The sequence below is a fragment of the Neovison vison genome, chromosome 6, assembly GCF_020171115.1.
Source record: "Neovison vison isolate M4711 chromosome 6, ASM_NN_V1, whole genome shotgun sequence".
Taxonomy (NCBI): Eukaryota; Metazoa; Chordata; class Mammalia; order Carnivora; family Mustelidae; genus Neogale; species Neogale vison.
The window spans coordinates 117,996,184-118,059,452 of record NC_058096.1 but is presented as its reverse complement, the minus strand read 5'-3'; the positions used below and the strand labels follow the sequence as shown (position 1 = coordinate 118,059,452).

General features: G+C 40.1%; 2 protein-coding genes across 5 annotated transcripts; one reads left to right on the top strand and one right to left on the bottom strand.

Moving 5' to 3' along the window:
* Positions 1-11,005: 11,005 nt before the first annotated feature.
* Positions 11,006-26,487, bottom strand: WDR53 (WD repeat domain 53). 4 transcript variants are annotated; one of them, XM_044255152.1, is made up of 4 exons: positions 26,439-26,466; positions 19,216-19,711; positions 11,456-11,630; positions 11,006-11,335 (listed from the first exon to the last, which is right to left on the bottom strand). In XM_044255152.1, exons 2-4 carry the CDS (start codon positions 19,693-19,695, stop codon positions 11,034-11,036), a joined length of 957 nt encoding a protein of 318 aa, XP_044111087.1. In that variant the 5' UTR covers positions 19,696-19,711; positions 26,439-26,466; the 3' UTR covers positions 11,006-11,033. The 4 variants fall into 4 exon arrangements, with proteins under 4 accessions (XP_044111087.1, XP_044111085.1, XP_044111086.1 ...); XM_044255150.1 differs by having other exon boundaries at positions 11,006-11,630; XM_044255151.1 differs by lacking the exon at positions 26,439-26,466 and adding an exon at positions 24,635-24,660 and having other exon boundaries at positions 11,006-11,630.
* Positions 26,488-26,662: 175 nt separating this feature from the next.
* Positions 26,663-42,575, top strand: FBXO45 (F-box protein 45). Its single transcript, XM_044252094.1, has 3 exons — positions 26,663-27,218; positions 34,689-35,045; positions 39,378-42,575. The coding sequence occupies exons 1-3, from the start codon at positions 26,904-26,906 to the stop codon at positions 39,561-39,563; spliced, it is 858 nt and encodes a 285-aa protein (XP_044108029.1). The 5' UTR covers positions 26,663-26,903; the 3' UTR covers positions 39,564-42,575.
* The last annotated feature ends 20,694 nt before the right edge of the window (positions 42,576-63,269 follow it).

Below are 63,269 nucleotides of genomic sequence, written 5' to 3'. Positions count from 1 at the left end.
TTTCTTATGTTTATTGCCCTTCTGTATATCTATTGGCCTATTCATATCTTTTGCCCACTTTTCTGTTGGATTGTCTGATTTTTTCTTTTATTAATTGATCAGTTAATCAGTTATTTTTTCGTTCTGGATTCCAGTCCTTTGTCAGTTATAAAATGCACGTATCTTATTTCCACTCTGGCTTGCCTTTTTTATCTTCTTAACAGTGTATTTTGATGAACAGAGGTTCTTAATTTTAATGTAGATTTTGTCTCCATTAAATTAATTTAAAGTTATCCAATTTATCCATGTTTTCATTTTGATGTCTTCTATTTGAAATCTTTAATACTTCAAGGTCATGAAACCATTTTTCTTCTCTTTTTTTTTAATTTAGAAGGTTTATTACTTTTCCTATCACATTTAGATCTGAAGCACACCTAGAAATAATTTTTGGATTAGTGTAAATCATTATTAACTTCTTCTCCATATGGATATACACTCGACCAAATCCCATTTATTGCAAAGACTGTCCTTTTCTCACTGCTCTGCAATGCACGTTTGTCACTAGTTGAGTTTGCATGTTTATAAATATCTATTTCTATTCTTTATTCTTCCTCATTGGTCTATGTATCTATTCTTGTGCCCATACCACATTCGTAGTTACTGTAGCTTTATAATAAGTGTATCATATAGTGTGAGTCCTCCACCTCTGTTCTTCAAGTTTAACTGTGCTATTCTACGCCATGTGCATTTTTTAAAAAAAGATTTTATTTATTCATTTCAGCAACAGAGAGAGCACAAGTCGGCAGATCAGCATGCAGAGGGAGAGGGAGAAGCGGGCTCTTTGAGGAGCAGGGAGCCCAATGTGGGACTCGATCCCAGGATCCCCGGATCATGACCCAAGCCAAAAGCAGCCACTTAACTGACTGAGCCACCCAGGTGTCCCCATCTACATTTTTAAAAAGATTTATTTATTTATTTATAAATTAATTGAGAGGGAGAGAGAATCCTCAAGCAGGTTCCACACTCAGTGGGGAACCTGACAGGGAGCTTGATACCAGGACAGGAGTCCTGAGTCAAAATCAAGAGCTGGCTGCTTGAACGACAGAGCCATCAAGGTGTCCCTAGACCATTTGCATTTTTATATAAAATTTACAACAAGCTGCCTAATTTTTATAACAGTACTAGCTAGAATTACACTGACATCTTTATAATACTTTATCTTCTAATTCATGAATATGATAAAACCCTCTTTTAGATTTTAATTTGTCTCAAGCATGTTTTACACTTTTTATCTGTAGAGTTATTTTGTTTTTCATTTTATTAGTATTTGATGTTTCCTGTTGCTATTATAAGTGGTATTTTTAATTTTTCCTTTATTTCATTTTATTTTATTTATTTATTTTTTTAAAACATGTATGTTTTCTTTTTTTTTTTTAAAAGATTTTATTTATTTATTTGACAGAGAGAGATCACAAGTAGGCAGAGAGGCAGGCAGACAGAGAGAGGAGGAAGCAGGCTCCCCGCTGAGCAGAGAGCCCGACGCGGGACTCGATCCCAGGACCCTGAGATCATGACCTGAGCCGAAGGCAGCGGCTTAACCCACTGAGCCACCCAGGCGCCCTTATTTTTTTTTTTTAAAAGATTTTATTTATTCATCTGAGAGAGAGAGACAGTGAGAGAGAGCATGAGCGAGGAGAAGGTCAGAGAGCGAAGCCGACTCCCCATGGAGCTGGGAGCCCGATGTGGGACTCGATCCCGGGACTCCAGGATCACGACCTGAGCCGAAGGCAGTCGTCCAACCAACTGAGCCACCCAGGCGTCCCTTTAATTTTTCCTTAATTGTTGCTGTTATATAGGAATACTACCATTTTTTATATATTTATCTTTTTATTCAGCAACCTTAATAAATCCATTTTTAATTTTTGCAATTCATCTCTAGATTCTTCTGATTTTCTGAATACATAATCATGTCTGTAAATAACTGTTTTACTTCTTTTTTTATGGCTTTTATTTTTTTTTCCTTGCCATATTGTACTACCTAGGACCTCCAGTAGAATGTCAAATACAAATAATGGTGGAGATATCCTTCTCATCTCTTGTTTCCAGTATCAGAGAGAAATGTGTCAATATTTGTCATATGTCTAAGTAATTCATGTATCAAAGAATAAATCACAATGAAAAATTAAAATGTTATATTGAAAAAGCTAGAATGTTATATTAGAGCACTAATGAAAGTGTGGCACATAAAATTGGAAGGATGTAGGTAAAGCCATACTTAGAAGAAATTGTATGGCCTTAAATGCATATATGCCAAAGGGAGGGGGAGCTAAAAAATCAATGAGCTAAGTGTCCATCTCAAAGTGTTAGAAAATGGACAAATTAAACCTGAGGATAGCAGGATGAAGGAAATAATAATAATTGGAGCAGCAATTAAACAGAAAACAAATAATAGTATTATCAAAGGCAAATATTGCTTCTTTGAAAAGGCTATTAACATTTTAAAAACTCCTGACAAGGGACACCTGCGTGGCTCAGTTGGTTGAGCACATGCTGACTCTTCATCTCAGCTCAGCTCTTGATCTCAGGGTCATGAATTCAAGCCCTGCAGGTTTCATGCTGGGCATGGAGCCTACTTAAAAAACAGAAAAAAGAAAAAAAGAAAAAGAAAAACCTTACGACAAGGTTAATAAAAGAGGATATTATAACAAATTCATGACAGTAATTTGAAAATACATGAAATCCAGTTTGCTGTATGTATCAATAGTTTGTTCCTTCTTTTTTAAATTTGTTGTTGTTGTTGTTAGTTTTTTGTTTGTTTGTTCCTTTTTATTCTGAGTAGTATTCCACAGTATGGATATATCAGATTGTTTAACCATTTACCTCTTTAAGGAATCTAGGCTAATTCCAGTTTGGGGCTATCCATGAATAAAGCTGCTATAAACTTTCACGTACAGGTTTTTATGAGAACATATGTTTAAACGCCCAGGAGAGCAATTGCTGGGTTACATGGTTTAGGCATATTTTTTGGTAGGAAAATGCCAAACTGTTTTCCAGGGTAGCTGTACCATTTTACATTCCCACCAGTGACAAATGAGAGATCTAATTTCTCCCACATACTTACCAGCAGTTGGTGTTGTCATTGTTTTTTATTTTAGCCATTCTGACAGGTGTGCAAATCAATTGAAAAATATATTTCATTCTAATTATTTAGTATTTTAAAATGATTTTACTTTTATGTAATCTCTACATCCAGTTTGGGGCTTGAATTCACAACCCTGAGATAGAGAGTCTCATGTTCTACCCACTGAGCCAGCTAGGTGCCCCCACACCATTTAGTATTTTTGAAGGGTGAGTTGATCTGCAACATATTGAACCTCTACTTGGTACTGAACTGGGTTTTTGAGGAACAGGACTCAGACATCTAGATATTTTCTATTTTTTTAATATATTTCTTTAAAAAAATTTTTTTAAATTTTTTAATTTTTAATTTTTTTAAGTTTTTTTAAAAATTTATTTGATAGAGAGAGAGACAGCGAGAGAGGGAACATAACAAGCAGGGGGAGGGGGAGAGGGAGACGCAGGCTTTCCAGCAGAGCAGGGAACCCGATGTGGGGCTCCATCCCAGGATCCTGGGATCATGACCAAAGCCGAAGGCAGATGCTTAAGGACCGAGCCACCCAGGCACCCCTCTAGATATTTTTAAATCTTCATTGGTGGATCTGATTTGCAGCTAAGATTAGGAAGACATCCTAGTCTCAAAGGACAAGAGCTTTGAAGGAAAAGTCATCCTTTGAAGAAACAGCCATATCCAATGATGAGAATGTCATAGACAATGAAAATACGTGGTAGGATAGTAGAGCTGAATGACATTTCCAAAATACAAACAAGGATTCTTAACCCTGGAAAATATTTTTGGAAAATAGTTATTTAAACTTTCGAAAACTCAAAAAATTGATTTCATTTAATTTTTTTCCCTCCCCCATCTCCAAATGGAGGTCTACTTAATTTTAGAGAGGTCTACTTAGACAAAAATTAATTAAAATTTTGGTATTTAAAAAATAAATGGTTATTTAGAGCATAAAGAATTCCTTATTAACAAGAAAGAAGAAAGAAATTTGAGAAGAAGATGTATAATTGTCCAACTCACTTAGAAAAAAATAGAAAAAAGTCCAGGTCGGGGTTAATCAAGTTATTTGACTAATCCGAGGCTATCAAAATCTGTGAAACAAAGGAAGTTATGAATTATGTCTCTAGGGGGCGCTAAATCTCTACAGAGCAACGCAGGAAAGGAAAATGTTAAAAATTCTAAGAATCAAAAAACGTAATGCTTCGTGAATAACACGGATTAGAAAATTAGAGTCTATTATTAAGAAAGGAACAAGGCTAAGTGTAAGCGATTTAAGGGAAGCAAAGAGAAAGAAATGTCTACTTAGTCTCCACTCTGGTTTAAGGAGTCCAGTAATCCTCCAAATCACCCTGCCTCTCCAGTGCAGCCAGACTCCTGACTAGTAACAGCTCTGTGCCATTTTGGAGAGCTGATGGTAATGACACCAGAATGGCAAGGACCAGTCCGGGCAGATAAGGGAGGTCTAAGTAGTCAAACCTGCCCAGCCTCTTGTGCTCCCTAAATGGATTTAGGGCTCTAGGATCCACCCAGTCACTGAAACCAAAAACTTAGGGCTTCATTCTTGACTCTAATACCTCTTACTGATAATGTGACTAGTTTTCCCGTCTGGCTATTTTGGAATTTATTCTGAACAATCTATGCTTCTCCAAAATATCCTCTTCCACAGCAAACTACTGGTACCACGCTTGCAATTTCCCCACATTCCCCAGCAACATCAATTCATCCTAGTCTCACATGGATGGAGATGCTAAAGGCCACTCCGGAAGATTTTCAGGACTCTTATCTACAAGTCCATGCATTCAAGCTTGAGTACTGTACATTTTTAAAATATAAAAAAAATTAGGCTCCTAGGATTGATTAGTAATTACTTATTATGTTGAAATTATTTTTAGGATAATGTTGCTTAAATATGTCCAAATGCATCATTAGTATCAACTTCTTTTAACTCTTATGTGACTATAAAATGAAAAGAAACATACATATTAAATACAAACCAAATTACAACTAATAAAATTAAATTGCCAACATTAATTTATTGTGATGGCTGATGCTGTTTTGCTGAAACTAAATTACCTCTCACATGAATTTGGCACTAATTGCTTTAGAGGAGGTTCTTTGCATTTGGCAAGTTGATACTACCTTGGGCAGAGCAATGACTCAGTTATAAGACATTTCTCTAATTGAATTACGTGCATCACTTGGTTCATGCATTCTCACTTTATAAATTTTAGATTTCAGAATTCTGTAAAAAAAAAAAGCAAACTACATCTGCCATTTATTTTAAAACATTTTTTCTTCTTTCTTCCTTTTTTCTTCCTTCCTTTCCTTTTTCTCTCTTCCTTCCTTTTTCTTTCCTTCCTCCCTCCATTTCTTTCTCCATCCTTCCTTCCTTCCTTTCCTCTCTTTTGTAATCTCTACACCCCACATAGGGCTCGAACTCACAGCCCCAAGATCAAGAGTCACATGCTGTTCCAACTGAGCCAGTCAGGCGCCCCTAAAACATGTTTAAATTTTATTAGTTTTTTCAGCCAAAGATACTCTATGACATGATAAATTCTTCTTGTTAATTTCTGCTACTGCTGTTAATGGAGAACCGATAATGGAACATTGGAGAGGGGTAGTTATTGACACTTGTGTTTAGTGACTCTACTGGCTCTGGAGGACTGGTGTCTGCTGAATAAAGTGTTTCTGTTGAACACATGCCCAGTTTAAACTCTTGTTTGTATTGATATTTCTTTTTTTCCCCCAATTTATTTATTATCAGAATGTATTGATATTTCTAACATCACAACTTAAAAATTAGAAAAAAAGAATGGAAAAAACATTAATGTAAATTGTGAAAACTAAAGGGCAAAAAGTCCCAATTTTAAGTGAAAAAGTAGTAGTGATAAAGCAAGACACAGTCATGGTGTGAGACCGCTTGCACTTTCTATAAACTAGGGCATTGGGTGGTAATAGGCTTGAAGAGAGCCCTAAGACACTTGTCTTGAAAATACACTTGTATAGCATGCAACCTTTCTTTAAAAAAATCCATTTTGAATGTAATTTACATACAATAAAATTCAGTAATTATAAAAGTATGATTTGCTGAGTTTTGACAAATATTTACAGTCCTATGACCACCACCACGATCAAGATAAAGAGCATAGGACATTACCCTTATTACCACCAAAAGTTCTCTTGCACTTTTTTGCAATCAATCCTGTCCCCTACCTCTGACCTCTGGTAACCTCTATTTTCTCCTTTGCCTTTCATGCAGCATTTTGTGTCCAGCTCCCATCATGCATCATGTTTTTGAAATTCATCCATGTCGTTGCAAGTATCAGTTTGTTGCTCTTACTGCTCTGCAATGTTCTGCTGCATGCACAAACCACAATTTGTTCCAAGGGTCACCCACTGATGGCTATTTGGTTTGTTTTCAACTGGCTATTATAAGGCAAGTAGCATAAATCTTCGGTAGAGATCTTTGTGTGGACACAAGTTTTTATTTCTCTTGGGTAAATATCTAGGAATGAAACTGCTGGGTCATACAGTAAATATATGTTTGACTTTGTAAAAACTGCCAAACTTTTTTCCTAAGTGGCTGTTCCATTTTTCATTCTTAACAACAATGTAGGAAGAGTTCCAATTGGTTTGCATCTTCACCAACATTGTCTGTCTTTAAATTTTTGCCCTTTTAACAGATGTGTCTAGACATAACATTGTGGTATTAATTTGGTTTATCACTGATACCTTTTCATGCATTTATTCTCCATTTGGTTTTTATAATTATTCTTTTAAAAATATTTTATTTATTTATTTGAGAGAGAGAGATAAAGAGCATGAGAGGGGAGAAGGTCAGAGAGAGAAGCAGACTCCCCATGGAGCTGGGAGCCCGATGCGGACTCTATCCCGGGACTCTGGGATCATGACCTGAGCCGAAGGCAGTCACTTAAACAACTGAGCCACCCAGGTGCCCTTATTATCCATTTGTAATCCACTTTGGAGAGGTGTCTGTTCAAATATTTTCCGTATTTTTTTAATTGATTGTTTTCTTGAGTTGTTAAAGTTCCTTATATCATCTGTATGTAAATCCTTTAGCAGGTTTATGTTCTATAAATAATTTTTTCCCAGTCCATAGCTTGCCTTTTCTTTCTTCTTCTTCTTTTTTTTTTTTTTTAAAGATTTTATTTATTTGAGAGAGAAAAAGCAGAGTGACTGAGAGAAAGCATGAACGGGGGTGAGGGGAAGAGGGAGATGGATACGCAGACTCCCTGCTGGGCAGGATCCTGATTATCAGGGCTTGATCCCAGGACCCTGGGATCATGACCTGAGCTGAAGGCAGCTGCTTAACCAACTGAGCCACCCAGATGGCCCAGCTGTTCTGAATGTTTATGGCATTAAAGACTCAAGTGAAGGGGCATTTCTGTTCTAGTAAACTAGAGAATTCTGCTCCCTGTGCCCTAATAGAAAACTTCTCTTTTGCTTAGGCAGTCTGAGCGGGTATGTTATCAGCAACCAAAAGAAGTTTAGGGCTGATGTTTCAACCCTGGTTTAAGTACTTCTTACCTTGATCCCATTAATTTATTCAGACTCAATAGCCAAAAAGATGCTGTACTTGGGTAATTTTTCAAAGGATCCCTCTAAAACCTCCAGAGATTAGCCATGAGCAGTAGTTCGTCCTGACATTTTAATATTAGAATCATTGGATAAGCATAATATTATAATGATGGTATTTTCATTCCATTTAACAGGGACATGAAAGAACCTTAGAGGATTTCTAACTCAAGCTGTTCACTTTCATGGAAACTAAAGCCCAAATTGGAAAGAGCCTTGCCCAGTGTTAGAATTAGAACCTTGTTTCTGTCAACACTCAGGCCAAGGTCATTTGACAGTGATTTTTTTTTTTTTTTAAGTAATCCCTGGGGGCACCTGGGTGGCTCAGTTGGTTAAGCCTCTGGCTTCGGCTCAGGTCATAATCTCAGGTCCCGGGATGGAGCCCCATTATCGGGCTCTCTGCTCAGCAGGGAGCCTGCTTCCTCTTCTCTGTCTGCCTGCCTCTCTGCCTACTTGTGATCTGTCAAATAAATGAATGAAATTAAAAAAGAAAAGTAATCTCTGTTCCCAATGTGCAGATCAAACTCACAACCCCCAGATGAAGAGTTGCAAGCTCCACTAACTGTGCCCGCTGCCCCTGACAGTGATTTTTTTTTTTTTTTTAGAGCCAAGATGGTATTGTCCTTTCTTTAAATTCCAAGTGAGATCACTCAACAATATTTATTGATTGCCCACTTAATTGGTCAGGACTCTTAGTTGTAAGTTTAAAAAAAAAAAAAAAGTCTCCAGGAATACATTTGTTTCAGGTACTGTTGTTTCAAGGCTCCAAATCACCCTGAGTATCTTATTCAACTCTAGGAAAGACTTTCTGTAGGTGGGGTACCTGTAGACTCACATCTTACCAGCTTAGCTACCCCAGCAGTGCATGCTGGATTATCCTTGGATTTCTCAGTTATGTGAGCAAAAAAACTCCTTTTTATTCCCTTAAGCCAATTTGAATTTGGTTTCTGTCACTGAAAAGTGTTCAGACTAAAATCACACTTATCAGAAAATTCTTTGCAAACAAGGATAATGATAACCAGATTCTCTTTAAAACATGGAATGTAAGAGTAGTTAGTATAAGGACACCTAGGTGTCTCCGTTGGTTCGGACTCCATTTCGGCTCTGGTCATGATCTCAGGATCTCAGATCCAGCCCCATGCTGGGTTCAACAGTGGGCATGGAGCCTGCTTAAGAATCTCCCTTGCCTGGGGGCACATGGGTAGCACAGTAGGTTAAAGCCTCTGCCTTCAGCTCAGGTCATGATCCCAGGGTTCTGGGATCGAGCCCCACATTGGGCTCTCTGCTCAGCGGGGAGCCTACTTCCCTTCCCCTCTCTCTCTGCCTGGATCTCAGATCCTGCCCCATGCTGGGTTCAACAGTGGGCATGGAGCCTGCTTAAGAATCTACCTTGCCTGGGGGCGCATGGGTGGCACAATAGGTTAAAGCCTCTGCCTTCAGCTCAGGTCATGATCCCAGGGTTCTGGGATCGAGCCCCACATTGGGCTCTCTGCTCAGCGGGGAGCCTACTTCCCTTCCCCTCTCTCTCTGCCCTCTCTGATCTGGGTCTGTCAAATAAATAAATAAAATCTTTTTTTAAAAAAAAAATCTCCCTTGCCAGGGTGGCTCAGTGGGTTAAGCCTCTGCCTTTGGCTCAGGTCATGATCCCAGGGTCCTGGGATTGAGCCCCAAGTTGGGCTCTCTGCTCAGCGGGGAGCCTGCTTCCTCCTCGCTCTCTGCCTGCCCCTCTGCCTACTTGTGATCTCTGTCAAATAAATAAATTAAAAAATCTTAAAAAGGAAAAAAAAAAAGAATCTCCCTTGCCCCACTCCACCCCCTAATTGCCCTGAAGCTCTTCAAAAAAAAAAAGAAAAGAAAAAAGAGTAGGCATGGTAAGTAGAAGCAGAAAGAACACGTAGAGAAGATAGCCACCCAGGCCTGATATACTACTATCTTCGTTTCTATTCTTTTTTTTTTTTTTTAAGATTTTATTTCTTTATTTGCGAGAACAGGAGAAAGAGAGAGCACGAGTATGCATGCAGGAAGAGGGAGAGTGGGAGAGGGAGAATTACAAGCAGACTCTGCGCTAAGCCCAGAGTCTGATGCCGGGCTATGTCCCACAAACCGAGATCACGACCTGAGGTGAAACCAAGAGCCAGATGCTCAGCGAACTGAGCCACCCAGGCGCCCCATATTCTTTACCTCTTTTATCTCTTCTCTACTTTTTATCTTTTAAAAATAATTTTTTAAAATTATTTTCCTTTTCTATATCTATTTACTTGAGAGAGTGAGACAGAGAGCATGAAAGGGGAGAGGGTGAGAGGGAGAAACAGACTCCCCACCCAGCAGGGAGTCCGACGTGGGACTTGATCCCAGGGCTCCAGGATCATGACCTGAGCCAAAGGCAGTTGTCCAACCAACTGAGCCACACAGGCACCCTACTTTTTATCTTCTTAGAATTTCTTATTCATGGAGCGCCTGGGTGGCTGTGTGGGTTAAAGCCTCTGCCTTCGGCTCGGGTCATGATCCCAGGGTCCTGGGATCCAGCCCCGCATGGGGCTCTCTGCTCAGCGGGGAGCCTGCTTCCCCTTCTTTCTCTGCCTGCCTCTCTACGTACTTGTGATCTCTGTCTCTCTGTTAAATAAATAAATAAAATCTTAAAAAAAAAAAAAAAGAATTTCTTGTTCGTAACTTCAGCCTATTCTTAGTTCTATCAGCATCACAGCTTGGATTACTGCATAATATCCTAAACTGATTTGACTCTGAAGTCCTTTTCTTAGAAACAACACCAAGTAATTGTCAGCAAAGCCTTCTGGGCTTTACATGGAACAAGCAAGAACAGGTTTCCTCTTCTACCTTGGTAAGGCTCCTTATGACATCCTAGGATCTGAAATAACCAGTTATAACTAATGTGGTGACTACACTTGGAATAGATCACATGTGGGCTTCCCTGAGGCAGGAGGCTTGACAAGACAACCAAGATCCTTTCTAGGTAAGTAATCATGCCTGCAGTTTTCCTGGTTCTTTGTTACTTAATATCTTTAAGTCTCAATTACTATGGCAATAAAATGAGAGAAATCACCCACATCATGGATTTGGAAGAAATGAAACATGTAAAATGGCTGGTATAATATGGCCATTACACAGTGAATATTCTCCTCCCTCAAATTTTAATATGTCACTTACTATATAAAGTATTACCCAATTATCTTTCATTCAGATGCCTTATAATTTATACGATGGAAAAGTACTATTCCACATATGACAAACATTAAGAATGACAAAAATGAACCTCAGGATTTTTTTTAAACTATAAAAAGTTGATGCGGTTTTTCAAATGATTTTATTGGATTTAAAATTCCTTTAAGGGATATACAGATATACAACTAGTTTGATCAGCTACTAATATATTTTGGTATCCCTTTATTCTTGTACTTAAGAGCCAGTTCACTTTTTCTCCGTGTTCAATACTTAGCTTTGGTAAAATTTTGCCATGTTCTTCTTCATCTGCTGGAGCATGATGAGTGTTTCCACCCTGCTTCGTATAAGATGCTCTCTTAGTTTTCTTCCTGTGAGTAGGTTTCGTAGGACTCTTCTGTTTTTTTTCAACTTCACTGCTTACATCCCACAACATTATCTTCCCATCATTCCCTCCTGTAAGCAGCAAATAGGATTCTGGCAGAAAGCAGACCTGGGATACTCCCAAAGAATGGCCCTTAAATCCCAATTCTTGTTCACACTTAACTCCCATCACCCTAAAGATTCGAACCTTACCATCTTCTGCACCACAGCTAAAAATATTACCACATGATGCCACAGACACGGAGTGGGCTAAAGCAGGGTTTAAAAGCTGACCAGGCGATTGTGGGCTTTCCATTTCTTCTGCTTCATCTTCCTGCAAATTTGTAATCCAGAGTGGCCGTGATTTCTGAAGGTTCCATAGCATTACCTTTAAATAAGAGGGAGTTATGCAAACAGAGATTTAGCCATTTTGCTCAATTACCATGCTTATTCCACTTCTAATAAAGTCACCAAAGTAGTCTCATAATAATTACTATAACACAGGTCCAGCAATATTAAATTTTTAAAAATTCACATAGCACTATAATATGCCAGGGGAATGCTACCCTGGTGCCAAAACCAGGATGCCAGTGGTCAGTGAGGTAGAATTTAGAAAACAAGATCCTAAATAACTTGTGATTAACAACCCCATTAAAGTGCAATCCACATTCTTAAGCAATTGCCAGTTTAAGTCATTGTACCCTTATCTCTGCAAGTAAAATGGAAGAGTATGAAATGTATTTAATTTTTAAAAATACTTTATTTATTTGACAGAGAGAGAAAGCACAAGTAGGGGGATCGGCAGAGGGAGAGGGAGAAGACGACTTCCCTCTGAGCAGGGAAAACGACGTGGGGCTTGATCCCGGGCGGTGGGATCATGACTTAAGCTGAAGGCAGATGCTTAACCGACTGAGCCATCTAGGCACCCTGAAGCCATCCGGGCACCCTGAAGTCATTAATGAATAATGAGATTTATTAATTTTAGCCTATGCCAGTTGCAAGTCAAAAAGCCTGTCAAGTTAAATAAATGAAATCTGGAACGCTTTCTCTTTCCTTTCACATTACTTAAATTACCCATCTTAGGGGCGCCTGGGTGGCTCAGTGGGTTAAAGCCTCTGACTTCGGCTGAGGTCATGATCCCAGGGTCCTGGGATTGAGCCCCGCATCGGGCTCTCTGCTCCGCAGGAAGCCTGCTTCCTCCTCTCTCTGCCTGCCTCTCTGCCTACTTGTGATCTCTCTCTCTCTCTGTCAAATAAATAAATAAATAAATAATCTTTTTTTAAAAAAATTACCTATCTTAGGGGCTTACCTCAAGTCCCTATCCCTCTAGGATGTCTTTTCTAACTATTCCAGCTTACTTCTCTCCCATATTTAATTTCTATGCTATTTACCAACATATACTACTAGCTCGTCAGTTTCCTGAGATTTAATTCTTCTTTTTTAAAAAATTTAAGTAGACTTCATGCCCAGTATGGGGCAGGAACTCATTACCCCAAGATCAAGAGTCACATACTCCACTGCTAAGCCAGCCAGGAGCCCTGAGATTTAATTCTTCTTTGCTAATATCTAGCACAATGCCCGGAAAAGCAGAAGTTCCATACTTGTCTGTTGGTTAATTTGACATCCTGATACATGCAGGTTTTTTGTTGTTTCATACTATGATTTTGGATCTACTAAATTGATTTAAATGAAAGGCTAACTAAAACCTGTATAAAACGAAATAAAAAGCTTTGTGAATTGATTTTACTCTATAATCTAGTGATGCATTTTATTCCCACAGCAACTAATCTGAAAAGGAGAATATTCTTTATATTTCAGAGAATAGACAGCCTTATTTTACCATCTAATATCTTTTAAAAATATTTTGTTTATTTATTTGAGAGAAAAAGTGCACGTGCAAGTGGGGAGAGGGGAAAAAGGGAGAGAGAGAAAAAAAGAAAGAGAATCTCGAGCAGGCTACACACCGAGTGCAGAGCCCAACGTTGGGCTCCATCCTTAGACCCTGAGGTCATGACCTGAACTGAAACCAAGAGTCAGATGCTTAATAACTGACTGAGCCACCCAGGCGCCCCATATTTTACCAACTAGTATTAGCTCATAATTATGAGTCACAATTTAAATGGACACTAGAATAAGCATGACCATGTTCAGTCAAAAGCACAGATCTGAACTGACAAGATTACTACTGCTGGGATGCCTGGGTGGCTCTGTCAGTTAAGTGACTGCCTTCGGCTCAGGTCATGATCCCTGCGTCCTGGGATTAAGTCCCAAGTCAGACTCCCTGCTCAGCAGGGCGTCTGCTTCTCCCTCTGCCTCTGCAGCTAACCCCCTACTTGTGTTCTCTCTTTCTGACAAATAAATTTTTTTTTTTAAAGATTACTACTGCTGATGATACTAACAATTTGGTTTTCTTTTGACAGTAACTTCCCTCAGCTTAGCCTTCCAAAAGAAGTGACATCCAGTAACACTTATATTGTTTCTATCAAGGAAAGCACTGAACCCTTCTGGATTAGATTTATAACATTATACTAAGTAGCCAGCAGTTGCTATTTGACTGAAGACAGAATACTAAAAAAAATCAAAATTAATGAAAGTAAAATAAAGAAATATCAGAAACTATAACAAAGATGAACAAGTACTAAAATGTAAGGTGGAGGGGTGCCTGGGTGGCTCAGTCATTAAGCATCTGCCTCTGGCTCAGGTCATGATCCCAGGGTCCTGGGATTGAGCCCTGCATTGGGCTCCCTGCTTGGTGGGGAACCTGCTTCTCTCTTTCACTCCCCCCTGCTTATGTTCCCTTCTCTTGCTGTGTCTCTCTGTCAAATAAAGAAACAAAATCTTTAAAAATGTAATGTGAAACAGGGCGCCTGGGTGGCTCAGTGAGTTGGGCCTCTGCCTTCGGCTCAGGTCATGATCTCGGGGTCCTGGGATCGGGTCCCGCATCGGGCTCTCTCCTTAGCAGGGAGCCTGCTTCCTCCTCTTTCTCTCTCTCAATCTGCCTACTTGTGATCTCTCTGTCAAATAAATAAAATCTTTTAAAAAAAATGTAATGTGAAATAATCTCTATAAAAAAGTCTAAACACAAGGAAGACAGACATTTCAGAATCTGCTAGCTTGAATGTCTTGGCAGGTATCCCCAAGTCTTTCTTGCACAGTCCTGCGTTGATGCCTGGATTATATTTTCTGTCCTTGTAAGACATCTAAACAAGAACGATACCCAGAGTGTTTTCAGCAGCTTACACATTTTTTTGTATTTACTGAAATCATCTAATTGTAGTAATAGTCATCTCAGATTCTACCAATCCAAGAATCATTTCCAAATACTAAAGATTCCAGACTGTTCCTGCCTGGACATTCTCTATACCACCACTTTACTCTTCCTAACTGCTGAATATTCTAAGGTGTTTCACAATTTCTCAACCACTGGTTCCAGCGGTGTCACCCTAAGAAGGAAAGCAAGAGATACTGAAAGAAATGAATTCAAAAGTTTGGGGTTTATGATCCTACAAAATGTCAGAGGAGGAGAAAGTAGACAACTGGCAAACGTTCAGAAGTGAAAGCAATCACATCAGTAAGACTCCACTCATGAATTGCTCCTCCCACAAAAACATTTCTTTCCACACGGAAGAATTATCTTCAAGGAAAAAAAAGCCTCTTTTATCAGCCTGATCCTTAAGTGCTGGTACTAGCGATCTTTCAAACTCCAGAAAGAACACTAACCTTTGAATCATTTATTTTCAGATGTGGAAAGGAAGGGCAAAAAAATCAATGTTTATGCGACAGAAATATAGGATGTCTTAAATTTCCAAAGGTCTTTACAAGAGAAAACTATTTGAGTGGTGGCTACCCATGTATTTATTTAATGTTATTCTTTTTTTTTTTAAATTTTTATTATTTTTTAAGATTTTAAAAATTTATTTTATTTTATTATTTTTTTTTAATATTTTATTTATTTATTTATTTGAGAGATAGACAGTGAGAGAGAGCATGAGCAAGGAGAAGGTCAGAGAGCGAAGCAGACTCCCCATGGAGCTGGGAGCCTGATGTGGGACTCGATCCCGGGACTCTGGGATCATGACCTGAGCCGAAGGCAGTCGTCCAACCAACTGAGCCACCCAGGCGTCCCTAAAAATTTATTTGACAGAGATCACAAGTAGGCAGAGAGGCAGGCAGAGAGAGAGGAGGAAGCAGGCTCCCAGATGAGCAGAGAGTCCGATGCGGGGCTCAATCCCAGGACTCTGAGATCATGACCTGAGCCGAAGGCAGAGGCTTAACCCACTGAGCCACCCAGGCGCCCCTAATGTTATTCTTATATTTAACCATTTTATATTTTATTTTATTTTTTAAAAGATTTTATTTATTTATTTGACAGACAGAGATCACAGTAGGCAGAGATGAAGGCAGAGTGAGAGAGAGGAGGAAGCAGGCTCCCTGCTGAGCAGAGAGCCCGATGCGGGACTCGATCCCAGGACCCTGAGATCATGTCCCGAGCCGAAGGCAGAGGCTTTAACCCACTGAGCCACCCAGGCACCCCATATTTTATATTTTATAGCTACTTAATAAATATTAAGCAGTCTCAAATTTTTTTTTTAAAGATTTTATTTATTTGACAGGGAGAAAGACAGCGAGAGAGGGAATACAGGCAGGGGAGTGCGAGAGGGAGAGGCAGGCTCCCCCGCAGGAGCAGGGAGCCAGACTTGGGGCTCAATCCCAGGACCCTAGAATCATTACCTGAGCCAAAGGCAGCCGCCTAACTGACTGACCCACCCATGTACCCCTCAAATGTCTTAATAAACCACTTTAAGTTCCCTGCCCCTTTAAGTGTGCTTGCTTAATTATTTAAACCTATCTAGATTGAAAGATATAATTTTTATAATTTCTATAATAACAAAGATAGTTACAATGAACGTATCTACTATGTGTGGCAATAATTCAATTCCTGCCTTGAGATAAAATATTTGTTCAGAGAGAAAGCGATCCCAAAATTAACCTGATAAGAATTCCCTTCCACTACTGTATGTATATTCTTTTTAAAAAAGATTTTATTTGTTTATTTGACAGATCACAAGTAGGCAGAAAGGAAGGCAGAGAGAGAGGGGGAAGCAGGCTCCCTACTGAGCAGGGAGCCTGATGGGGGGCTCGATCCCAAGACCCTGGGATCATGACCTGAGCCAAAGGTAGAGGCTTTAACCCACTGAGCCACCCAGGTGCCCCTGTATCTACATTTTTGGACCCTTCCATAGGCTGGCTATTCTTAAAGTTTAGAATAATACTAGATAGCCAGGTTTTAAGAAGTAAACTGTGGAATATATTTACAGTTTCAACTTCAGATAAGGAAAGTAATTTCCTAAAAGCATAGTTGAGCTGTCTTACCACTGTTGGTATAGCACAACCCAATGCAGAAATTAATCTACAGTGACATTTTAGTAAGTCCTGGGAGTCAAATCATCTAAATCTCCTTCTCACAAAATACTTATATCCTATACTGTCCTCTAGCAGCTGCCCTGCCACTATAACTTCTCTCCTAGAACTGGAGGCAAAATATAAATTCTGGATGCCCATTTCTTATGCAATGTGAAAAGTATATAGGTTATTTTTGCACACTGAATTGTTTACTGCTATGCCTAGTAAGTTAATGAACCAGTGACTGACAACTGGTATTAAGCTGAAGAATGAAAGAATGAGGGGCTCCTGGATGGCTCAGTGGGTTAAAGCCTCTACCTTTGGCTCAGGTCATGATCCCAGAGTCCTGGGATCACATTTTAAGTAAGACAGTTCTTTACTGTTTAGGGACTGTTCCAGCACTTTAAGACACTCCCTGATTCTGCCTACTAAATACCAGTAGCTTGGGGGAGGGTAATGGCAGTAATTATAAAAATAACAAGTAGCCTCATTTTCTTCTGACTTTTGAGTGGGTGCAGAGGGTAGAGAAGGGAACAGTAAATGTTGTTGGCCACAAAGACAGACAGATCTTTGATGCTATTAATGGAATCACAGAGTCTTGAAAGATAACTGGACACAGTTAAGGATGTAGATTAAATGCCTACAACAGTGCAGGGCACACAGGGCACACAATGGTTTTTTTCTAGAACTCACCTGTTCCCAAACCAAGAACTTTTTCTACTACATTACACATGATATCCTGCTTGATACCGCTGATATCACAGAAAAAACATACAGGCTTTGGAGCCAGAGAGAATGAAGATTGGAATCTCAATTCAGGCAGCTATGTGGACACTTATTTTAAACCTCAGTCTCATTTCTAAAAAAGAAATAGTAACTACCAGGGTGTGATTAGAGTGAAGACTAATATATGTAAAGCTGACAAGTACTAAGTGCTCACCAAAGAGAAGTCATGATGATTCTCACTCCAGTGATACAAGATTTACTTTTAAGAAGTATATCTGCTTTGAGAAAACTCAAGCTATTGGGGGCAGAGGGGGAGCTTTCTTTTATTAAACCAAAATCTGGGGGCACCTGGGTGGTTCAGTTGGTTAAATGTCTGCTTTTGGCTTGGGTCATGAACCCAGGGTCCTGGAATGAAGCTTGGCAGGGATCTGCTTCTCCCTCTCCTCCCTGCTTGGCTCCCTCTCTCTCTCAAAAAAATAAAATCTTAACAAACAAACAAACAAATAAACCCGAAATCTGCTTCGATAGGACTTCTATTTAGTCTAGCACATTCTACTTTTACCTCTCATGAAAACCAAGAATTAAACACTTCCATTTCCCCCACAAAATGGAGTTTCCAGATACATCTACTCTCCTGAAGGCTTTCTTCTGAATTTGGTCTAACTTGTGATATTCCTTTCAAACTCAATGAATGCAATGCTCTGATCTTGGTCACCAATACACAATACTTCAATAGATGTACCACAGAATTTTAAAGTAAAAACAAAAAAAATCCTTATTAAAAAAAAAAGTTTCTATAGAGTGGGTGATAAAGTCTGCCTTTAGCATGCTCTTTTCTTTAAAAAGATATTTAGTATCAAATATTTGAATTAACAAAACAGGAAACAACATGTGTTGGAGAGGATGTGGAGAAAGGGGAACCCTCTTACACTGTTGGTGGGAATGCAGGTTGGTGCAGCCTCTTTGGAGAACAGTGTGGAGATTCCTCAAGAAATTAAAAATAGAGCTTCCCTATGACCCTGCAATTGCACTCCTGGGTATTTACCCCAAAGACACAGATGTCGTGAAAAGAAGGGCCATCTGTACCCCAATGTTTATAGCAGCAATGGCCACAGTCGCCAAACTATGGAAAGAACCAAGATGCCCTTCAACGGATGAATGGCTAAGGAAGATGTGGTCCATATACACTATGGAGTATTATGCCTCCATCAGAAAGGATGAATACCCAACTTTTGTAGCAACATGGACGGGACTGGAAGAGATTATGCTGAGTGAAATAAGTCAAGCAGAGAGAGTCAATTATCATATGGTTTCACTTATTTGCGGAGCATAACAAATAGCATGGAGGACAAGGGGCGTTAGAGAGGAGAAGGGAATTTGGGTAAATTGGAAGGGGAGGTGAACCATGAGAGACTATGGACTCTGAAAAACAATCTGAGGGGTTTGAAGTGGCGGGGGGGGTGGGAGGTTGGGGTACCAGGTGGTGGGTATTATAGAGGGCACGGCTTGCATGGAGCACTGGGTGTGGTGAAAAAATAATGAATAATGTTTTTCTGAAAATAAATAAATTGGAAAAAAAAAGAATCAAATATTTGAATTCTCAGAGTTTATGACTCTCAGGTATAGAGAAAGGAAAGCTAAAGAATAAATGATTACTTTGTGAATGAAACCTACTAGGCTTTGTCAAGTTAGCATTAAAAATGCAGTAGAAGTAAGGCTAATGGTTCATACATAGAAAAGACATGTCAGTAGAGAATAGAAAAAGCAAAGATTTACTTAGCCTGATCAGTAATCTGATCATTCCTAATTTAGAAATTATCCAAGTACTCTCTGCAAAGCATTACCTGCATATCCAGTCCACATGATACCAGGCTCTGAGGCCTTTGAGGCCGAAAAGCTACAGAGGAACAGATATTGGAATGTCTCTTCAGTGATCTGCTAACTTTCTTATTTTCCAAGTCTAGGATTTTAATTGACCCGGAGTCATCAGCAGAAGCCAGCAGGTTTTCAGTGTCATTCAAGGAGAGGCAATTGATTTCTTCTTCATTCACATGAAAATGGTCCACGGAACCTTTGAGGGACCGGACATCCAGTAAGCTAATGGTCTCTCCGTGTGAGGCATAGAGCTTGGTGGGGCAGGAGGGAGAGAACAAGACACTGGTAACATCATCAGCTCCTTGGAAGCGTGTATGTCCTAAAGGAGTCCCATCTTCACCCCAAGCCATGAGATCACCACCCTCTGCTCCAGAAGCCACTAGCCCTTCTTGACTTGCATTCAGGCAGAGAATAGGAGAAGAATGTCCACCAGTCCATTTGACAGCCATTATGGCCCAGGAGACCCTGAGAGGAGGGGGAAAAACTACAATCTCTTATTTAAGATCCTGATGGTAGCAGACAAATGCAATATGCAGCATTTCATTTAAATATTTTTTAAAAGACATCTAAAAAAAACTTAATTTAAAAAAAAAGACATTTGAAGATCAAGTCTACAAAAGCCTAGCTGGGACACAGGATCATGGGGCCCCTGGCTGGCACATGCATAAACAGGCTTTCTCTGTAATCAGGGTCCCAGGCAAACCTGGTCTTCCAGTATTTGATGTGGGGCCCACACAAGAATAAACATTATAGGGGGACCTGGGTAGCTCAGTCGGTTAAGTGTATGCCCTCCACTCAGGTCACGATCCTGGGGTCCTGGAATTGAGCCCCGTGTCGGGTTCCCTGCCCAGCGGGGCCTGCTTCTCCCTTTCCCTCTACACCCCAATTCATTCTCTACCCCTCTTGAAATAAATAAATCTTAAAACAAACAAACAAACAAATATTATATACTTAAACTAAGAAAATACTTTTTTAAAGGAGATCTGCTCAGGGCGCCTGGGTGGCTCAGTGGGTTAAGCCTCTGCCTTCGTCTCAGGTCATGATCTCAGGGTTCTGGGATAGAGCCCTGCATCAGGCTCTCTGCTCAGCAGGGAGCCTGCTTCCCCCTCTCTCTGCCTGCCTCTCTGCCCAATTAATGATCTCTGTCTGCCAAATAAATAAATAAAATATTTTTTAAAAAAGAGAGAGAGCTGCTCAATCATTAGGTTATATCTTTTATCTGAATGTTTTAGAGAATAGATTCTCTGGGTTTGAATATATCTACTATATATTATTAGCTGAGTGACTTTGGGCAAGTTACTGAACTTCTCTGTGATTCATTTTCCTTCTTTATAAAATTGGGGTGGTAATAATAATAGCACCATTTTATAGGATCATAGAAAAGTAAATAAAATATGTAAAGCACATATAATAGTGCTTGGTACGTGAGTGCTCAACAAATATTACCATTATCACTTTTTTTTAAAGTAATCTCTACACCCAACGTGGGGCTTGAACCCACAACCCGAGATCAAGAGTGGCAAGCTCCATCAACTGAGCCAGTCAGATGCCCCTCACTTTTCCCAGTTTTATTAGGCTGGTCAAAGTGGCATCTTAGATCTACACCAATGGTGCTCAAAGTATAGCCTCCAGACTGTGAGCATCACCTAGGAACTTAGAAATTGCCCAATACCACCCTAGACCAACTGAACCAGAAATACTGGGGTTGGGGCCCAGCCATGTGTTTTAACAAGCCCTCCAGGTGATGCTGAGGTATGCTAAAATTTGAGAATACTACACCAATAATCATCCAGGGAAATGGTTAAAAAAAGACCCTTGGGTTTTTACCACCAGAGACTAATTCAGTACATTATTTAACTTTATTCTCAAGACAACCCTTCTGTTTAGTATTATTCCATTTTAAAGATAATAAAACTTGAGTTTCAGAAGTGTTAAATAATTTGATCAAAGTCACCTGGCCTTTAAGATTTGTCCATGGGACCCGATATAAAGGGATCCCAAATTTTTATTTTATTGAAGATTTTATTTATTTATTTGACAGCGAGAGAGAGCAGGAGAGCACAGCAGGGGAGTGGCATAGGGAGAAGCAGGGAGCCTGATGTGGGGCTTGATCCCAGGACCCTGGGATGATGACCCGAGCCAAAGGCAGTTGCTTAACCAACTGAGCCTCCCAGGCGTCCCTGGCTCCCTAATTTTTGAATAACGAAGATCGTCTTCTAACAATTCCACTGGCAATAGTTGCTTTTTTTTGTTAAGATTTTATTTATTTATTTGACAGATAGAGATCACAGGTAGGCAGAGAGGCAGGCAGAGAGAGAGGAGGAAGCAGGCTCCCTGCCAAGCAGAGAGCCCGATGTGGGGCTAGATCCCAAGACCCTGGGATCATGACCTGAGCTGAAGGCAGAAGCTTTAACCCACTAAGCCACCCAGGAACCCCTTAACAATAGTTTTCAACTTCAGTATTCTCTGAAAGTACAGAAAATAAACAAAAGTCACAAATAATTCATTACTGCTTTTTAAAATTTTATTTTTAAAGATTTAGTGAGTGGTGTGCTCATACAAGCAGGGGGAGGGGAAAGCGGAGAGGGAGGGAGAGGCAGGCTCCCTGTTGAGCAAAGAGCTTGATGCCCTGCTCCCTGGCTTGCCAACCTGGATGGAAGGCAGACTCTTAAAGGACTGAGCCACAAGGGACCCCTCATCATGGCTTTTAAATGTACTCATGTATTTTTACTATTTTTTATTAAAGTTTATTTATTTATTTATCTCTTCACCCAACATGGGGCTCAAATTCATAACCCTGAGATCAAGAGTCACATGCTCTACTGAATAAGCCAGCCAGGTACCCCATACTCACGTATTTTTAATTTTCTTATCACCCGCTTACACTTAACAGTAGTGCTTATGTGCAAAATTTAGAATCCTGATACACTAGGCACCCCGGATTTATACAATGAAATTGCCACATAAGAGTACCCTGCCTCAATTGCCTGTTGGGTAAATCAAAAAAGGAAATAAGGGCAATTTATGTAACTCTAAATGTTCAGACAAAAAGAAGCAAACAAATCTACCTGAACAAATTTAATGTTTAATTTCACAAGCCAAGGGAGAATTTCTCTACTGAGAAACTGCCATAGCTGCTTTCATATTTTCAGATATGACACCTGAATTCAATCCAATTGTACAGATAAATTTCCTAATATTGTTTTAAAAAATAATTTAAAATACTGGCAATCTGCCTAAAGTTTCTATTCCTGACACAAAGCTTACTTCCTCCCATTTTTAGGCACTCACACATACACAAAATAACTAGACTGCTAAAAAAAACCTTTCAGTAATCAAAGTAACAGAGCGGTGGGGGGAGTAACAGAAACATGGTCACAAAATCATATATAGCAATTTTCATAAAGAGGACAAAATGGGAAAGACAAAAAGATACTTTATTTCAGCAGAAGCACTGAATTAGAGTACAGAGGAAACTAATTAGAGACCAAAGCAAGTAAGTTTTAAAGGAGAGGTTTGGAGAGGAAATGACTCAGAGAGAGGTAAAGACAGGGAACTCTAGTGGTTTGATTTTTGCTGACAAGTAATGGAACAGAAGTTAAATAATTTTCTACCAAAAAAATAGTTAAATAATTTTCTACCATAAAAAACTTGTGCCAAATGCTCAAGATAAGCCAAGAAAAAAGAACACTTAGCACAATTTAAAATGAAAGGTATTAATATTTAGGCTTAGGGACTGTCATCTGTGGTGACTACTCATTTGTCAGATAATAGAGACAACATACTACCTTAAAATATGAAATTTGTAGTAACCATTGAAAATGCCACTTCAGGGGGGGTGGGAGGTTGGGGTACCAGGTGGTGGGTATTACAGAGGGCACGGCTTGCATGGAGCACTGGGTGTGGTGAAAAAATAATGAATACTGTTTTTCTGAAAATAAATAAATTGGAGAGAAAAAAAAAAAAGAAAATGCCACTTCAACTACAAATAATTTTGTTTAGGGGCACCTGGGTGGCTCAGTTGGTTAAGAGGCTGCCTTTGGCTCAGGTCATGATCCCAGTGTCCTGGGATGGAGCCCCGCATTAGGCTCCCCGCTCAGCGGGAAGCCTGCTTCTCTCTCTCCCACTACCCCTGCTTGTGCTCCCTCTCTCACTGTGTCTTGCTCTGTCAAATAAATAAATAAAATATTAAAAAACAAAAAACAAATAATTTTGTTTAACTCTTTTCTTTAGAGATCTGATCATGTATTTCCTACATTAGTTTTAGTTTTTCTACAGTGAAACAACTTTAAAGTCCGGAAGTCTGCCCTCTACAGCTTTAGGATTTTATGTGTATAGAGGTTTTGGATCCCTGCTGGGATTTTAGGTTTTATCTATGACAAGAATGAAACAGGGCTTCTAGTACTTCTATTTCTCCATCACATTTTCTACCCACAGGGGATCTAAATACATGCTGACTATCAGACAAAGTATATTTCTTCTAAATATAATTTTTTTAAAGGAAACGATTAACTCAATTTTAAAGACACATTTGGTTAAGCTCACCCCAAGTGTGAGGAATTAGGCAATAAATGGGTTTTGTACTTAAAGGAATTATTATAGATAAGAACACTGTTGCCGTAAATTCTTCCATAATGGAAGCAGTAATATCTACCTATTAATCTCACAAGAACAAGGTCAGCTCTACCTTAACCTCTTAAACAAATTAAACTTCTAATCTCTACATCATATGGGTAATATTTACTGATCACTAATCTAGTTAGAAAAATAAAAATAGAGACCTATTAGCTTAAGCAGACTATTAATCACTGAGTCAACCAGAGCCCCCCAAATCACGTTTCCTTAGTCTACAAAATTATTGTTATTACTTAAAACACACCCAAAAACCACAGTCAAAAAGTATTAACAATAGACTGCTGTGGTAGAAGGCAGCGGGAAAAAAAATATAATTAAATCTGAGTTAAAGGAAAACTCTTTCAGAAATGATTTGTCAAGCCACTGTTTCTTGTTTTTCTCTTACTAGGACTGGAATGCCTACCAGAAGTAGGTAGTGCCACTATTTCCATATTCAGGTATCAGGTCAACAAGTTTCTCTTCTCATAGGTAAGGTCTAAGGGTAATGTCTAAAGCACAGCAAGTAATCATGTCCTGCTGTGAATGACTCTAATTAGATAATAGATTCCTTCAACACCTATGAGATCATAGAGAGGGCAGGGAAAGGTGGGGTATCTTGAGAGCAGTTTTAGAAAGGGTAGAGGACAAAGATGGAAGTTCTGAACAGTCAGTCAGAGGGCAAGAGGGTACTAAAAATTGGGGAGGGGCAAGGTCAGGAGGGCGATTTGTAGAAAGAAAAGGACTTAGTCATAAAGAAAATCTTTTCCAGGGCACCTGAGTGGCTCAGTCGGTTAGGCATCTGACTCTTGACCTCAGCTCAGGTCTTCATCTCCAGGTGGTGAGTTCAAACCTTCATGGGGATCCACACTGAGTATGGAGCTTATTTAGAAAAAAAAATTTTTTTAGGGGCGCCTGGGTGGCTCAGTGGGTTAAACCTCTGCCTTCGGTTCAAGTCATGATCTCAGGGTCCTGATCTCAGGATCCTGGGATTGAGCCCCACATCCGGCTCTCTGCTCAGCAGGGAGCCTGCTTCCCCACCCCTTTCCCCGCCTGCCTCTCTACCTATATGTGATTTCTGTCTGTCAAATAAATAAATAAAATCTTTAAATTTATTTTTAAAAAAAAGAAAGAAAGGGGCGCCTGGGTGGCTCAGTGGGTTAAGCCGCTGCCTTCGGCTCAGGTCACGATCTCGGGGTCCTGGTATCGAGTCCCGCATCGGGCTCTCTGCTTGGCGGGGAGCCTGCTTCCTCCTCTCTCTCTGCCTGCCTCTCTGCCTACTTGTAATCTCTCTCTGTCAAATAAATAAATAAAATCTTTAAAAAAAAAAAAAGAAAGAAAGAAAAAAATTTTTAAAAGAAATCTAAGTGCCTTCTCAGACAAAATTGGACCTCCTTCCTTGGATGTCTTACAGTTCAAAGTTGAAAATGAATAATGAATAAAACTTCCTAGCCTGAGATTACAGTACCATTCAAATAATATCAAATAATATCACTATCACTATAGTAAATATAAGCCAACTTTTCTTCACATGTGTAGGGTTTTCCAAAGTTGGTCTTGATGTGGAGAAGCTGGATAGCGACCAAAATGATTGAAGGCCTATGGCATCAGCACTAGTAAGGAAAGAATCTGGGATACTAAGCTGGGAGAAAAAAACAAAACAAAACAAAACAAACAAACATCCGGGATGAAGGGACTAGCAAATAATAATTAAACACCATTTACCATAGAGTAGAGAAGGCAGTTGCTGTTCTTTTGTTTTTAATGGTGAACTAGAAATGTATTATACACAGCAGGGGAACTACTTAAAAGATTTCTTACTACATAAAGGCAAGACCGTGGAGTTCACTACTAAGGGAATCTGTGAGCCCTCAGAGTTGTTTTGAGAGTTATATAAAACCCGAGTAAAGGACCCTACCACAGTGCCTTGTTCACATGATGGGGCACTAAACATTCTTTAAAACCTGTCAGAAAACTTCTGGTCACTTAGGAAAATGCAGTATGACCAAATGCGTAAATTCTTTCACTTCCAAGATGTCATCTATAATTACAGCCTCCACATCATTCTCCCTTTTGGAATGCCTAATTATATAAAAACACGCTGCCTTGATCCGCCTACTAATCGGGTTAGTAGAAAAGACTGGGAAAGGCTGCATTTTGTCCAAAAGAATGGAGCACTTAATCAGCAATTACACGGCACTATGAGGCTATACAAACATTTGGGCGGGGGTAGGGGAAGATGCAAATGACAACCTTACTTGCTAAATATACGATATTCGGATTAAGTAGATGTTCTGATTAAGTACACTACCAATAAAGAACAAAAGGGTCTGACCAGGAGAAGACGACCTCAGCTGCTAAAAGTAAAGAAAGAAGATCCAATTCAAGCCGAAGGTGGAAAGCTAGGAACTGGCTAGCAAAACGAGGGAAGTTTCATGCGTTAGGTTGGAGCCTGAGGCAGGGATCTGACACAGGGAAACCTCACAGGGAAAGGGGCCCAGGAAGGCGGACGCGAGACCACTAGATCAAAAAGGAAAAGGCACCGGAGGACAGCCACAAAACCGCAGCGCTAGCCTCATACCTGCGCTTCCCGCTTCCCTCCTCGGCGCCTCGCGATGACCTCACCCGTGAGCGCCCAATCCCATGTAGGATTGGGCGCCGGGCGCCTCAGCCAAACAGTCACATCCGGGGCCGAGAGGAACCGCGAGCTAGCTGGGCGTGCGCCCTTGCTTCGTGCCCTCAACCAGTATGGCAGAGCCACGGGCGCGCCGCGGGGAGGCCGTGCGACTCGGGCGGTTCCGACGCCCGCGCTGAGCCGGGGAGGAGGGGCGGGGGACGCCCGTGCAGCCGGTGCGTCTGCCCTTAGTGAGGCGGGGCGCGCGGCGGACGCCCCCGGGCAGGGGCGGGAGTGGTGGAGGGCCGGTGGTTGGCTGTGAAAGGGGCGGTGAGCGAGGTTCTCTGGTCGCAAGGCGAGGCTTGGCCTCCCCAGCAGAGACGGGGAGAACCGGCGGCGGCAGCGGCGGCCCTTGGGCCGGCTGGTGAGGCGATGGCGGCGCCAGCCCCGGGGCCTGGGGGAGCCTCCGGCGGGGCTGGCTGTAGCGGCGGCGGCGGCGCGGTCGGCGGTTCGGGCTCAGGGTCTGCGGGGGCAGGGGGCCGGCTGCCTAGCCGGGTGCTGGAATTGGTGTTCTCCTACCTGGAGCTGTCCGAGCTGCGAAGCTGCGCCCTGGTGTGCAAGCACTGGTACCGCTGCCTGCACGGTGATGAGAACAGCGAGGTGTGGCGGAGCCTTTGCGCCCGCAGCCTGGCAGAAGAGGCTCTACGCACGGACATCCTCTGCAACCTGCCCAGCTACAAGGCCAAGGTGAGGGAGCCCCGGGCCACGCCGCTGCCCCCAGTCCCGCTTCTCTGCGCCGCGCTCAGTCTCAGTGCTTCTCATCTAAGCTCTGACTCAGACTCCTCGCCTCACCATCCCGCCTTTGCGCGGCTGCAGTCAATACCTTACCTCACCTCCCCCCTCCATAAAGATCCTCTTCTCTTTGAAGTTCTGGTCCTTAACATACCCCACTTCCGTGATGTACTTTTTAAAGGACCAGATAGTTTGCAATTCCTGGTTCCCATCACTCATTCCACTTTCTACAGTCTTCTCCCCAAAAGGCAGACCACCCCCCCCTCCATTTTTGTACCTTTCAGTACTCTTATCTTGTTTTTTATGAGGTCATCTCGGCTGTCTTAACACCGGCTTAGTTTCTAAGATGTTTGCTTCTCCCCACATTCACCTCACCTTTTCCAGGCTCTGATTTTTAACTGTTTTTCCCCCCTATTTTCTCCCAAGTTCTCTAATTCCCTCCATTATGTTTCGGGCTTATGAGTGTGGTCCTAGATATTCTACTGTGGTCGTAGACTTTCTACGTGGTCGTAGGCATTCTACTAGGTTTCAAGATACAGGCTTTAACAGGACATCCCTTTCTTCCCCATGGGCACCACTTAACTGTCCTAATGCTGCCTTGTCTCACTATTTGGCTACTTCTCTACCAACTTTTTCATAATTCCACCTTGATGGTATACCTTTTCTGTTCCATTTGTCATCTAATGTGCTGATACCGGTTTTGCTGCCTTTTTGCCTCCTAGTTTCTTGGGCATACTCCTGCCTTGTTCATATACAAGTGAAAATTTCAAGTAACAGGTTATGGCAGGGCTGAGAAGATTCTTCAGGCAATATAAACAAAGGCCTGGCGCTTGTATTCAGTTGGATAGATAACTGTTCAGTACAGCAGTCACTGGGAGCATAAATGAGAGAGGATGAAGCCTGCCCTAGAATGTGGTAAACATAAAAAAATACATTAATAACTAAAAAGGGCAGATATCACTTTTCAAACTAGACTGTCAAGGAGGGGAGTCAGAGTAAGAAGTAAATTTTTTTCTTTATGAAATAGATATAAAATTTATTCTTATGTAATAAAGGAATTTTTATTTTAATACAATAAGGAATATTGCCATTATGTATTTCAACTATCAAATTTTTATTAAGTGAAATAACTTGTTAATTTATTAGGACAATATTTGTACATGGTGGATGCTTAGTGGATACTAGTTGTAATTTATGTAGTAGAGCGCAGAACATGGCAGTTTTGTCCTGCTTTGCCTGAAAACAGATAGGCTTTATACATTTTATTTAGCTTTTTTTTAAATAAACCTTATTGTTTTTACTTATTTTCAACAAGACCTTTTTGTAATTGTTCTGTAATGTATCTATTTACACGAGTCCAGATTCATATTATAGTATGTGTTAGGTAATGTGTTCACGTGAGCCAACATGCAAAAGAAGCAAAATAATATCAGCAAAATGTCTTCTTTTGCATGTTTGCATGTTTTGCATGTTGCACCAGCCACCCAGTTTAGTTTCCTTTCTTGTATGCAGCCTATGTTACCTGTTTTTTGTATTCTTCCAGAGATATTTTAGGTTTCTTAGGTTTTTAAACACTTCATGTGTCTTTCTACCACACTCATGGTAGGTATTGTAAACTAGTACTAATCATATGTTCATTCAGATGTTGCAGAGCTTTTCTTGCATGTCTTGAGAATAAAAAGATTAATTCAAAAGAAGTCAGATAGCTTAGTAAGGAAGTCCTCAGTCAAGGAGAGAAGAAAAATGTATAGAAATAACACATGATAGAAATTTCTCTTGTTAGAGTTACTATAAATACTAGAAATAGGGGCGCCTGGGTGGCTCAGGTCATGATCTCAGGGTCCTGGGATCGAGTCCCGCATCAGGCTCTCTGCTCAGCGGGGAGCCTGCTTCCCTCTCTCTCTCTCTGCCTGCCTCTCAGTCTACTTGTGATTTCTGTCTGTCAAATAAATAAATAAAATCTTTAAAAAAATACTAGAAATATATATATTCACACACACTAGAACTTAAGTGAAAGGAAAGATGTACAAGTTGAGTGGAGACTTGGAGAAGTTTTGAGGTTAGGATTATATTTGAGCTGAATTTTAAAGATAGGATTTGAATATTTTACTAAGAAGAAATACCCTGAGCAAAGCAGGACAAGAGGAAAGCAAAGGATTTGTAGAGTGTATGTTTTTATTTTAAAAAATGTGAGTGCCAGGCACTGTGCTCAGTTTTGCAAATGCAGTGGAATAAAAACAGACCCAAAACTTTATGAATGCCTTACTTTTTGGAGCTTACAGTTTAGTGGGGAGTGGGGAGATAAATAATTAATAAAATCATCATACAGTTATAAAATTGCATCTGTGGTAGATACTGTGAAGGAGAAGTACATAGTACTCTGAATGTCAGTAATGGAGGATTTGACCAAGGTAGCGAGGTCAAGGAAGGCTTTCTCTGAGGATACAATGCATGAAGTAAAATCTGAACAGTAAGGCCAAGGGGAGAGAAAAGAGCCTTCCAGGAGGAAACTTGATGAGTATGAGGGGTAGAAAACCCATCAGTGTGGCTGCATCATGGAGAGCAAAGGTGAGACAGGTTTTAGAGAAAATGAAAGAAGTGGGTTGAGGCTAAACTATAGGGAAGCCATTTTGAATTGTAAGCAAGAGGGGGTTAGGATTGTGGAGATTGGTGTGATTTTTTTTTTTTTTTGCATTTTTAAGAGGTTATTTCTGACTTCAGTATAGAGAACAGATTGGAGGAGGACCTTAGAAATATGGGTAGATCAGTTAGGAAGTGGGTAGTGTAGGAGATGGGGAGAAATGTAGGAAATATTTAGAAAGTAAAATCTACAGGACTTGGCAATAGATTTGAAATAGGGGTGAGGGAGAGGGAGATGCCAAGAATGACTCCTAGATATCTCAATTATATAATTATGGGAATCACCTGGGCTAGATTTAGGAGGAATAACCTGAGTTCGATTTTGGTAGAGTAGAATTTACAGTGTTTTTGAGACATATGAGAGATTTCAGATAGTCAGCTGTTACAATTTGGAGCTTAGAGGAAAGACTAGAGATATAAAAGGGTTTAGGGAGATTGAATTGAAGAAGTGGGAGTATAATTGTAAAGGTATGTTGAGACTAGATATACTATGGATGTTCTTGGCATATCGGCTTCATTGTATAGTTTGGGCTTTATTCTCCCATTTTAAACCGTAGAAGTTTGCACAGAGGAGTGACAAGAGCTGTGGTTTAGAAGAGCTAGGCGATAAGATGAACTGGACAGAACAGGGGTTAGTACCTATACCAGAGGTCCTTAAGACCTGAACAAATACGCAGAGCAGAGAAGAGGATGTCTGGGAGAGCTATCACAGAGAACAAATGCACATAAGTGGACAGCTGACTGGGAGTGAATGAGATGAAGAAGAATAAAGATAAAGTCATAGGATTTCCAGGGAGCCTGTCCAGCTAAGAGGAGGATGGGAATAGGCATAGGATAGCATAAAACTCAAAAGTATTTGGAATTTCCAGTCTATTTAAGATTTGTCTTCTTTTTGGGGCGCCTGGGTGGCTCAGTGGGTTAAGCCGCTGCCTTCGGCTCAGGTCATGATCTCAGGGTCCTGGGATCGAGTCCCGCATCGGGCTCTCTGCTCAGCAGGGAGCCTGCTTCCCTCTCTCTCTCTCTCTCTCTCTCTCTGCCTGCCTCTCCATCTACTTGTGATTTCTCTCTGTCAAATAAATAAATAAAAGTCTTTAAAAAAAAAAAAGATTTATCTTCTTTTTAAAAGTTCATATTTTAGGCTGCCTGGGTGGCTCAGTGGGTTAAAGCTTCTGCCTTTGGCTCGGGTCATGATCCCAGGGTCTTGGGATCTAGCCCCACATCAAGCTCTTTGCTTGGCGGGGAGCCTCCGTACCCCTCTCTGTCTGCCTGCCTCCCTGCTTACTTGTGATTCTCTCTGTCAAATAAATAAATAAAAATCCTTTTTAAAAAAAGTTCATATTTTGTATGTCATCAAGGAACAACAATTATTTCAGTCATACTTAGCATTTAACTATAATATATTCTCTAATTTTTAGACCTAGATCCTAAAGTACGTCTTAAAATTGTTTGTTTTAATGTAAAATTTAGGTTGTGCATTAGACTGTGAGACAGGAACTATGGATTGTTTTTTATTTATTAATTTGTGTATTTATTTTCCATTTCATCTGAATTTTTCAGATGAAAAATTATCTTAACTATAAGGATATAAATAAAAGAAAAATTATCAAAAAGTATTGAAAAGATAAGGACACAACACGGTAACAATGTCAATATCAATGAAGTATAAGGAAATTAATAATTCCTTAATGTAACCAAATTGTTAAAATTTCCAATTGTTTCAGAAATGTCAAATGCTATATTTTTAATTTTAAGTTTATTTAATCAAGATCTATATAAGGTTCTCATGGCAAACAGTTGATATATTTCTTAAGGCTATTTTATTTTATTCATTCATTCATTTATAAAAGATTTTATTTATTTGAGAGAGAATGAGAGAGAGCATGAGAGCAGGGAGGGTCAAAGGGAGCAGACTCCTGGTCAATCAGGAAGCCTGATGCGGGATTTAGTCCTGGGACTCCAGAATCATGACCTGAGCCAAAGGCAGTTGTCTTAAAGGCTATTTTAGCCAACAAATTCTGCCTCCTTCTTTCCTAACTCCCATTCCTGCAACTTATCTGTTGAAGAAATCAGGTTGTTTACTCTGTTTCCCTCAATCTGGACTTTGCAGATTTCATTCCCATAGTGTTCCTTAACATGCCCTTCTGTTCTAGGCTGAAAGAAGCCGGATCAATTTAGTAAGATTAATGTTGTTTTCCTGTTGTTTTTCAATATATTTTTTACTAGAATCAAGTAGTTGGGTTGGATACAGACTTCTTGTTTGTTTGTTTTAGAAAATTTTTTAAAAAGATTTTATTTATTCATTTGACAGAGATCACAAGTAGGTGGAGAGAGAGAGGAGGAAGCAGGCTTCCTGCCAAGGAGAGAGCCCGATGCGGGACTCGATCAGGACCCTGAGATCATGACCTGAGCCGAAGGCAGAGGCTTAACCCACTGAGCTATCTAGGCGCCCTGTTTGTTTAAGATTTTATTTGTCAGAGAGAGAGAGAGCATGCACAAGCAGGGGGAGAGGCAGGCTCCCCACTGAGGAAGGAGCCTGATGTGGGACTTGATCCCAGGAGGCTGGGGTCATGACCTGAGTCGAAGGCAGATGCTTAACCTCCTGAGCCTCCCAGACATCCCGGGTTGGATACAGACTTAAATGTTGTATGGTGCCAACTATGATGGATAAGAACTTAGGAGAGAGAAATTGGGGATTGGGTGGTTCCAGTTAGACTACCTTCATATAGGTGCAAGACTAGATCTCGTCTTAGAGGATATAGGATGTGTTTGAGAAGGAAAGCAGGTATATTACAGACAGGGAGAATGAGGTGAAGTTAGAAAGGGAAGTAGGAACAACCATACCTGAAGGGCTTTGAAAACCAGGAAGAAAAATGGTAGTTAGTATGGAACCATCTGTGGTTATTGAACTGGGATGAAATGTAATAAAGGTGCTCTTTTAGAAAACTAGGTCTGGAAAGAAATTAGGAAGAGAGTTAAGGACTGAGTTCTGGAGAGTTTTAGGGGGCAGAAGTAGGATGGCCACCAGAAAAGAGTACAGTGAAGAAAGATCAGTCCAGAGTAGTAGGAAGAAGTCAGAAATCTGAAGAAGTGGCTGTCAACAATGTCTCTGTGACAAAGAGAAGAAGCATAGAGAAAAAGCAATTAGTATTTATAAGAATTGGGGAATAGACATAGGTAAGTATTAGTTAAAAATTTTATAATAAAGATTTTATAAAGTATTTTATATTTTAGTTGTTAAACCCTCTTGAGTTTTTTTTTTTTTTTTCCTCTTGAGTTTTTTAATACTTAATATTTTGGGGACATTTTACTCCCCCATTTAATCTTATGTTCTGATTTTTTTAATGTGCTTAAAAGTAGGAACAGATAGGAAAAAATTTAGAAATATTTCAGTATTATAGCCTCCTAAATCAAGCAGGGGTTTTGTTTGTTTTTTGTCTCTGGTCTTCAGTGCAGCAGTGAAGCAGTGAGGTACTGGCTAATAGTGACTGAACACTGGATGAAGAGATACCTGACTTCTCTTTGGGGTTCTTGCTCTAACTAGCTGTTGAGTTTTAGGTCTCAACAGCTGTGTTGCACTAGGTCTTTTTGAGGCCCCTCCTAATAATGAAATCTTTGATTCTGGAGTTGGTGGCTTAGGTTAACTAAAGCAATAAGCCCCAACCTTTGGCTGCTTTGAGGTAGTTTGAATAAAGTAAAGAAAGAATTTCAGCAAACATATAAAGCAAACACTTTATTTTTTTCTCCCTCTCCCAAATCAGAAACTTTAAATTACTAAAGCATGGGAAGGGTTTACTATTTGTACAGAGTAGAAATTTTTGTACGGGGTTTTGGAAGCTTAAAAAACTGGTTAGTACAGGTCAACTAATTGTCCTATCAATGGTAGCTATTCGTATTGACTATTTCCTTATAAACTTTAGTGTTTGAAGTTAGGTGCTATTTATGGGGTTATTTGATTTGGTAAAATGAGAGTGGTGCTGTCTCAGTATGTGAGTAATAACTGGCAAGGAAGCTGAGGATCTAACATAGTTTGTGGTTATTAAAATTTTTCATAAACTTTAGAGCTGCTATGACTAAGTTCTCTGTTAAAATATTTTTTATGACAGTATTGCCAACATGAAAATTATACATCCCTTAACTTTTTGATATAAAATACTAAATATAAACAAGACTAGAGAAAATAGTTTAAAGAACCTCCCAAACCTATCACCAAGCTTTACCAGTGATTAATTCATGGACAGTCCGTTTTCATGTTTACCCCACCCACTTTTCTTTGTCAGTCCTAGATATTTCAAAGCAATTCTGAGATATCGTCATCCATAAACATTTCAGCATTATCTCTAAAATATAAGGATTCTTGTGTATATCTTTAGATATTTTAAGAAATTGATTTGGAGAAATTAAACTACAGTTCAGAATTTTGATCAATAATGAGACAATGTGACTTTAAAAAATACATATGTGTGTGTGTATATGTGTGTGTGTATATATATATCACTTTATTGTTTAAAAACATGGAGCCTAAAGCTTGGTACCTTTTTTGTTTTTAAGATAGAGAGCACACAGGAGTGGGGGGGGGCATGGGAAGGGGCAGAGGGTGAGGGAGAGAGAGAATCTAAGCAGTCTCCACCCCTAGCATGGAACCCAACCCAGGGGTTAATCTCACGACTCTGAGATCAAAAGCTGGAGGCTTACTGAGCCACCCAAGCACCCCTAAAGTTTGGGTACTTTTTAATGTTTGAGAAAAATCAAATTTCTGTTCCTTTGGTCTGTTTTTCATGTTTCCAGGTACGTGCTTTCCAACATGCCTTCAGCACTAATGACTGCTCCAGGAATGTCTACATTAAGAAAAATGGCTTTACTTTACATCGAAACCCCATTGCCCAGAGTACTGATGGTGCAAGGACCAAGATTGGTTTCAGTGAGGGCCGCCATGCATGGGAAGTGTGGTGGGAAGGCCCTCTGGGCACTGTGGCAGTGATTGGAATTGCCACAAAACGGGCCCCCATGCAGTGCCAAGGTTATGTGGCATTACTGGGTAGTGATGACCAGAGCTGGGGCTGGAATCTGGTGGACAATAATCTACTACATAACGGAGAAGTCAATGGCAGTTTTCCACAATGCAACAATGCACCAAAATATCAGGTGAGAAACTGGGTATTTTCTCAGTTCTGGTCCTTTGTCAAATCATGCCTTGATTTGTTTTAAATTTACAAAGTTGTATATAGTAGCTTTCTATGTCTTTTTGATAACTTAAAAATAGTGTAATTGGCCTTTCTTTGCTACTCTAATAATCTTTTAGTATTTCCATATTTGTTTCCTGATACATATTTGACCTTGAGCAATCTTATCTTTGCTCTCAGTTGGGAGTTGGCAAACTTTTTCTGTACAAGGTGGGTAGTAAATAGTTCAGGAATTGTGGTCCATTTGGTCTCTGTCACAGCTGTTCAGTTTTGTTTTTATAGTACAAAAACAGCCAGAGATGATATGTAAATGAGTGAGCATAACTGTTTTCCAGTAAAACCTTATTTATGGGCTGCAGGCAGATTTGGCCCAATGACCATAGTTTCCCAACTTGTGCTCTATCTAGATTGTCATCTTTCATATATCATGGCACATCCAAATCTCCTTTTTCTAGACTTCTTACTCCCACAAATGCACCATGCACATGCACACACATACCCTCTGCTATTCATTAATTTTTGGATTCAAAGCCTCTTGAGGTGTCAATGATTTCTATAAGACAGGCAAATTCAGGCAAACGACTGCATTTTTTTTTCTTTTCTTTTCTTTTTTTAAGATTTTATTTATTTATTTGACAGACAAAGATCACAAGTAGGCAGAGAGGCAGGCAGAGAGAGAGGAGGAAGCAGGCTCCCTGCCAAACAGAGAGCCCAATGTGGGGCTCGATCCCAGGGATCATGACCTGACCCAAAGGCAGAGACTTAACCCACTGAGCCACCCAGGCGCCCCTATTCTTTTCATCCTAGCCTTATGCCATACTCACTTGATTCTGGGGTCAAAATTATATTCTTATTTGTAAAAAGCCATATGATTACCATAGAGTCAGCTGAGTTTAAAACACAGTAATTTGACAAGAAATTGGAAGTTTTGGGGCACCTGGGTGGCTCGGTGGGTTAAGGCCTCTGCCTTTGGCTCAGATCATGGTCTCAGGGTCCTGGGATCGAGCCCAGCATCGGGCTCTCTGCTCAGTGGGGAGCCTGCTTCCTCCTCTCTCTCTGCCTGCTTCTCTGCCTGCTTGTGATCTCTTTCTGTCAAATAAATAAATAAAATCTTTTAAAAAAAAGAAATTGGAAGTTTTAAGGATTTATAGACTTAAAGATAAGAATATTATTAGAGTCATATCATAATGATAAAAGAGTTAATCATATAAGGGGATACAACAACGGTGTAAACATATATGCACCTAATAACAGATCTCCAAAACGCATGAAACAAAAACTTACAGAACTGAAAGAAGGAATAGGTAAATTAGCAAGTATAGTTGGAGATTTCATTACTTTTTGTTTTTAAGTCTATTTTAATATATATTTATATATTATATTTTTAATATATTATAAATATATAAATTATAATATTTAAGTTAATATAGCAACTTCAACTTTCTTATGCTTACTATTGCAAGGTATCTCTTTTTCTCTATTCTTTTACTTTCAATCTTTGTGTTTAAAATGGGTCTCCTAGAGGGCATATAATTGGGTCTTTTTTTTTTTTTTTTAATTGGGTCTTTTAAATCTATCCCAATCTCATAATCTCTGTCTTTTGATGTGAATGTTTAACCCATTTACATTTAATGTAGTTGTTAGGCTGCTTGATGTTGTCATTGTCTTTCTATCACTGAAGCTGTGTTCTTGTTTAAAAAAATCTTTTTTCTCTTTGTTTTTTGGATTAGATAATTTCTGTTACTCCATCTTCAAGTTCATAGATTCATTCTTCTTACTGTATCGATTTTTCTACTAAGCCAGTCTAGTGAATTTTGGTTATTTTACTCTAGAGCTCTAAAATTTTTGTTTGTTTCTTTTTTGTAGTTTCCATTTCTCTACTGAGAATCTCTGTCCATTTATCAGTTTAGATTTTGCTTTAATTCTTTGCACATATTTATAATAACTACTTTGAATTCTTTGTCTGCCAAATCAGTTTCTCTTGACTGCTTTTTTTCCTCAGAGTATGGATTATACTTTTCTGTTTCTTTTCCTATCCAGTCAGTTTTATTTTTTTATTTTTGAAATTTTAAAAAAGATTTTATTTTATTTTTTTGAAAGATTTTATTTTATTTTTTTTAAAAAGATTTTTATTTATTTGTCGGAGAGAGCAGAGCACGGAAAGCTATAGGCAGTGCAGGCAGAGGGAGAAACAGGCCCCCTGCTGAGTAAGGAGCTGGATGTAGAACTTAATCCCAGGATGCTGGGATCATGACCTGAGCCAAAGGCAGATGCTCAACCAACTAAGCCCCCCAGGTGTCCCATCCAGTCAATTATTTAAAAAAAAAAAAAAAATTGGAAATTATAGATAATATGTAGTAATAATACTGGAATGTTTTGTTTTTAGAAATCACTGTTTTTCTGAAAAGTATAGATGTTCTAGTAGGCAGTTAAGTTGCCTGGAGTCTTCAGACTAAACTCTGTCTCCACCATGGGGTATAGCAGCTAGGTCTTTGTTCAGGTTTGTTTGTTTGTTTTTTTGGTTGGGGGATAGAGGTGTTTGACTTCCAGCCTGATTCTGTGGGGATTTCCTCTTTGTCTATGTAAGATAGTGATCACACAATGATTTGGGCAGTTTATTCTCGGATTTGGGGCTCATCATCTTTGTGGTTCTGTTTGCTTATGGAGTTCCTCCTCTAAGTTTCTGGGTGCTCTGCCATCTCTCAAGTTTTGCCCTCTGACACCTAAAGCTAGTGAGACTTATGCTTTCTGCTCCCTGTGTTGTGTGTGTGCTATACACTCAATCAATCAATGGTGAAGCAGACTTGCAAATTTCACCAGGAATGGTTCTGTCATCTTAGTTTCCATCTTATGTAAAATAGGGACAAATATTAGGATAGATGGGAGAATTAAATGAGATAATACAAATAAACTACAGAATGAATACCAAGCAAAATATTCACTTTTCATTTTTATTGTTTGTTTTGTTGGTGGCAATAGTGGTGATGGTGATGTATTTAAGGCATCCAGGATGTTTTTAGGTCCATAAAATGGGGTACAAGTTAATCTATGAGTTGGGCAACGGGAAGAAAGAAGCAGATGTTTACAGTTATTTAAATACAACAAAGAAAAGTAACAGCAACAGCAGGAATTGACATAATTGGGAAATACTAAATTCTGATTTTTGACTGCAAATGTTAGGACTTTCTGCCTCCAAGTGTATAGGTGAAACAACCTTTTGTAAATGCAAATTGTAAAAATAAAATATCCTTATTTGTCTGCTTTCCCACTTTTCCATGTGGGAAAAAAGCTGGGTATATTGTGCTTCTGCTTTAGTTTAACAATCAGTGCTGCTGTTTTTATAACTGGTATTTCAGAGCAGTGGCCTATAAAATGACTAGTAAGCTTATTATGCATCTTCAGAATCTATAGTCAGATTTGGCTCCTCATGATTATATAAGTTCAACAGTATATTTAGAACTGCTTGTAAACTTTAGATGTTATGTGTTTTTTATTATGGTAACTTTTTATTGTGATAAAATATACACAACATTATTTATTGTTTTAACTATTGTAAGTGTACAGTACAATGGCATTAATACAATGTGTGTATCCATCACCACTATCTATACCTAAGACTTTTTTGTCTTCCCCAACACAAACTCTGTGCTCATTAAACAATAACTTTCCATCTGTGTCCCTTCCTCTAGCCTCTAGCAACCGGTATTCCATTTTCTGACTCTACAACTTGAATATTGCAGGTGCTTCATATAAATGGAATCATACATATTTATCTTTTTGTGTCTGGCTCAGTTCATCACTTATCATAATGTTTTCAAGGATCATCCATGTTGTAGCATGTATCAAAATTATATTTCTTTTTTATGGCTGAATAATATTCTGTTGTACAATACTAGAATAATTTGAAAAGTTTATTTAGATAACTTGTGTGTGTTTGTGTGTGTGTGAAATGTACCAAGTTACAGATTTTAGTAGTAAACTTCCCAAGAATTAAAACCTTTAAACGAAGAGTAAATAAAATCTGGGAACTGTTCAGGGGGAGCATTTAAATTTTTGCTATTAAATGTAGATCCCATCTTAAAAAATACTTATCAAAATAAGCATTTGTGATGAAGTTGAGATATCTTGTTTCTTCTAGATGTTTCTCCCTGACCAGAAAACTTCTCTGATCATTTTTCCAGATAATTTTTAAGATATATATTCTTAATATTTTCAGCTTGTTGATTTGTATGTTATTCTAGCTATGCCTTTTTGGTGAGTTTCCTTCTAACCTTATTTTGTTGTTTATTTACAGATAGGAGAAAGAATCCGCGTCATCTTAGACATGGAAGATAAGACTTTAGCTTTTGAACGTGGATATGAATTCCTGGGGGTTGCCTTTAGAGGACTTCCAAAAGTCTGCTTATATCCAGCAGTTTCTGCTGTATATGGCAACACAGAAGTGACTTTGGTTTACCTTGGAAAACCTTTGGATGGATGACAGTGGCTTTCTTGGGATGAAAGACAGAATGGAGGAGATACCTACTTGTGGAAAGTAGAATCATGAAGTGACAGTGTCATACATGCATGCCCAAGAAACATCCTGAAAAACACATGAAATTGTTAACTGGAGAAGCAACTCTATGGCAGAGATTATCTTAGTGTTTCCTCTTTGTACTGGGCCAGAAAAATCCTCAGGGTTGCAGTTGGTTGAGTGGGCAGTAGACATATGCATGTTGCAACAGATTTTGTCTCTAAGTTAGCAATGTGTCATTACCAACTTTTAAGGTGAGATTTTAGAGATGCTATAAGAGGGATAAGATAAGGAAATAGCAAGATTTTTAAGTAGTGTGTTTGTGAAGAAAGACTGATCCTGTTTTACAACTGCCTGTTTTTTCTCCAGACCCTTTTTTCCAGCCAGCTTGACTATTAGAAAAGTATGAAACTGGTTGGGTTTTATTTAATATTTTTAATATATTGAGAAGCATGGTCTGCCTGGACTGCACTTCTCTAACAGTGAGATGTAAAATTGTGCAGCTATTTTAAAAGTTGTATGTATAATAAGTGTGTAAAAAAACTTAAAAAAAGGACAAAGGGGTTGCTTTGTTCTAGTTCAATTTCTTAAAAACCACTACATGGTACAAAATTACAGTAACATTTAGGGAAAATTAGGTAACTACAAAGAAGAGGATTTTAAGAGGAGATGTGTTGTATTGGCTCATTTTTACATTAATTTGGTTTATAGTTTCCATAACTGTTACAGTCTAGTATTTTTTCTTTTAACAATCAAAATTATTGTATAGACCCCTCGATCTCCTGGTTTAAGATTGAGGGAAGGCAAATCTATTTCTAATCATACATATGTCAGTAGTAATAATAATAATGTGCATCTTATAGTGTCGGTTTTATTTTTTGGCCCTTTGAGAAAGTATCTCATAATAATACAGAACATTGCCATTTGCTCTTATAGGCCTCAAATATGAAAGCTGTTAGTCACAGACCTTCAGAAAAGAATAATTGGTCCTTTTATTTTGTAACTTTATAATGCTGTAGATACTACAATTTTTTTTAAATTTTATATTGTTTACATCATGGCAACAAATCTAAGCCTCAGACTCTTCGTTGGGGTTATCAAGAAATGTTTACTCACCCAACTGAAACAGTGCCAGCCTGAACCCAGGTTAAGAATGTTCTTAATCTCATTGTAGATAATTGCCCCCATGGGACTTGAAATAAAATACCTTGCGCTGAAAACTTCAGGTTGGCAATATTTTGAAGATTTCCTTGTAGAAGAGCTTGATATTAATCCTCTTCTTAGTTTTTGACTCATAAATCCGATTTCACTAATATTCTTGAATTAACAATCTAACATAAATGAGCTGAGATTTTCTTTTGTTGTAAGAGAAACAAACATCTTTCTGTATGAAAGTATAACTGTATGGTTTCAGATACATCTTTGTGATAAGACTTGGCTAAGGCGGGTGGTTCTTTGCCTTTCAGCTTAGTGCTGTGTGTAATTTTGTTTTAAATCTAATCAAGTTAGGGACAATAAGCAGCTGCCTGGGTTTTTGGCTTGCTCCTCAAGAGTTTAGATTATCAATACTTTTATGAAACAGGATTTCAGTGATGAGCAAAGATTTATTTTTGCCACCTGACAGGTTCACAAATTTTTATTGCGTATTTGGTATGTTGCTTAAAGGTGAACTCTGTTAATGATCTTTTCAATATACACGTCAAGAAGAAACCTCCTGGAAACCATATTTAATAGTACATAGTGAAATTATATGTTAAAAGTGTTAGAGAATATAGCTGCTACAGAAATTGATTTTTCTTGGTGTAGAACAAGTCAATTTGGCAAAGTTTAAAAATTGAAGAAAAGAGGTTTAGGATGAAGGTTGATTAATGATAAAACAATAAAGTCCCTTATGTACTTTATTGTTTTTTTTTCAGGGTGTGATATAGCCAATTCTAAGAACTTTTGCTGAGAGTTTTGCTTATAATTTTCGTTTTGTCTTATTAGTGTAATATTCATTTAATACTCATTTGTAACAAAGTTTTGAAGGTGCTGAATGGAAAACAGAAACACGTGGTTATTGCACACTGACCCTAGAATCAAATAATTGTGTCAATATTGAACAAAAAGCCATTCTTATCTCAAAGACTTAAATTCTCTAATATGCTATTTGCAAATTTTATAAAATGAAGGTTCATACTTAGAATGAGCATCAGGGGAATGAAGAGCCTTCACTTATAACCTGATAAATTATTTTATTACTGGAGACCAATAGTAGTTGTACAGAGAATATTAAACTGTTAACAATGTTTAAGGAAAAGGAATCTCTTTCATTGGTGCTGAGAGAGCATTCAGGTAGAAGACAGTTGCACCTGAAGTTTAAGTATAAATCATCTAGACCAGTGGTTCTCAAACTTAGCTGTGCTTTGGAGTCATATGCATTTTGAAAAATCTTGTTCCTTGGGTCCCCTACCCTAAAATTCTGATGTTGGTTTGGGATACGACATGATCATAGGATTTTTTAAAACTTCCTAGGTGATTTCAGTATGCTGCTAAGTTTGAGTTTTAAATTCACCTTAAGTCTTCTCATCTGCAAAATTAAAAAAAAAAAAATCTTTGCTCCCTCCCTTCACTACCTCACAAGCATATTGAAGGTAAAGGAGAAAATAATAGGAAAATATTTGTATGATGGATAAAATGTGCTATTGAAAGGCAAAGTAGTATTGGTTGTATTTTAGCTAGAACTATGATCAGGAAAGAAAAATGTGTAATTGAGTTTATCTTGTTGACTTGGGGAACTGGGAGCATTCTCTTTGGTTCTTAACTTCAGCAAAGCATGCAGATGTGTAAACAAACAATACTATTATTCACACTATGGTCTTCTGTCATACTTGAGATAGTCTGTTTTAATTATCTGGTTCTACATAGGAAAGAAAAATTGAGGCTGAAAGTCTGTAATGGCCAATGGCTCATAATTCATTAAAACTTTTCATACAAGGAGTTCTGTGGTTAATATATTATTTCATAGTTAACCATTATTTTTTTCATTATCTGACTTGAATATTAAAAGCCATTTATTTCATCTTCATTCTTATATAAGTTTAGGTATAGATTTTATAAAGCACCTAAAGCAAGTGGGTTTTGCCCAGTTGAATACTTAAAGTCATGGCTCAGTGATGAGGCATCTTCTGCTTTTTAGATATGATTTGACCTGGGAAAGAGAGTTGCAAAAATAACAGCCCTAAACCATATAATAGGCATTACAATTAACTTTTGATTTAAGTCCCCAAACTGCTGTTTATATAGACTATAATATGAATATTTTTTCACCTTTTTAAAAAAATGAACAGTTTTGAAGAACTAGAAATGTAAAGAGTTTTAAAGATTACTTTCTGGAAATCAACACCATCATCATCAGGACCCCTCTGATACCCTCCTGGAAGGAACAGCCCATAACCAATCCAAATACTACCCTCATAAAGCATCCCTAATTTCTCTAGCTGGATATGATCTTTTCTTCCTTGAAATTTCCCTATTTTTATATTTATACTTAACTCATGCTATATTACTTTATACCTTGTATAAATTTATTTATTTTTATTATTTGTTGGTGTCTTATCTCCTCTAAACATCTTAGGACAGGATCTCTGACGGACTTATATTTATGCCCTCATCATCAGAGCCCAATAGACAGGTGCTCACATATTTGCTGAAGAACAGAGAAAGAATTACGTAGGCTGACTAAAGGTGCTCTGAGGTTACAGACTATAACAAAAGGTAGATAGGAAGAAATTCTGTATCCTGTTGAAGGGAAGCACGAAGGAAAGGGATATAAATCTGAAGCTAATAAGGAAGAAATGATGACTGTGAATGCATTTTAGCCATTCCCCTTTATTCTTAAATACTGATAAACTGATTTAGTTTTTGGTGTAGATTTCATATTTGTTTAGAATTAAAATTAGAATTCTGTATTTTAATTTTTTGAAATTCTGTCGTTTTGCTTTAGTTTCTTAATAAAAAGTTAAAACTAACCACCTGTGATTGCTTACATTTAAAACAACTTTTATATCTATTGGTTGGAAAGGAAAGTGGGGGTATAGCTTAGTAGGCAATTTGGTGATGGAATTTATGTATAAGATGCATGTCTTTTAATAATGGAATCTACATTTCCCATGTTTAGAATGGAAGGTGAACGGGGGATAGTAATTCACTAGGATCCTGTTCTCCTATCACCTCCACCCTAGCTATGGTAATGTTTGATAATGTTGGTTTGCCAAGAGTTACAAGAGGCAAGCATGGCTGAAGAACTTGGTCCAGTGATCCAAAAGCTTAAAAGAGAATTAGTTGATCATGTTGCTAAAAGTTGCTTGACACATCAACCTTTTTTAATAGGTTCAAATTTTACAAAGGATTTTAATTTCCTTAAAAAAGTAGAATTTCTGCATTTATCTTTTTGTAAGGGAGAGCTTTGCTAGTCTGTCCTAATTTTCTTTTTGGAACCTCCCCTTGAACCATTTGCATTTTATTTGATGTAGTCATTAAAATATTATTGAGGGCATATTCTATCCTCTTCAGTATATGGTTCTTTAAAAGAGCCCCTCAGCATTGGAGATTGTCATTAATTAGCTCGTGAATACAGGATTTCATGATGAGTGACTTAGGAAGTAAGACTCATTTAGGGAGTTCTCTGTAGATTAACAGTCCTTAACATCTGTTTTGTTTTGGACAAGAAAACATGCAAGAAAGAGTTTAGGGAAATTGAATTCTGTCTATCTGCTGTATGATATTTAGTAAATTATATTGTATTTTTAAAAAACATTTCTGCTGCCTTTTTTCCTTTATAAACAAATTAGGGATAAGATTGAGTAAGGGAATAAGTTTTGAGGTCCTATATTCCTTGAGAAAGACTTCTTGAAGTAATTTATTAAAATGCTAATATCTAAAGTTAGATTAATTAGAGGCATATTTTAATAGAAATAGGCCATATATCTTTGTTTATTTTAGTGTAGCTACCCTGTCCACATTTTTCAAACAGTATTTAAAAGGTCTTTTCATTTGATGGTTGAGGGGTGCCTGAGTGGCTCAGTGGATTGGGCATCTGACTCTTGGTTTCAGCTCAGGTCATGATCTCAGAGTCGTGAGACCAAGCCCCACATCATGCTCTGCACTCAGTGGGGAATCTGCTTGTGAATTCTCTCCCTCTGCCTCTGCCCCTCCCCCTGCTTGTGCTCTCCCTCTCTCTCTCAAAAAAACAAACAAACACAAAAACAAAAACAAAAAAACCTTTACAAAAAAATAAAGTTGTTCACAATCTAATGAGAAAGCATGTGGAAATAGACTACCATGAAAGAGTAGAAAAATTGTTTTCATGGAATTATGTATTAGGAATAGTGTGGTATGGGAGAGAGGGAGTATTTGACTTAATCTGGAGTGAGATTGATTGATTGATTGATTTATAAAGAGCTTATATATTTATTTATTTGACAGAGGGAGACACAGAAAGAGAGGGAACACAAGCAGGGGGAGTAGGAGAGGGAGAAGCAGGCTCCCGCTGAGCAGGGAGCCCGATGTGGGGCTCAATCTCAGGGCCCTGGGATCATGACCAGAGCCAAAGGCAGAAACTTAACAACTGAGCTACCCAGGTGTTCCCAGAGTGATATTTAAACAGTCTTAGAAGACAAATTCGAGTTAGTAAAGGTAGATCCACTGTTGTAGGCCCACGGAACAGTATGTACATGAGACAGAGGTGTAAGTGGACGTATGTATGGGGACAACGCAGGAGTGGTGGGAGAAGATATGAAATGGGACAACTGGGGCCAGATCAACTGCCATGCTGAGGAGTTTGGGTTTCATCCTATTTTTCATGGGGAAAGCCGTTCAAAGGTTTTCAAGTGGGGGCACGGCATGATCTGTGGTCTTGGACGGTTGCTCTAGCTGCAAAAGGCAGTGATAGGAAAATGGGAGATGAGTCAGGAGGCCTAGGCAGGCAATGACCAGGACCCAAAAGTGACTGTAAAGATGTAAAGGAAGGATGTATTTAAGACATCGAAGATAAATGGACGTCGTTGTGTGTAGAGGGTGTGGTACTCTTTTTATTTTTTTAAGATTTTATTTATTTGACAGAGAGAGAGATCACAAGTAGGCAGACAGGCAGGCAGAGAGAGGGGAAGCAGGCTCCCTGCTGAGCAGAGAGCCCGAAGCGGGACTCGATCCCAGGACCCTGAGATCATGACCTGAGCTGAAGGCAGAGGCTTAACCCACTGAGCCACCCAGGTGCCCCATGAGGTACTTTTTTTAGTGTGGGTATTTGGTGGAATCGTGGCACTCTGTTAAGATAAGGAATTGATGTGTCTATTGGCCATCTGGATGTCTTCTTTGCAGAAACGTCTGTTCATGTCCTCTGCCCATTTCTTGATTGGATTATTTGTTCTTTGGGCGTTGAGTTTGTTAAGTTCTTTATAGATTTTGGACACTAGTCCTTTATCTGATATGTCATTTGCAAATATCTTCTCCCATTCTGTCAGTTGTCTTTTGGTTTTGTTAACTGTTTCCTTTGCTGTGCAAAAGCTTTTGATTTTGATGAAATCCCAAAAGTTCATTTTTGCCCTTGCTTCCCTTGCCTTTGGCGATGTTCCTAGGAAGATGTTGCTGCGGCTGAAGTCGAAGAGGTTGCTGCCTGTGTTCTCCTCAAGGATTTTGATGGATTCCTTTCTCACATTGAGGTCCTTAATCCATTTTGAATCTATTTTTGTGTGTGGTGTAAGGAAATGGTCCAATTTCATTTTTCTGCACTTGGCTGTCCAATTTTCCCAACACCATTTATTGAAGAGGCTGTCTTTTTTCCATTGGACATTCTTTCCTGCTTTGTCGAAGATTAGTTGACCATAGAGTTGAGGGTCTATTTCTGGGCTCTCTATTCTGTTCCATTGGTCTATGTGTCTGTTTTTGTGCCAGTACCATGCTGTCTTGATGATGACAGCTTTGTAATAAAGCTTGAAGTCTGGAATTGTGATGCCACCAACTTTGGCTTTCTTTTTCAATATCCCTTTGGCTATTCGAGGTCTTTTCTGGTTCCATATAAATTTTAAAATTATTTGTTCCATTTCTTTGAAAAAGATGGATGGTACTTTGATAGGAATTGCATTAAATGTGTAGATTGCTTTAGGTAGCATAGACATTTTCACAATATTTATTCTTCCAATCCAGGAGCATGGAACATTTTTCCATTTCTTTGTGTCTTCCTCAATTCCTTTCATGAGTATTTTATAGTTTTCTGAGTATAGATTCTGTGCCTCTTTGGTTAGGTTTATTCCTAGGTATCTTATGGTTTGGGGTGCAATTGTAAATGGGATTGACTCCTTAATTTCTCTTTCTTCTGTCTTGTTGTTGGAGTAGAGAAATGCAACTGATTTCTGTGCATTGATTTTATATCCTGACACTTTACTGAATTCCTGTATAAGTTCTAGCATTTTTGGAGTGGAGTCTTTTGGGTTTTCCACATAGAGTATCATATCATCTGCGAAGAGTGATAATTTGACTTCTTTGCCGATTTGGATGCCTTTAATTTCCTTTTGTTGTCTGATTGCTGAGGCTAGGACTTCTAGTACTATGTTGAATAGCAGTGGTGATAATGGACATCCCTGCCGTGTTCCTGACCTTAGTGGAAAAGCTTTCAGTTTTTCTCCATTGAGAATGATATTTGCAGTTGGTTTTTCATAGATGGCTTTGATGATATTGAGGTATGTGCCCTCTATCCCTACACTTTGAAGGGTTTTGATCAGGAAGGGATGCTGTACTTTGTCAAATGCTTTTTCAGCATCTATTGAGAGTATCATATGGTTCTTGTCCTTTCTTTTATTGATGTGTTGTATCACATTGACTGATTTGCGGATGTTGAACCAACCTTGCAGCCCTGGGATAAATCCCACTTGGTCGTGGTGAATAATCCTTTTAATGTACTGTTGAATCCTATTGGCTAGTACTTTGGTGAGAATTTTTGCATCTGTGTTCATCAAGGATATTGGTCTATAGCTCTCTTTTTTGATGGGATCCTTGTCTGGTTTTGGGATCAAGGTGATGCTGGCCTCATAAAATGAGTTTGGGAGTTTTCCTTCCATATCACTCGGCATCAGGGAAATACAAATCAAAACCACAATGAGATATCACCTCACACCAGTCAGAATGGCTAAAATCAACAAGTCAGGAAATGACAGATGCTGGCGAGGATGCGGAGAAAGGGGAACCCTCCTACACTGTTGGTGGGAATGCAAGCTGGTGCAACCACTCTGGAAAACAGCATGGAGGTTCCTCAAAATGTTGAAAATAGAACTGCCCTATGACCCAGCAATTGCACTGCTGGGAATTTACCCTAAAGATACAAATGTAGTGATCCAAAGGGGCACGTGCACCTGAATGTTTATAGCAGCAATGTCCACAATAGCCAAACTATGGAAAGAACCTAGATGTCCATCAACAGATGAATGGATCAAGAAGATGTGGTATATATACACAATGGAATACTATGCAGCCATCAAAAGAAAGGAAAGCTTGCCATTTGCGACAACATGGATGGAACTAGAGCGTATCATGCTTAGCGAAATAAGTCAAGCGGAGAAAGACAACTATCATATGATCTCCCTAATATGAGGGAGTGGTGATGCAATATGGGGGCTTAAGTGGGTAGGAGAAGAATCCATGAAACAAGATGGGATAGGGAGGGAGACAAACCATAAGTGACTCTTAATCTCACGAAACAAACTGTGGGTTGCTGGGGGGAGGGGGGTTGGGAGAAGGGGGGGTAGGGTTATGGACATTCGGGAGGGTATGTGCTTTTGGGTAAATTGGAAGGGGAGATGAACCATGAGAGACTATGGACTCTGAAAAACAATCTGAGGGGTTTGAAGTGGTGGGGGGGTGGGAGGTTGGGGTACCAGGTGGTGGGTATTATAGAGGGCACAGCTTGCATGGAGCACTGGGTGTGGTGAAAAAATAATGAATACTGTTTTTCTGAAAATAAATAAATTGGAAAAAAAAAGATAAGGAATTGAGAAGGAGGAATAGATCGGAGAAGGAGAGGAGTTCAATTTTGAACACATTGAATCTGAGGTGGAAATACTCAAAAAGCAGTGGGAACCATGAAGTCTGGAGTTAAGGAAAGAGGCAGCCAACAGGCCGCTGGACAGTGGGCGGGAGCTACTGACATGTTGCTTTCCTCACTTTCCTAGCCCCACAGGGCTCCACAACCCCGGGGGCGGGGCAGAGTGAAAAGACAGGGACAAGACAACCCAACTGCCCCTCCAAGTGGTGACTCTATCAGGTAAACGCTGGTGGATTGTTTTCTGTTTTAGCTCTTGTGTGCCCTACATCTCTAAGTAACAATCCTAGTCCTTCATAAATTTTAATGCCCCCTTTTAAATTTATAAATGTCCTATCATTTTGGCTTTCAGGCACTAACACTGGTGCAGTAGGCAGGAGTTAGAGGTTCTAAGTGCTGGTGGCGCTGCTGGCCATGACATGATGCCCAAGCCGACTTCTTCCCTTCTAGGGCCTTTTCTTTACCTGCTCAACTCAGGAGGTTTTCCCAGCTCAATAGTGTTCATTTTAGGATGCCCATTAGAATTACCTGGAAGGCTTTTAATTTTAAAGACTAAAATTTAAAATTTTGAAATCTAAAAAAATTTTAAAATCTAAAAAACATTTTATTTATTTATTTGTTAGAGACAGAGCACAAGCAGGGGGAGTGACAGACAGAGGGAGAAGCAGGCTCTCCACTGAGCAAGGAGTCGGTGGGGGGTTCCATCCCAGGACCCCGGGATCATGACCTGAGCTGAAGGCAGACGTTTACCTGACTGAGCCACCCAGGTGTCCTAATTTGATAATTTTTGACCTCTGTATGCACCCATCATGATCAGGAGACTGTATACTTGGGAAGATGTTATAAGATAGGACGCCCAGGCAAATGAGATTAGATAGCGTTGGGGATGCACTCAGGCTTCAGTGTCCGTTTGTTTTGTTGTGCTTTAAGTTCCCAGGTAATTCTCCCTTGAACTAAGAGATCACGATTCAGGACTGATTTTTGAGAAGCCTGAGAGGAGAGACAAAATCGCTGTTTTATGAGCAGGAAAATACATACAGAAAAACAAAAACAAAAAACAACTAACCATACTCTGAGAGTAAGTTTCTGGCAAAGCCAGAACTAGTACTGAAGCCATCTCTTCTGTTGGTCCTTCTATGTCCCGTAGTGCGTACATTTATGCAGTCACTTAAAAGAGGTCAGTGTCCTTGGGGTGCCTAAGTGGCACAGTCGGTTGGGCTTTTGACTCTTGGTTTTGGCTTGGGTCATGGTCTAGGGGTCGTAGGATGGAGAGGTGTTGGGCTCCATGCTGGATATGGGGTCTGCTTAAGATTCTCTCTCTGTCTCCCTCTGTCCCTCCTGCCTGTAGTTCACACACACACACTCTCTCTCTCTCTCTCTCTCTCTTTAAAATAAATAAATCCTACAAAAGAGAGAGAGAGAGAGAGGTCAGTGTCTTTATCGGGATTTCTTCAAGGACAGTGTAGTTGGTATTCTTACTGAAGCAGAGTAGCAATGAAATTTGAGTGTTAAACCAAAGCTGAGGGGTGCCTGGGTGGCTCAGTGGGTTAAGCCTCTGCCTTTGGCTCAGGTCATGATCTCAGGGTCCTGGGATTGAGCCCTGAGTCAGGCTCTCTGCTCAGCAGGGAGCCTGCTTCCTTCGCCCCTGCCTGTCTCTCTGCCTGCTTGTGATCTGTCAAATGGATACATAAAGTCTTTAAAAAATAATAAATAAATAAATAAATAAACCAAAGCCGAAAAGCTGCACCTGAGGTTTGTCACATCTTAGAATCAAACTTTTTATCACTTTGAAAAAAAGGAGATATAATCACTAAAAATTGCAGCAGGAAAATACACAAAAACAAAGAGAAGAATATTTAACCACAAAGCAGAGGTTAATACCATCAATATTTTTGTACATAGCCATCCTATGTTTTGCATATATACTTTTAAATGTTTCCATCAGAACTGAAGTCATCCTCTAGCCCCTCCTTGTAACCAGCTTGTTTCATAATATCATTTTCCTGTGTCATTAATTACATCAACTACAAAAATTGCAACAGGAAAGAAATAATAAAACCTTGTTTTGTGGGTGGCATGGTGGCTTCCCCAAAATTCATATGTTGAAGTCCTAACTCCTAGGGCCTCCAAATACGACCTTATTTGGAAATAGAGTCATTGCAGGTATAGTTAGTTGAGGCCATACTGGAGAAAGCTGGGCCTCTAATCCAGTGTGACTGGCGTCCTTATAAAAAGAGGGTATTTGGGCATAGGCACGCACAGGGGAGAACACCATGTGAAGAGGAAGGCAGAAACTGGTATGATGCAGTAGGAGCCAAGGAATGCCAAAGATTGTCAGCCAAGCGCCATATGCTAGGAAGGAGGCAGGGAACAGATTCCTCCCTCACGGCTCTCAGAAGGAACCACTTTCTGCCCACACTTTGGTCTCGGACTTCTCCAGAACAGTGAGATGATACTGTTATTGAAGCCGCCCCGTGTGTGGTATTTCCCTGTAGCAGCCCTAGGAATCTAGCGCGCCTGGTAAGTTTTCTCTTTACTGATCCTGCTATCTCTCTGTGGAGACAACTTCGATGCTGTGTTTGCTGGTTTGCTGGAACAAGGGCCAGGAAACATTTTAGGGCGTGAGAGATTTGTTGGGAGGTCTTTTGTCAGGTTGCATCGGTAATGTTCGGAAAGCGCGTAGTGTAGTGAGTAAGTCAATACTGCTTTGATTCAAACCCAGTACTACCACTGACTAGTTCTGTTACTTTGAGGAGGATATTTGATTTCTTTGTGCCTCGGTTTCCTTATCTGTAAAATGTGTAGAAGAGTACTACCTCCTTTAAAGGGTCGTGAGGATGAAAGGAAAGGCACATTGAGCAGCTTAGAATAGTGCCAGGAACATAGTAAACATTCAGTACATTTCTCAATATTATTATTATTATTTAAAGATTTTACTTATTTATTTGACAGAGAGAGAGATCACAAATAGGCAGAGAGGCAGGCAGAGAGAGAAGGGGAAGCAGGCTCCCTGCTGAACAGAGAGCCCGTTGCGGGGCTTGATCCCAGGACTCAAGCTGAGTTGAAGGCAGAGGCTTAACCCACTGAGCCACCCAGGCACCCCCATTTCTCAATATAATTACTGAGCTGGTCTACAGTACGCAAATATCATTAGGAACCAATCATGAAAGAAAAGCCATCTTTTTTGTAGGTTGCGTGTATGTGTGAAAAACAACTTTTAACTCATTTGGTCTTAAAATTGGGACTAGGAAACACTTAAAAATATTTGAAGCAACAGAAATGTGAAGCAGTTTAAGCAAAAGGAGTTCATTATAGAAATTTAGAGCAGAAATTCGCCTCTTCCGTGTCTCATCCCTGAGACATCACTCTTTCCCTAAACTTTCTCTTCTGCACAGTCTACATTGTGGAAAAATAATTGCCAGTACATATCCTCTTTTTTTTTTTAAGATTTTATTTATTTATTTGACAGACAGAGATCACAAGTAGGCAGAGAGGCAGGCAGAGAGAGAGGAAGGGAAACAGGCTCTCTGCTGAGCCACCCAGGCGCCCCACATATCCTCCTCTTAAGAGATCAACCCATGGGGCATCTGGGTGGTTCAGTGGGTTAAGCCTCTGCCTTCAGCTCAGGTCATGGTCTTAGGGTAGTGGGATCAAGCCCTGCATCGGTCTCTCTGCTCAGTGGGGAGTCTGCTTCCCCCTCTCTCTCTGCTTGCCTCTCTGCCTACTATGATCTCTGTCTTTCAAATAAATAAATAAATAAAATCTTAAAAAAAAAAAAAAGAGAGAGAAAGAGAGAGATCAATCCATGACCAGATTGGACTCCTAGTCCTAATACCAAATTCTGAGGGCCGCCGCTTCCCTGCTGGTCCCCTCAGCTGGGGTCAAGGAGCGGGAGGGGGTTCACATAGCACCTGGGAAGCTGCTGGGATCCCTGCTCTGAGCCCCTGTGGCTGGCAGGGGTGGGGGTGGTCGGTGGGGGACAGTCACAAAGCATAGAGGCTGGGTGCATGGACACTGACAGACATGCTGTAATTTCAAAGTTTGGCCAGGTAAAGAGTAGCATTCTTAAGGAATCCAAGAACATGAAAAGACAAAAGAAGCTAACAGGGAGGGAGAGGACTTGCTTCTTAGCGCCACACTCAGCTCTGAGAAGCAACAGACACTGCCCAAACAGCAGGGGCTGCGTCTTGGCAGGAGCTGGTCGGCTACGCCAAAGGCAAGAGTAAGAAGTTCAAGTCTTTTGGATCTTGGAAAAAGAGACTGTGCTTCTTGCCTCAAGCTTCTGTTCCCTGTTTAAGAGAGAGAGTCAAGGAGGGTGAGGTTGGTAATTCAAAGGAAAGTCAGTTCAGTGATCTGCCCCCCGAGTTTAATTTTAGTTGCTTTTGGGGTGCTGCATAAAGGGAGGGTCAGTCCGGAGGGGAGTTTGGTGATGTGGTAAACTGAGGAAATATTTTAGGGAAAGGACAGCATCCTCGTCAGATGGGGCTATGATAACAAAATACCATGAACAGACAGGGTAGCTTATGAACGACAGAAATGTATTTCTCACAGTTGTGGAGACTGGAAGTCAGAGATCAGGGCACCAGCAGGGCTGGCCTGTGGTGAGGGGCCCTCTTCTGATAGCTGACTTCAGACTTGTACCCCGGCAAGGCAGAGAGCATAGCGAAGGTCACTAACCCCCTCACTAAGGCCCCACCCTTGCAACGCCATCTAATCCTACTTACCTCCAGAAGGCTCCACCTCCTGATACTGTCACATGGGGGAGGGGGTTAGGGTCACAATCTATGAATTTTGGTAGAAATCATTCTGTCCATAACAGACAGCAAGGGAATTTTTGTTCAAAGCCTCTACTGCTTCAACCAAACAAAATCGATCCTGGTTCTCATTGGGTGGAGCTACAGGGTTTTGTTGTTGTTGTTTTAATTTTATTTGAGTGAGAGAGCATGTGTGCATGTGTGAGAGAGAGAGCACAAGCGGGGTAAGGAGCAGAGGGAGAAGCAGACTCCCTCCTGACAGGGAGACCGACACAGGAACTTGATCCCGGGACTCGGATCATGACCTGAGCCAAAGGTAGACACTTAACCAATTGAGCCCCCCAGGCACCCCGGGCCCAGATTGTGATGGAGAATAGGAGCTCTTGAAGGAAGATGGAGCCAGACATCTGCCCAGAGGGGGCTCAGGAAGACCTGCTATACCCTCGGGACAGGGTACCTGCCAAAACCTGGATGTGTCCCCACATGGTCCAAGCTGTTGTGGCCTGCCCTCTTTTGGGACCCCATGAGGAGTTTGGGGCTCTTCCCCACAGGGGCCCCTCCTGGGAGGAAGCACAGGACCAGCTAAGTGACAAGAGCACCCCCAGGCCCTGCCCATGGGGCCTCTCTCCCTCAGAGCCTTATCGGTAGCCTCTGGTGGAAAATTATGACTGAGGCTTTCTTATCTCTTTCCATCAGATCATGACTAACAGTAAGAGCAAAATTTAAGAGCCTTTAGTGTAGATAATGAATCAAGAGCTCACCCTCCTCACTTGGACCGTTCATTCGTGTCCCTGCATCTGCTGAGCACCTCCTCCACAGCCCGGAGGACCCCGTCCTTGGGTCCTTGGAGATGTGCTCCTAGGTTGGAGCACCTGCAGTGGGCTTTACCTGCACAACCTCTTGTATTTATCACAACATCTTGATGGCTTTCATTTTAAAAAATATTTTATTTATCTGACACAGAGAGAGAGAGAGAGAGAGAGCATAAGCAGGGGGAGCAGCTCAGAGAGGGAGAGGGGTAAGCAGGCTCCTGTTGAGCAAGAAGCCTGATGGGCAGCTCGATCCCAGGACCCTAGGATCATGACCCCTGCCTAAAGACTGAGCCACCCAGGTACCCCATGATGGCTTTTCTTTTCCATAGGCAAGAAAAATGGATGTTTTCAGCAGATAAGTGACCTGTTCAAGTCACCTAGCTGTAAATGTCCGAATTCAGATTTGAACACAGATCTCTAACTCAAAAGTTTGGTCCACTATCCATTCAAGGGGGGATAAGACATGTCCACAGATCACCAGGTGGGTGCTCCTCAAGAGGCAGACGTGAGCGGTGGCAGTAGCTGGCTTGCCTGGAGAGACTGGAGACACATGCAGATGTTTTATTTTTCAGGCTTGGGACACATAATTACCGGTCCCGAAGGCTAAGTCAGGGCCTGGACGAGCTTCTCTCTGCTTCCCTCCCCACCTCTGCGAACTAATTCCTCTTAGTCTGCCTATTAATTATAACCACCAATAACTACACAATCCTTGGCCCATGTCTGGCTTGCCAGAGAAAACACAGGATGCCCAGTAAAATTTGAATTTCAGATAAATGAATCATTTTTTGGTTTAAGTATGCCCCTCCAATGTTGCCTGAGATAATAATTATGTTGAAGAATTATTCAGCACAATGGGGCACCTGGGTGGCTCATCGGATTAAGCCTCTGCCTTTGGCTCAGGTCGTGATCTCAGGGTCCTAGGATCGAGCCCTGCATCGGGCTCTCTGTTCAGCAGGAAGCCTGCTTCCCCCTCTCTCTCTGCCTGCCTCTCTGCCTACTTGTGATCTCTTGCTCTCTGTTAAATAAATGAATAAATACATACATACATAAATAATCTTTAAAAGAAAAGAAATATTTGGCACTTATCTGAAATTCAAATTCCTCCAGGTGTCCTCTATTTTTATTTGCTAAATCTGGTGACACTAAAAGCCAGCCAGAAGCCTCTTGTCTTGTCTCAGCTGTCAGCAGCCTTGGGAACCTGTGGCTTTTCCGTGTAGCATCCTGATAGCGGGTTGGCTGGGCTTCTGCTCCCCACCCAAGCACTCCTCCTCTGCCGCTGTCAGTAGCCTGGTATGACACTGAGGGCCACTGTCATGGCAGGGAAAATGTCTCATCATTTTTCTTCTGACTTTGCTTCCTCGGCACCACAGGCTGAGCCTGAAGGTAGAAACTGGCAGAAGTTCATCTCAAAGGAAATGGCCCAAGAGGACAAAATGTTGAAACAGCAGAAATTTGCAGCCTAAACTCAAAGCATGGGCAGGTAAAAACCTCTTTCACTTTGCACACTGGAAAGAAGTGGACGTTTTTGGTTACTTAACTCTTTTTTTTTTAATTTTAATTTTAATTTTAATTTTTTTTGGTTACTTAATTCTTTCCTCGTTTAGAGTTCTTGGTCTCCCTCCTCTCCTCTCCTCTGTTCGGATACATACTAAGGACCTACCATGAGCACCACATTATTAGGCAAGCAAAGACAAATAAAACTTAGCCCTTGGGCATCTTGTGGTCCTGCAAGGAAGCCAAGACCCATCTAAAAACCTGTAACAAAAATGTGGTAGAAAATGATATGGCCTGAGGAAAGTGCAGAGCGAATGCTGTAGGACTTCAGGGGAAGAAGAGGGCATTTGGGGGGAAGTGAGTGGTTCAGTCCGGGCAACCTCACGGAGGAGGTGTCATCTGAGCAAAGGACATTTATCAAAGGATAAATACTGTTTAAATGTCTTTCAATTTGTTAAACATTAAATCATTGAACACTGATTAATAGCAGTTCATCAATTTGTGAAATGATCAGCTCACTGAAACCTTGTTTCTTTTAAGTTTTTGTAGAATCTATAGCAATTTGGGTTTTTTTCACCAAAACTTCCAAATAATGAGTTCATTCCTTTTTTTTTTTTTAAAGATATTATTTATTTATTTGACAGAGAGAGATCACAAGTAGGCAGAGAGGCAGGCAGAGAGAGAGAGGAGGAAGCAGGCTCCCTGCTGAGCAGAGAGCCTGATGCGGGACTCGATCCCAGGACTCTGAGATCATGACCTGAGCCGAAGGCAGCGGCTTAACCCACTGAGCCACCCAGGCGCCCCCCACCCTTTTTTTTTTTAATTTAAATCTCTGGTGATATTCATGACCCAAAAGTCAGAAATAGTATAAGGTTTATTTCTCTTTTCCATCCAATTTTAAATCTATTTTCCCGGGGCACTTGGGTGGCTCAGTTGGTTAAGTGTCTGTTTTCAGCTCAGGTCATGATCCCAGCATCCTGCGGCGATCAAGTCCCACATTGGGCTCCTTGCTCAGGGGGGATGCCTGCTTCTTCCCCTCTTTCTGCCTGAAGCTCCCCCTGGTGTGTGTGCTCGATCTTTCTCTGTCAAATAAATAAATAAATAAATAAAATCTTTTTAAAAAAATCAATTTCTCTGCCTCCCTGGGCTTCTGTGACTGCACTGACTTGATTCCCATTTGTACCCCCTGCTCCTGACACATGCTTGAAGTTTTCTCTGCTTTGTGACTATTCCTTTGTAATTTTGACATCTTTGAAATAAACAGAAGAATGAAGAGAATAACAACAAACACCCTTGTGCCCACCATGCAGCTTTAATAAATCTTATCATTTTTGCCACATTTGCTCCAGATAATTTTTTCCCAGACAGAGAAAGCTATAGATACAGTTGAAGCTCCTATATGCCCTTGCCTGTGATTTGATTCCTTTCCTTTCCCTTCCCCTCCAGATTCTGACAGTTGTCATTCCCATGTTTGTTTTTATACTTTCTACATATGCATGATTCCATAAAGAATGTTTATAGTTTTGCATATTTACCATCTATGAGTATATAATACCGCTTACGTCCTTTTATAACGTTATGTCCTGTGGCTTAACCAAACTGGATTGGAGTACTGTTAATTCACTGTAAATTACTGTATGGTATTCCATTTACAAATATACTCCAATATATTTATTCTTCTGTTGGTGACCATTTGGGTTATTTCCTACTTTTTTTTCCTACTTTTTATTATTACAAACAAAACTGGGATGTGTTCTGTACAAATGCTATTTTCTCTCTAGAATGTTTTGCTAGAAATGGCACTCTTGGGTTATAGGTTATAGCCCAGCTTTACCTTTGCTGGACATTGCCCAATTGTTTATTAATTATTTAGACCAATTACTCTTCTGAGCAATACTTACATTTATCAAGCCAGGTGCAAGGGCAAAGCCCACAGATAATACCTGATATAAGCACGTTTCAACCTGTGGGAGTAAGGGGATGTGTGTGGAAACCCAGATTCTGACCACTTCATGGGCAAGTGCACTCGGGCCAGGCACAGTTGGACATAACATGCACTGTGTGCCAGAGAAGGACCTAGAAAGACTCCAGAAAGACTCTAGCAGAATTCCTGTTGCCACACATGTTTATAAAGGAGTGTGGAGGAATCAGGATTGTCTGACCAAGCTGGCTTTGTGATTAAGGGGCCAGCCTTTCTGGCATGAGAAATGTGCTAGAAACAGCCCAATAATTCAGAGAATTTATACACTAGATGCTTTGCAGTGTTCCATGAAGAGTCTATTTACTGCTAGGCCATCTGAGAGAGGCTCACCATGGTTATTCAGGTGAAAAGCTGGTTTCTCTCTCTGCATTTCACCTTGGCCCTGCGAGCTTATTAAATATAGGCTTTCTAACCCAGGGCATGTATTCATTGACAACATTGTGATGAATTTGCATCATGGACTGTGAAAGGCATTTTTATAAAAGGTATTTTAAGGTTTTTTGTTCTTTCTGTAGTACAAAGGGAGAGTGTTCAAACAAATTTAATATAGGTCTTTAATCTACCTAGGACTTATTTTTATTATGGAGAAAGTAAAAGTTTCCTTATTTAGAACAAAGTGATTGGACACCTGGGTGGCTCAGTTGTTAAGCATCTGCCTTCGGCTCAGGACATGATCCCAGAGTCCTGGGACTGAGTACCGCATCGAGCCCCGCATCAGGCTCCCTGCTTGTCAGGAAGCCTGCTTCTGCCTCTTCCCCTCCCTCTGCTTGTGTTCCCTCTCTTGCTGTGTTGCTCTCAAACAAATAAATAAAATCTTAAAAAAAAATAAAATGATGTGGTTAATATGTAATGCTGCTTACTGAATGGTTCACATGCTTTCTGCCATTGACTGGCAATGCCCCTTCTGTGCTTACTGATTTTTCCATATATGTTATCTGTTCTATTTCTTTGTCTCTTGTATTTCCTTGGTCTATTTATCTACGCATAGGCTAAATATCTATTCTTTGTTGTTCTTACTTTACAATGTGGGGCTCGATGTGGGCTTAATCCCAGGATTCCAGGATCATGACCTGAGCTGAAGGCAGATGCCTAATGACTGAGCTACCCAGGCGCCCCTCTTATGATCATTTTTTAAAAAGCAGTTCCCTCAAATTTGTAATTTTTAAAATTTGTTTTGATTATTCTTAGTCCTTTTGCTCTTCCATATGAGTGTTAGACCTAGCTTGCCAAGTTACCTGAAAGTTTTGTTATGATTTGTATTAAAAGTAGAAAATATAGAGACACCTGGGTGGTTCAGTCGATTAAGTGTCGGACTCTTGTTCTCAGCTCAGGTCTGGATCTCCGGGTCAGTTCAAGCCCTGTGTTGTGTTCCATGCTGAGTATGGAGCCTACTTAAAATAAGTAAATAAATGAATAAATAGGAGCACCTGGGTGGCTCAGTCAGTTAAGCATCTGCCTTCCGCTCAGGTCGTGATCTCAGGGTCCAGGAATCTAGCCTGTGTTGGACTCCCTGCTCAGTGGAGAGTCTACTTCTCCCCCTCCCTCTGCTTGCCACTCCCCCACTTGCACGGGCTCTCTCTCTGTCAAATAAATAAATAAAGTCTTTTAAAAATAAAAAATAAATATAGAAAATATACACTAATATACATATTGAATTAATAGCTTTGGGAAGAACTGTTATCTTTATGATAAAGTGTATTCTCATCCATGATCATGGTATATCTTACCATCTTTTATATCTTTCAGTATTATCTTTGAGGATACAATAATTAGATTAGGTTGCCCACTTAGGTTTGGAACAAACTGAGGAAAAAAACAGTAGAACCCGGGAGGGTACCCAGGAGTAGTACCCAGAATACTACCTTTATTGATGATAGAGATCAGGTTGGAAGATGTGGCTTTAGGTTAGATAACCAAGTGCTTAGTAGATCAAGCCAACAAATATTAGTATGCACTCAAAAGATATATGCAAATAATCTAATAGATATAGTTATATATAGGACATGGTCAGCAGTTTGCTCCCAAAGAAGAAAAACAGAACTGAGCCTGGCATGCCCAGATTATTCCTCCTAAACATGCTGTTTAATGTCACTGTGTCCTCCAAGGAGCAGAATGAGTAATGGGGCAGAGTGATGGAGCACCCCACCAGTGGAGATCCTTTCAAATGGATAAAAATCTTACAAGTAGGAAAGAAGTATTCTTCCTTAGAGGTATCTAAGGTGTCTGATTTCTTTAAATTAAAATAGGATTTGTTTCACATAACATTTTCTCATTGGTTTATTAATAGCATATAGGAATTCTACCGGTTTATATATGGTGACCCCTTTTTAAGCAACATTAGAACAATCTTATGGGATACGTACTGTTAGTATTCCTCTTCTAGATAGGGAAAACTGAGTCAATGAAGAGTTTAAGTAGCTTGCTCAAGGTCACAAACCTAGAAAATAGGAGATACTGGCTCTGGTCTAGGCAGTCTGATTCCAGAGTCATCACACTAAATCCCCAAACTTCTTTCACACTAATACGTGGTCATTGTATGGATGACCCATCACTTATTTACCGTATTATTACCTATAATCACTTATTACCCTATTGATGGTCATTCATGTTATTCTCTGTCTTCCCTTATTACAGATATGCTGTAATAAATAATCTTGTACATGGGATAGATTTTTGGCATAACAAGATGTCCTAGGTTCATCTTGTACCTTTCCTGTTCCAGACCAGGAGTCAATTGTTTTAGCAAGAAGCCCTGATTTCTTTTAGTAGGCAATGGTATTTAGAAAATAAAATCTGGGCATTTGACAATCATCTTTTTGTGAGGCTCTCTTAATGCTTTAAGTGTCTAGAAAATGTCTTCATTTTGCCTCACTTTTTAAAAAAAGGTTTTATGTATTTAGGGGTGCCTGGGTGGCTTAGTGGGTTAAGCCTCTGCCTTCGACTCATCATGATCTCAGGGTCCTGGGATGGAGCCCCGCATCAGGCTCTCTGCTCAGCAGGGAACCTGCTTCCCCTGCCCCCCACCTGCCTCTTTGCCTACTTGTGATCTCTGTCTGTCAAATAAATACATAAAATCTTTAAAAAAATTTTTTATGTATTTATTTGAAAGAGAGCAAGTGAGAGAGAGAGCACAAACAAGGGGAGGGGCAGAGGGAGAGAGAGACACACAGACTCCCCACTGAGCACGGAGACCAACATGAGGCTCGATCCCAGGACTCCAGAACCCTGGGATCATGTCCTGAACCAAAGGCAGACACTGAAACAACTGAGCCACCCAGGTACCCTGCTGTCACTCTTGAATAGGTTTGACTAGTGAAACAAATTCTAAGTTAACCATTCCTTTTCTTTAGCACTTTGAAAATATTACCCTATTATCTTCTGTCATGAATAGTTGGTAATAAGAAGTCTGCTGTCAGTCTTATCACCGCTCTGTAGTTAATCTTTTTTTCTCTGATAGCTATTAAGATATTTTCCTTATACTTATTATTTCACGATTCCACCTCAGTGTGCCCAGATACAAATTTGTTTGTATTTATCACACTTAGAAGTCAGCATGTGGTTTAAAAAAAAAAAAAGAGGCTAGTTGGCACACAATATTACATTAGTTTAAGTGCAAAACATGGTGATTCGATGGGTTTATAAATTATGCAATTTCACCACAAGTGTAGTTTGCTCAGTGGGGAGCCTGCCTCTCCCTCTCCCACTCCTCCTGCTTGTGTTCTCTCACTCTCTCTGACAAATAAATAAATAAATAAAACCTTTTTAAAAAAAGAAGAAGAAGAAGCAGCACAGTCTATGGAAGGAAGATCCGTGGGAGGAAAGGCTGAAAAGGTAGGTCCATGTCAGTCTGTGGACTTCGGAATAAGAAGTGAGAAAAGCATAGCTGAAGATTTTCAACATTATTCTCTTAGTTATGTATGTAGTCTCTGAAGACTCCCCCCACCAACACACACAATAAACACTGTGCTTTAGGAAGGTTAATATATTTCAGAAAGGCCAGAGAGAGAGAATGGATAGTTTAAGCCCCATTAAAATCCTTTTGTATTGGGGGGGGGGCGGAGGGTCATCTTTCCTTATCCTGCCTTCTTTTAACAGGCCTATATGCTTATTACAAGTCCAGACCTTTCAGACAGTTTCCGCATTAGTGTGTTTCTGTATTTAAAATACTGTGTTTTACTGCCTACTCCTTGGAGTACTTTAAACGCCCCTGATGTGGGAAGAGGCCACCCTCGGAAGACATCCCTTTTCTCGGAGTCCAGCAGGGTTCTCCCAGCAGGGGGCAGCAGTGGTACACTTCAGGTGCTAGTGGGAGGGTGAAGGGCTGTGAGGGGCCCTGAGGGGAGGAGCTTGTAGGAGGAAACCCATAGAGTGGAAAAAGTTAACTAGTTCCTCAGTTCCACTTCAGAGCCAAACACACACCCTGTGGTGGGTTAAGCCACAAACACCGTGTTTTCTGTAAAGCTGATGGTGTTTTTCTTCTAGAAGGAGGAGGATGCTCTCAGTAGCTCTGAGGACCTGACTTTTTGTTCTTTGTTTTTCCTTATTCTTTATTTTCTGCTTTTGCCCATGAAAGTTCTAGTTCCTCTAGCTTTCTTTCTCCTGTTCTTTCATTTCCTCCATTTTCCTACTGCCATGATTATTAACCAATCTACAGAATCTCCTTATTGACACCCAGTCACTGTGGAAGCAGAGAGGCACTGAGAAGGAGGGCAAAGCGGGGTGTTCCTCTAGCTCTTCACCTTGCCCCCAGAAGGATCACATTTCTCTTCAAGACCTCAGTCACCTCTGACAATCTATCTCTTACACACCTTCCGTCAATTATTGGATCTCCTGCCAAGACAGGAGGAGAGTGTGGGCACCCACTTACAGTCCCGACTGTTGCTTGGTCTGCTCCAACATGCCATGTGGGGAAGGCATGTTGGGGAACTGAACATGTGGGGGTTGGGGACCAAAGTACATTGGTGAGAGATAGCTTGGTGGGGATTCCAAAAGAATGTGAGCCTAGTACCTTCTCACTGCTTTGCCCCCCAAATCCACTGTGCCAGTGCCTTCTACAGTCTCTCTACCCCAGCATGTTCCAGTAGAGGCAGTGTGGGGAGGAGAAAGGACATGGGAGTTTATCACCTCAGGTCTGGTGGGGCTTGGCGGAAAACCACATGCTGATTTTCCTGCTGTGTGGTTTTGGCCAATCACTTACCTTCAAGCCTTCATTCTCTCCTCTGCCCATGGAAGTTAACAGTGCTCTCTGTGACCACCTCACAGAGCTGAGATAGTCACCTAAGATAATGATATGGTAAGGTTTTACTAACAATAGAAGTCTTCCAAAACATCATTTGTCATGACCATTTCTTCCTCAAGAGTTCTTCGGCTCCTGTTTCATGGGCACAAGTATTGGGACAAATTAGATTCTTGAAGGTTCCAAGGCTATTGAGAAGCAAGACAGGACAGAACAGAGTGGGACTACTTCTAGGGACTTGGCTTCTAACCTTCTGTGAGAGGAGGGTTTCTCCATCCCACCTCCAACCCGTGGCCAAGAGAGGCTAATAAGGATATATCTCC

What these genes read in the sequence shown, in the direction of transcription:
- WDR53 (XM_044255150.1), bottom strand. Translation starts at nt 19,695, where the DNA reads ATGGCTGTCAAATGGACTGGTGGACATTCTTCTCCTATTCTCTGCCTG. An exon ending in CATGTGGACTGGATATGCAG is followed by an intron (nt 11,631 to 19,215) that starts GTAATGCTTTGC and finishes TCTTATTTAAAG; the next exon opens with GTAATGCTATGGAACCTTCA.
- FBXO45 (XM_044252094.1), top strand. Translation starts at nt 26,904, where the DNA reads ATGGCGGCGCCAGCCCCGGGGCCTGGGGGAGCCTCCGGCGGGGCTGGC. An exon ending in TGCCCAGCTACAAGGCCAAG is followed by an intron (nt 27,219 to 34,688) that starts GTGAGGGAGCCC and finishes TCATGTTTCCAG; the next exon opens with GTACGTGCTTTCCAACATGC. An exon ending in ACAATGCACCAAAATATCAG is followed by an intron (nt 35,046 to 39,377) that starts GTGAGAAACTGG and finishes GTTTATTTACAG; the next exon opens with ATAGGAGAAAGAATCCGCGT.